Source organism: Daphnia carinata, chromosome 8, assembly GCF_022539665.2.
Source record: "Daphnia carinata strain CSIRO-1 chromosome 8, CSIRO_AGI_Dcar_HiC_V3, whole genome shotgun sequence".
NCBI classification, from domain to species: Eukaryota; Metazoa; Arthropoda; class Branchiopoda; order Diplostraca; family Daphniidae; genus Daphnia; species Daphnia carinata.
The window spans coordinates 1936140-2008228 of NC_081338.1; the positions used below are offsets into that span (position 1 = coordinate 1936140).

General features: G+C 43.4%; 2 protein-coding genes and 2 pseudogenes across 2 annotated transcripts; 1 reads left to right on the plus strand and 3 right to left on the minus strand.

Moving 5' to 3' along the window:
* Nucleotides 1-6726: 6726 nt before the first annotated feature.
* On the minus strand, nt 6727-7753 carry LOC130704109 (uncharacterized; annotated as a pseudogene).
* A 3161-nt stretch (nt 7754-10914) lies between these two features.
* On the minus strand, nt 10915-12096 carry LOC130704091 (N-acetylneuraminate 9-O-acetyltransferase-like). The gene is made up of 4 exons (XM_057525576.2): nt 11818-12096; nt 11553-11751; nt 11260-11488; nt 10915-11193 (listed from the first exon to the last, which is right to left on the minus strand). The coding sequence occupies exons 1-4, from the start codon at nt 11860-11862 to the stop codon at nt 10953-10955; spliced, it is 714 nt and encodes a 237-aa protein (XP_057381559.1). The 5' UTR covers nt 11863-12096; the 3' UTR covers nt 10915-10952.
* Nucleotides 12097-12741: 645 nt separating this feature from the next.
* On the minus strand, nt 12742-19734 carry LOC130704111 (vascular endothelial growth factor receptor 1-like; annotated as a pseudogene).
* A 12611-nt stretch (nt 19735-32345) lies between these two features.
* On the plus strand, nt 32346-34106 carry LOC132088224 (uncharacterized). The gene has a single exon (XM_059496561.1). The coding sequence runs from the start codon at nt 32346-32348 to the stop codon at nt 34104-34106; it is 1761 nt and encodes a 586-aa protein (XP_059352544.1).
* The last annotated feature ends 37983 nt before the right edge of the window (nt 34107-72089 follow it).

Genomic DNA, 72089 nt, shown 5'->3' on the forward strand with positions numbered 1-72089 from the left:
AGTCCTTACACATATAGCACGAAATCGTCATAAACTCAACTTTTTTACGGCAGGGCTGTTGCACCTACTGATTATAATGTTAGTCGGGTGCACATTCAGTACCTCAGCAATGGTGGTCAGGGACACCGTAATATTCAAGGAACAACCTGGAATTGCAATCAGTGAATCATCATGGACGGTTGCCACGGATGTGATTTTACAAGATGCAGAAAAGGCCGTCACGATAGTAGAAAAACATCTGGATGAATTGTCCTTACTGACAGCCAAACATAGAAAAGATGGAGTGAAATTTAAAAAGAAAGATGGACACGCGGCGTGGAGGGACGCCACAAGTTTTACGACAGCAGGTGTATGAAGCAACGGATTATCCACTACGAGGAGCGGCCGTGGAGGAACGACTGATTCGGACACAAGACACGGACTTTTGAAAATGGAAAACGGATGTTACCAATTTTGTTTATTATTACCTTTCGCTATCACTGTAACCTTTACATACTATGGCAATCGGGGGCGATCGCCTTCAAACGGGGGGGACCTGTCACGTGGATTCGGATGACATCCACGTGTTAACGATGGACAAGTGGAGTCCGAGGACATCCACGTGCTGGGGACGCCTCGTGCATCAGCCTCAACCCTTTTCTCCGCTTTCACTTCCGTAAGGTCAAGTAGAATTATCTACTTGACCATCTTACCGGAAGAGCTTACCCCTTCTACGCGCTTTCTATTCGAACGGTCACGTAGAGGTTATCTACGTGACCATCTTCTTTACTTCCCGCGTCACCCTGGCGGGTAACGACCCTTTTCTTTAAATAGGAGAGCCTACGAGTGAGACGGGGCTCTCAGTAGACAGTTGGATGCGGAGTGTTAAGTGTGGCAGAATTAATACACCGGTTCAAAAGCGCTGTGAGTCCGTCTTTTTAGTGAAGTGCGGCAGTAGCCGTCACAATACTTTGGTCGCTCAGTGTAGGGAGTGGCGTACGGTGTTGTGTAATAAGCTGGATCCTCGGTGTAGTAAGTGGGAGCAGCGTACGCGGTATTGTAGTATTCAGCAGCCTTTGTGGTGTAGTAGCTAGGTTCCACGTAGTACGAAGGAGGAGCCGCTGTGTAGTAACTTGGTGCAGCGTAGGACTTCGGGGCTTCAGTATAGTACGTCGGCTCAGGGTAGTAAGATGGGGCAGCTGTGGTGTAGTATGTTGGAGCTACGTAGTACTTAAGCGCCGCTGTCGTGGTGTAGCACGACACAGTTGTTGTGTATCTCGGAGCAGAGTAATATTTCGAGGCCTGAGTGTAGTAAGACGGAGAAGCGTATGTTGTGGTGTAACACTCAGGGGCCTTTGTGGTTTAGTAGGTGGGAGCTTCGGTGTAGCAGCTCGGAGTGCGCGTACGTTGTTGTGTAATACACTGGCGCCTCTGTGTAATAGCTCGGTGCGGAGTAGTATCTCGGTGCCTCCGAATAGTAAGTAGGAGCCGCATATGTTGTGGTGTAATATGTTTATTCTGTGCGGAGTACAAAAAAACCGTAAATATTAATTTCTCTTTGAAGCGTTATGCACAAGACAAGTGTAATGTAAATGTTGTTCCAACAGAATTGTAACGTTATCTTTAAAACTAAAATTAAATAAAATAAATTAATATATTCAGAGAATATATGACAACGCCTAAATTAAATTGAATCCAGTTCCGTGGTCTAATCACGGTCAAATCAATAAGCTGAGCTGTCTTCTTTTATAGAAAATTGTCTTTTTTTATTTTTAAACATTATCTATTTAACTGTCGTTTAAAACTCGCCAAAAATAGAATAAAGTTCAGAAAAGAAATACCCGGAAAAAATTATGATTCAATTGAAAATTTGGGTTTGATAGCGAATATATGGATATAGAAAAATGTGGAAATATTGGTAAAAACAGGTGCTTCACAATGAGATTTGAAGAAGATTTTTTTATGATGGTAATTGGTAATGATGGTAAACCCACAATTTTTTAAAAGAATAAGGTATTTTTGAAAAGTTGTATGATTTGTTATACTGTAATTTTTGGACAAGTTTCTCCTTTGTTTCAAATTTTTCCACTTTAAGCCCGCCTGAGAGGGGAAAGGTGACGCTAGCATGATTTTTAAGCTTACCTTTTTCATGGTTTGCGTCGCAATGCCGCTACAGGCTATATTATATGTACACGGTCCCATTATGCCTCCCTTTTGACCGGTTATTGGTATTTGCACGTCAACCGTTTCGTTACATCTGCCCGTCGGACGTTCACAATCTCTGCTCGTCAATACGCTTGCAAACTTTGACCGTCAACTCTTTCGCCACCCCTTCCCCTAAACCCCCTCATCATTTCTGCCCCTCAGCTAGTTCGGCTGCTTTGATGTGCATCGCATTCGCTAGCTCTTCCCGTTGATCCAATCACAATGCGTGTCCTTCTACTCACCATTAATCTCTGTCTCTCAAACCGTTTGCTTAGCATACGCGTTGACTCGCTAATGGTTTTTTCCGCCGATTGCCATGACCGTTTGCGGCCCATAGCTAGTTGGCCAACGGTTATATTTCCAGGTCTTGCTCGTCGAACTCACAGTGGAACAAGCATCTGTCCGCCGCCGTTCAGGTTGAATATGCCCGTCCCTAGTGGCATTCGGTGATCTGCGACTTAAACGACTCGTTTCTTGGCCGTCCTCCTACTCATTACATCAGGTTAATAAAAAAATTGCGCCTGCCCGTCAACTTTTTCATCGCATTCGCCCGTACCACAGATATCTCCGTAGCTCACCCCAACCACTTACTCTTTATGCCACTGGTTTTCGGACCATATTCCTCCTCAAACTACTCTTTGTAATGGGTCGTCGACATCAACGAGTTGTATTTACCTATCCGTTTCGCACGTCGTAGATGCCTGCGTCTCTAGCCGCAGCCTTAGCTATCATCTCCTCTTGTGTGAGATACATTTTTGTTCGCATGTTAGCAACCCAGCCACGCTATCCGGCCAATCCGCCACCCAATGTGCCAAAAAAGGAGAGGGGCACATCCGGCGTCGTCGGGTGGCACTTCTGTCAGCGAATCACAGCGCGCGCACGGAATCACTTCCACACGAAATCTCTTTTTGTCTTAGAATCACCAAAGAATTCCCCTTTTGATTAGCGAATCACGAGAGATGATTAGAGAGTAAACTTAATAACTATGAGTCCTGCCTCGGATGGAAGTATCAGTAATGGCGCCGGGAAAGGAAATGCCATTGAGAGAGAAAAAAAATTTGCGGGAAGTACCACAGACTATGACCAACGATTGCTTCATACCTCAAAGTCAGTGAGTTTCTAAAATTTCATAGTTGCTAGTTAATTGTTAACAAGGCATTTCCAATATCCATTGCCTATTGCCTGATGTTCAAGGTATGGGACAGCGTTTGTTTAATTAGAAACTATGTGGTTGTCGTGAGTTGAATCCCTTCGTTGGCCTAACCATATCAAGGCTGAAATTTTTTACTGTCTGGCTTAATAACATTAACTCTTGCACCAACAAGCTGATTCAAGAAATGCAACAAAGAACGAAACTGGTATGAAATGGCAATCACTTCGTAGCCTTTTTCTGTTACCAGCACAATATGTGTGTACGATATATTTGTATAGCATATATAATGTAAATACGTAAAGTGCATTTTTTTTCTTTTGTTTTTTTCTACTCTCTGCGTATCTCAAGAAACACGAGGAATTTACAAGTATGCAGGGTTGGAAGCGATACTTTGATGAAGTATCGGTATCGCGGTACCGATTCTTCAATTTTCGAAAAAAATATCGCGATACTAATTTAAGGTATCGCACGCGTTACCGATACCGATACTTTTGCTTTCTAAACGCCATCTAGGAGTAAAATTTATTGCTAAAAATGTTTTCGATAGATGGCGTTAATCAGAATTTCATATATCACAGTTTTATTGGGACTATGTCTTATCAGTTGATTAACAACAAAGTACAATAATAGTACATTTTTGCATTTCTTTTATTGTTTTTTCTCTTTTAAATTTTTTTTCAAAATTTGTATCGGAAAGAAGATTCTTCGTTGGGCGGAAAATGCTTTATCCGACACTGACAAGCCTTTCGACTTAGGTTGACGATGGCAGTGGTGCGTTGTATTTAATAAACGTCGATTTTAATGAAGAGTATTCTCACAAAAAATACCATGTAACTAAAATCTCCAAAGAAATACGACGTAACGGCACGAAATAACCAGAGTTGAAACGAGCTTCGCGTGAGCTTGAGCTTTTCGCGAGCGCGCTCACTCATTTGGTGAACTTTGAGCTTGAGCGCGCTCTTTCTAAAAAATGCGAGCTTGAGCGTGAGCTTTTGGTCCACGAGCGAGAAGCTCACAGAACGCCATATATGAACCAAAATGAAAAGTTTTTACAAAAAATTAAACATGTCAAACAAGGTCCAATCTTGAAGTTTAAACTGAAAAGCAGGCTAGCTTGATAGTTGACATCTAAGTGCTAACTTCTTTAACAATTAGTGCAGTGTTACTGTAACGTAGACTTGTTAGTAAATTTCCTTATTGTTTTTTCTGGTGGAATCTATTGCTACGAAATCTTTCGTTGCAATAACGGCTTTTTCCCCTATTGCAACGAAAGATTTCGTTGCACTTAAAACTGCACTTCCACCCTATCGTAGTAAAAGATCCCTAGGTATATTTGAGTCTTTAATTAGCAATTTTTAGCCTGTTTTTCTTCCTTCGTAGTAGAATTCTTCTTTTTGAATTTCGTTTGTTTTTGGCTGGTCATTTTTCCCCATCCACCTACGCCTTTGTGGGGCATTTCTTGAATTTTTTCTTTACGGCGCACCGTTTTCACCCGGCCCCGTATGCCTTCACGAGACATTAATTTTTTTGTTTTTTTCTTTTCATCAGGCCATTTTATTCCGCCTGCCTTTGCCTTTGTGAGGATTTTTTTTTTTTGGCGGGTCATTTTAGCCAGTCGCACATGTGCATCTTTCCATGGCGTGAAATGTGACGAACTAAAAAAAAAATAACTCACGATGGCATAGGAGGCCAAAGAAATGGCCCGGCGTAAAAGAAAAAAAAGCGCTTTATGAAGGAATAGGCCGCCGGGCCAAAACGGCCCGCGGGAAAAAACAGAATTTTTTTTGCCACCTAGGGGACGGAATTCTACCACAAGGGTAGAATCAGTGAAGAAATGGACTAAAAATTACTAATTAAAGACTCAAATATACCTAGGGATCTTTTGTTACGATAGGGTGGAACAGCTTTAAGTGCAACGAAATCTTTCCTTGCAATAGGGGAAAAAGCCTTAATTGCAAAAAAAATATCGTAGCAATACACACAGCAATACGAATACGACATTATTATTAAAATTTAATAATTTTAAGAAGTAAATAATTAATTTAAAGTTCTTAATAATAGAGGTGTTAATTTTTAGTTCTGATAGGGTAAAAACAACTTTTAAGTGCAAGGAAATGATCAAGCAAATCAAGTTGATTGTGAAACCATTATGCCTACGTTGACCATTGTCATTATTTAGTTTCTATTGTTACTCGTTACTTATTATTAGTTAGTTTAAGTGAAAAAATACACTGTTGGCACTTACTATTTTTATTTTTTAAATAATTGTTTAAAAATGAGCTTGAGCGAACGTGAGCTTGAGCGGAGCTCAACTTTTTTTTACGAGCTTGAGCTTCAGCTCCGCTCACTTTTTAGCCATGAGCGAAGAGCTTGAGCTAAGCTCAGGTTTCGGTGAGCTAGTTTCAACTCTGGAAATAACCCACAGCAAAAGACGCACTGTGAGGACTAAAACATTCTATTGTTATGTTAAAGCCATCTGTTGTCAGAAATTGTAGTAATATTTTTGGCTCCTAGCAGAGATAAGGAGATGGGACACGACCGTGTTAAAGCCGCCATGACACTTTTTGGGGCAGCATCTAGCGGCTAATTCCCTCTCTTCATCATTAGCAGACGAATTCCCTGCAAGGAACCAATGTGACAGGCGGCTAATTTGAATATGAGTAAGGAAAGTCGGACATTTCGCCAGATAAAAACACACAGCGAAAGTTCTGTGACTCGGAGGGCGTTGAAAACTCGGAGAACCAAAAGGGGTCGATTTTCTGGAAATTTTGCCTTACAAATACTTTTCATTCCAGTTTCCATTGAATTGTTTCCAGGGAACCTGTTAGCTAATTATCAAATTTTATCCAGCAAAATACCCAGCCTCAGTTTACAAGTTGTTACAGTAGCAGTTACAATTTACTTTTAGTCATGAAAATTTCTTTTGTGTGTTATTAACTAGCGCATTGCCTAACTCTCCGTGACCATTTCAAATCAGCCGCCTGTAACAATGCTTGCTTGCAGAGAATTCGTCTGCTAATGAGAAAGGGAGGGAATTAGCCGCTAGATGGAGTGCCGAAATCTGTCATGGTGGCTTTACCTATTCCGTGTCCCATCCCCTTATCTCTGGCTCCTAGATGGCGCCATATGTTAAAAGTATCGGGATCGCAAGCCTCAATTTATGCTTGCGATAGCGGTATCGATACTTTTTAAAAAGAAATATCGCGGTACCGGTAGTATCGCGGTACTTTTTGTTATCGCGATAGTCCAACCCTGCAAGTATGATTTTGTGGTTTCGACATAGTTTTGTTGATTAGAAGAACAAATGGCAGCTTTCGAAAACTTGCATAAAAAAGCTTTATTGCACTCTCGTTTTAATAATTATCATTTACAAAATAGCTCACGTGAACTTAGTATTTGGCATAGGCAGCAGGGGTTTTGTATTCGCGAGCTTTGTAAGCTGGAGCTTTGTATTCGGGAGCCGTGTAGGATGGGGTAGCGTAAGTCGGAGCGGGGTAAGCTGGAGTGACGTTTGAGGCGGCTTTGTATACCGGTTCTTTGTAGGCAGGGACGGGGTAAGCGGGGGCCTTGTATTGTGTCTCTTTAATTTCGGGGTATTGAGCTTCGCCTTCGTATTTTACGTCAGCAACGTAACCATAGCTGTCAGCCCTATAGGTGACGATCTGAGTGCGGCCATCAGGAAGGAGAACGCGGTAAGAGCCAGTGGTCACTTTACCATCAGCGTTCTCGGAGTGATCAAAATCAGTATAGGATTCCTTATCCTGGACGTCGTACCCAAAGCTGTAGGGCTGATGGGCCTGTTAGAAAGGAGAAAAAGTAATTTTACGGCGTCCTCTGGGTGAAAGGGCTGAAATAATAGAAATTACTAAGTCTAAAACAAAAGTAGACTTACGTATGCCATTTCTTCGTATTTAGGAGTTTCATACTTGGGGGATTCGTACTTAGGGGCCTCGTACTTTGGTGTTTCGTATTTAGGCGATTCATATTTTGGTTATTCGTACTTAGGAGCTACGTATTTAGGTGCTTTGTACTTTGGTGTTTCGTATTTAGGCGATTCATATTTTGGTTATTCGTACTTAGGAGCTACGTATTTAGGTGCTTCGTACTTGGGGGCATATTCCACCGCCTTGTAGGAATCGGTAGCAGCAGCGGCAAAGAGAACAACCAGATACTTTCAGAAACAGCATTCCCACCTTTTATACCAAATTCGAAAAACCAAAATGAAGAGTGGTGACCGTTAAGCTGCAACACGTGGGAAGTGTTGCTTTGTTTTCGAAATGTGTTTAAAGTAAAAGTAATTGATCCGAGAAGGTCAGGAAAATAAGTAAAAACAAATGAATCAAGTACAAAACTAGAGTCATAGAAACCTGGTTGCTCCACGCTGTGTGTAAATGCCACAAGGATTTGCGGTGACATTTGGCTACAATTTCACCGATTTTGTGGGCGGAGCTGGCAGCGACAAAGAGCCATCTGTTGACTAGAATTAGAGATATCCTCACATCCTGCTGTAAAATCATAAGGAGATGACATACAATAGCAGCTGAAAGGGCTAGTGGGTAGCACCCCCCAATTGCAAAGCGGGAGACCCGAGTTCGAATCTAGTCGCTGCATTTTCTTTTTTCCATTTCCTAATGTATGCTGGCCACGCGCTGCGCTAGGTTCCACTTTCCACTGTTTTTCCACTCATTTCAATTCTGTATTAAAATTTTATATCACGTAATTTTATATTAGTATTATATCTATTACGCCTCTCTGACAATTAACTTTTTTTGCGCAAGAAGTATTGCGCGCTGACAGGCCCTTATTATAGTAGGCCATGCTTGAAAGACACGCTTGACTTGGCCATCCGACTACTCCAAGTACAAACCGCTGGAGGGATGTTCTACGGCTACTGATTCCATTTCAACTTCCCCCTCGTTTGGCGGGTCTGCTATGATTGGCTGTCGAAATTTTGGCAGGACATAGCTCATTGGTTGGGACCGTGTAGTACTCCACCAAAACCGCTAGGTTCGCTATTTAACTGCCAGAATTCGAACACAAGTCACCGCAAACCCTTGTAGCATTTACACACAGCGTAGAGCAACCAGGTTTCTATGACTCTGACAAAACTAAGCAATCTAGGTGCTTCACCTGGTAACTTGGGCTAGCTGCAAAAGAGACGGGGTGTCGATATACGTGCAAACATTGAAGCTCCTTTTTTTTTTATTACGGTAACCAAAAATTGTCTCGATTACCAAGCCAAGTCAGTCGGTACACCAGAATGGAGAAAGGAAAACCTTCAGTTTTCTCGATATAGTTTAGCACTATACGCATGTAAGTTTATCATATTTTATTGCACCCACTCCGCGAGTCCTGTGGCTGGAAAAGTTGACGAATTTTCTTTTCTTTACTCAAACTGATTTTAAAAATTCACCATTCCATTATGGAATTGGTGATTGCTGCAGAGAATAATAGCAAGTTGGTTAAAACTATAATCATAAGTATTAGGTAAATCGAAACAAAACGCCGTACAGAGGACATTATGTAGGCCATCACATAGTATAAAGGTGGCTAAGTGGCGGTTAAATAATACATCAGTTATTCAATTATTTTTCAGTCCTCCTAAAAAAAGATCTAAATCTAAATCTCGGTGACATTATCATCGACGACGGGTCGCCATTTAAACGCCATTCGCAATCTGAGGATGTTGCTCCTGATTTCCACCTCACCGTGAAATTTATACATACCTCGCATGGGATACATTTCGTGATCGTAGTCTGGAATCAGCTAAATGTGGTCTTCTTTTATAGTATTAGCAACAGCTTCTTTCATCGTGTTTGTTCACTTACCCTGACAAAATTAATATTGTAAGGACTCACGATAAACTAGACTGTGTGATGTATTGCATATGTCGATTTTTCCCCCTCCGCCCCCCCCCCACTGACTCTCTTGTCTCGTTTTTTTTTATTACCCTTTTTTACGCACAACAGGTTTCAACGACAGGAAATAAATCAGTTGACCCCGCTTCTCGCGTAACAGTCTGTTTCTGTTCTTTGACCCCACGCAAACTTTAGCGTCCCTACGCTAACTTTGGCGTCCCCAAGCTAAAGCGTGGTATAAAAACCCGCGCCCCAGCTGCCCGAAGAGAGTCCCCCTGTAGCCGTCACAAGTACTAGTTGTGCAGATTTTGTTGTAATGTTGGTGCCGATTTTAAAATAAACTTGAAACCCCGCAACCCAACTTATTCAATTGTTGCAATATACTGCTGACGTACTCTCGAATCGCCCAAAAATATAAAGAATAGTGGGCTGTTGCTACTGCCATTGCTAGCCAACTGCTTTGCATAATGAAGCGAATCAAAGCACGACACTACGCGGTCAGTTGTGTACTGGACAAGTCGACACGATCCACTCTGGTCAGACGTAAATCGATAACTGCCATCGGTTTCTTTTTCGTAATGATAATGACGCTGATCGAGAAGGTCCCCCGTGCAAAGAGCTGAATTTTGTCCATCATTACTCGTGATTTCTACGTTATTGTGAGACCCTGGTGAAAGTTGAATGGGCTGCCTTATTTGATCGTATTCGGGAATCAACTAAATTGTGTAGCATTTTTCGTAATTAAAAAAAGAAAGCTTTTGAAAAAACAGGAAAAATATTTCATTTTTATTACCGTGGCAAAGTTGTAAAACTGTTGGCGAATTCTCGAGTCACCCATAAATAGAAAGTGCAGCAAGTTGTTGCTACGCTCGCTTAAATTTCCGTGCGACCACTTTGCATAACGAAGCGAATCAAAACACGAGACTATGCGGTCAGTCGTGTACCAAACAAGTCGACACGGTCCATTCTGGTCAGACGTGAATCGATAACTGCCATCAGTTTCTTTCTCAAAATGATGGTGACGCTGATCGAGAAGGTCCCCCGTGCAAACGGCCGATCCTAATCTGTTTGCCTCTTTACCAAACGGCATATTTCGTCAAAATCATTTGAAAGATTTAAAAAAATACTTCTAATCGTTGCATACTCGGCCGCAGGTTTGATGGTCGTTTAACATTTCGAGACTTTTCTCCTGGTAAAGCAATCCATTTCCAATAACGTTCAGCGTTCAATGTCCAGACCAGTAGGAAAAGCAAACAACACGGCAAAATAATCTTGAAGAGGAATAACTGTGTAGATGAAACTTCATTAAAATGAGCAGTAAGCAGAACACAAAAAACTCACCTGATGATGAAACGTTCGTGTAAACCTCATCTTTTTCTTACCTGACTGAATGCGCTCTCTGTATTGTCACGACTGATGCGCATGGGTTTCGATTCTTTCTGTTTCTCGTCGGCATCCAGAAACTTTGCAAGCCCCGAGGATTCAGTGGCCGGAGCAAGCGATTCAACCGCCACCCATTTGACTGGCGTCAAATCCTATGAAAATGTCTTGTCAACTAGAGGGTCCACGCCAAGTGTAACGTCCATTTATGAGCAATCTTGATGTGAGTCTGATTCTCATTCGTCGAGCTGCAATAAATTACTAAAATAGAAAACGGCCTGAAGCCTAATTTATAAGCAGAGAACTGGGTCTCATTTCTGAATCGTTATAGCCGGTGACTGCTTACGCGGAGATGGACGACACAAGGAAATTCAAGATCAATGCAATTCCATCACATCATTGCAAATGTCATTGTACAAAAGATTAGTGGCTTGTGAAAGTGCTGAATAGCCCGTGTGAATAAAGTCGTTGCAATCTGCGAAGGCAGCATCTTTGAACAGGTAAGAACGGCGATCGACTTGAACGATCTCGTCGCGTTTTAGGACGGCACACGAGCGGATATACTCTTCTGCTAACGGATCACTTGAATCCCATATGCGGATACGACTGCTTTCACTCCTAAGTGAAAAGTGCATATGGTTACCATATGGCCATTATCCTTGTATATCAATCAATATAATTCACTCTAACAGGCGTCGAATGGCCTTGTTGTAGTTGTCTATCTTCTCTGAGTGAATGTAAGTATTGTGGTCGTGAATTTTCTCGGGTAGTTCCTCAACTGGATATTGATTGAACCAGATCACTTGAGACACATTTGCTAACCGGCCCAGCTCTGGAGCGAATTTTTTAAAATTTTCCTCGTACAGTCGATGGTCGGCGCCGTTGGTTCCCAGCATGTGGTGTACTACTATACCTACATGAAAGCCACCTTGACGCTGTTAAATGGAAGAGCAACTTTAATGAAGCAAAAATAGTACTGAGAAAAAGGAGATGAGGCCGTTCAGATGAGTCAGAAGATGCCCATCGACGAACTGTATCAGTGACATTGTCATCAATGAGGGGTCGCCATTTGAACGACAATCGCAGTTTGAGAATGTTGCTCGTGATTTCCATCTCATCATGAAACGAACGTGAATTTTGAATGGGCTGCCTTATTTGATCGTAGTCTGGAATCAACTAAATTGCGTAGCATTTTTCGCGATTAGAACAGACCGGTTTTTCAAAAGGATTTCAGTTCCCTACCACAACAAAGTTGTAAAACTGTTGACGAACTCTCGAGTCACCCATAAAAAGAAAGTAGAGCGAGCTGTTGCTGCGCTCATTTAAATTTCCATCCGACCGCTTTGCGTGAATGAATGAAAGCGAATCAAAGCACGAGACTATGCGTTCAGTCGTGTACCAGACTAGTCGACACGATCCACTCTGGTCAGACGTGAATCGATAATTGCCATCAGTTTCTTTCTCATAACGATAGTGACGCTGATCGAGAAGGTCTCCCGTGCAAATGGCTGGATCTAATCTTTTTGTCTCTTTATCAAAGAACATATTTCGTGAAAATCAGCTGAAGAACTAAAAAATATTTTCTTTTCGTATACCCGGCCTTAGGTTTGATGGCCGTTTAACGTTTCGAGCCTTGTCTCCTGGTAATGCAACCCATCTCCAATAACGTTCATCGTTCAATGTCCAGACCAGTAGAAAAAGCAAACAACACGGCAAAATAATCTTGAAGAAAGAATAACAGTGTAGATGAAACTTACATGAATCAAACTAAATATAAAATTAAAATGAGCAATAAACAAAACACAAAAAACTCACCTGATGATGAAACGTTCGTGTAAACTCCATCGCCTTCTTATCTGACTGAATGTGCTCTCGGTATTGTCACGGCTGACGGATGGCGGTTTCGATTCTTTCCGTCTCTCGTCGCGGTCCAGAAACTTTGCATGCTCTGAGGGTTCAGTGGCCGGAGCAAGCGATTCCACCGCCATCCACTTGACTGGCATCAAATCCTATGAAAATGCCTTTTCAACTAAAGAGTCAACGTCCATTTACGAAAAATTTAACGTGAATCTGATTCTTACTCGTCGAGCTGCTATAAATGACTAAAATAGAAAACGGCCTGAAGCCTAATTTGTATGCGGTGACTGGGTCTTATTTCATAACCGTCATAACTGACGAATGCTTACACGGAAGTGAATGGACAACACAAGGAAATTCAAGATCAATGGAATTCCATCATATGATTGCAAATGTCATTGTACAAAAGATTGGTGGCTTGCGAAAGAGCTGATAACCCGTGTGAATGAAATCATTGCAATCTGTGAAAGCAGTATCTTTGAACAGGTAAGGCCGTCTGTTGGCATCATAGATCTCGTCATGCCTTAGGACAGCACACGAGCGGATGTACTTTTTAGGACAGCACACGAGCGGATGTACTCTTCTGCCAACGGATCACTCGAATCCCATACGCGGATAAAACTGTTTTCTCTCCTGCGCAAAAACAATAACGAGTGCAGTTCATTCGACAAAATCAATGACTATGTCATCTGACTTACTCTAACAGACGTTGAATGACCTTGTTGTAGTTGTCTATCTTCTCCGAATGAATGTCGTACGTTGCGTATTCGTAAACTTTCTCGTGCAAATCCACGATCGGATACTGATGTAACCAAACCACAACGAGTGACGTTGGCCAAACGACCCAACTCGGGAGCCAATTTCGCGAATTTCTCTTCGAAAAGTCGACGATCGGGCCCATTTCTTTCCAGCATGTGATGAAGTACTATACCTACATAAAAACAACGATGACACTACCGAATGAAAGAGCAAACTCAGTGACCAGAAAACCAAAAAAAAACATTACCAATAAAAATATGAGGCAACCCAGTTGGGTGTGCCATTTCGCCGAGAAAATCATCGATGAGCGGTCGCCATTTATACGACAATCGCAGTCTGAGGGTCTTGCTCGTGATTTCCACCTCGTCGTGAAATTCAGGTACATTTTGAATGGGTTGCCTTATTTGATCGTAGTCTGGAATCAACTAATTCGCACAACGCTTTGTCGATATTGAGTGGACAGCTTGTCTGAATCGAATTCCATTGGCTTACCCTAACAAAGTTGTAAAACTGTTGGCGAATTCTCGAATCACCTACAAACATAAAGTGCAGCGAGCTGTTGTTGCTGTGACTCAATTCACCGGTCAATAACTTTTGATCGTGTAGCAAATCAAGGCACGAGACTAGGCGTTCTGTTGTGTACTCGACAAGTCGCCACGGTCGCCTCTGGTCAGACGTGAATCGATAATTGCCATCACTTTCTTTTTAAAAAAGATAATGACGCTGATCGAGAAGGTTCTCCTTGCAAACGGCCAACTCTTGCCCAGCTGAATCAATGCTGTTGTGCCTCTTTACCAAGAAATGCCGTGAAGATGAGCCGAGGAAGAACAAAAGACTGCTTATCTTGTATACTCGACCATTGGTAGGGTTGATTGTCGTTTCACATTTCGAGAGTTTTTACCTCGTCTTGGCGATGTGACCCACTTCCGCTGTCCATCGTTCGATGCCCAGAGTAGAAAAAGCAAACAACAAGCAAAGATGATGTTGAAGGCGGCCGTTGGCGTAATCGCACATTTTTGTTCCTCCATCGCTTCCACCGTTTTCATTTTTAACGTCTAACTGGAATTGTAGCAAAGGGATTATTTATTTGATGATTACATTTTGAAAAAGCGAGCATGTACAACGATGACAATGAGAAACTGTGTGGCCCAATAGAAACACATTTCGTTTTCGTATCCTGTTTACGTTTACGGGACGGAAGTCAAACGTTGAGTTGGCCGAGTTGTGTTACATTTCACACCTATTTGAGATATTGGGGCAGTCGTTATCACAGTGCGTAGTTGCCTGTCCATTTGCAAAACGCATTCGATTTCAACTGATCCAATTCATCCAATAAGGAGAAAGGAACCATATCTAGCTTTGGATTTTTTTCTTGATCGGCTTTGTATTTAAAAAAACAGTTGACAGTTGAAAACGGTCGAATGTAGTCGAACATGATGGAACAGTAATGAAAAAAGAATATATTAAGACATGCAGTGCAGGTCAATTAGAAAAAGAAATGATTAAATATTATTCAACAGAATGGGATGGCACAGTGAATTTGTTAACTACCTGTGGAGTAACAGGAAATGTGAATTTTAAAAGACCCATAAATTCAAACGAAATATTCGTTTAAACTCCAGCCTCTTCTGATCTGACTGAAAATACTCGCACTATTGCCACGACTGCCGGGCAACGATTTCGATTCTTTCAGCTTCTCGCCACAGACGGGCGATTTTACAAGCCCCAAGGGTTCAGTGGCCAGAGGATCAACTTTCGCTTGGTTGAAATTTTCATTCGTTTTACACAGATTGAAATAGTTGGCGCACACTGTCGATTCCATTTGGCCGCAAATGAGTTTTTGATGTGGCTGAAGGTCGGTCTCTCCTTCGGGTCCAATTTCCAGCAACCTGCCATTATTTCTCCGAGGTAATTGGGCGCAAAATCAGGTTTCTCCATTCGGTAGCCCTTCTCCAGTTGCTTTATAAGCTCGTGATTAGCTTCAATACCTGAAAAATTAAATAATTATAATGATAGAGAATTTGACTTTTTGCATTTTGGCATCATGGTACGGTAAAATAGGACCTACATGGATATGGCACTTTATCGAGCGTGAATAGTTCCCAGACGAAAATGCCAAAAGACCAAACGTCAGATTGACTTGAAAAAATGCGGTCCGTTAGCGATTCGATTGCCATCCACTTGACGGGCATTAATCCCTTATCGATGGTGATTCGTATCAAACGCAATTCCATTTCGTTGAGAAATAATGAAGTTTACCTGTCCCGATTGTTGGTCATTATCCTTGTAATACATTTTGCGGGACATGTCAAAATCGGCTATTTTAACTACCCCGTTGTTGACCAGCAAAACATTGAGAGCAGCCAAATCGCCATGAACGACCTTTGAATCGAAACAAAGCAAAAAAGAAGGTAGTTTGTTTGATGTGTACAATAGAGAATTATTTATTCACATACTTTTCTGCTAGCCAAATAATCCATGCCTCTCGCGATTTGGAAAGCCCATGGAATCAAATCGGCCGTGCAAACCGATGACTGATAGGCTTGAGTCTCGGGGTCTTCTTGGCAAACCCACAGGGGCTGTGACCGTTCGTCGTCCCCTTGTTCTATCAGTTCAACAACGAAAATAATCAAGTGAGAAATTATGGAACGGTAACGATAGAATTCACCTTCAGTAGCACTAGCTTCATTTGAGCGACTTGCCTCAGTCTCAGGAAATTCGTTTTCCAAATTTGCTGAATGTTGAGGTGTCATTTCGATTTGATCGAAATTCACAACCACGCAATCGTTCATCGATTCCATCGTCTTGCCTGATACGTCGCATCTCACCTGCATTTGCGCATCGGTCACGAGATTGCCGAACTCGCCCACTTGATTAATGAAAGTCTTGCGTTGTCCAACTAAACACATTTGCAAATTGCCAACCCGGCAGTACTCAACGATTACCAAAAGCTCTCCTGCAAAAATACCAATCAAATTTGACTTGTCTTTCCTTTACCAACAACTACAAGTACCTCTGATTATGCTTTTCGTGCAAGCTCCCAACAGATAAACGACATTCAAATGCGACCCCAGATGAATCATGATTTTCAATTCGTTTATCAGAGCTTTGAGGGCTGTGGCATTCGTTTGTGATCGCACCATTTCACTGCCACTGTTTTGACGGTTTCCTCAGAGTCTTTAAGACCAATAGCTAGAGCCTTGACCACCCGGCCAAAACATCCGGCGCCCAATTACACACCTTTTCATCAGCAATGCGACGTGATTGAAATCAGGTGAATGTGAACGCAATATAAAATAATTTATAACGAGTTTAAGTCGATGATGATCTCTTTCATTTCCTCTGAGCAGTGCTTCAGCACCAGGGAAAAATGTTTTCTTCTTTTATTTTAAAAATAATTAATTTACGCATGTTTGCTGTACACATTTTTGGAAGGTGGAAATTACCTTATCTTGGTAGAGTTTGCTACCTGTGACGAGCATAACGATGAGGATGACCACCGTAACGGCGACCGTGCTGGCTAAAGCAATGGATATCTGAGATTCGTCGGCGAATTTAACATCAAAATATTTGTAGCTATCGCCTACGCTGTTGCTCAATCGGCAAGCGTAACTACCGTTTTCACCTGTTGTTCCTTGTAGAATCAACACTGTCGAATTGAGCGTCGATAAAATCAATTGATCTTGCGCCATCATTTTGCCATCCTGTTCAACGAGCAGCAAATGCAATTGAGACTTTAAAAAATAAAAAAACAAATGGTTGTTTAATGCACGGACCTTGAGCCGTTGAAAAGTAGGCACAGGTAGAGGAGGGTGGGCGCAATTGGAACACGCGGCAATTGAAACAAAAATTCTACCACTTAAAGTACGTAAGAGATTTGGTTTAAAAAATTTGAACTAACGGGAATTAGGGTTCTACATTTTTAGAAAAAATTGGAGGCTTTAGAATTTAAAAGTTTTCGAATTATCCCAGAAAATTGTTTTTTGGCTATCCATTTGTTGTTTTTTTGCAGACAATTTTTTCGTTTTCACACTGAAAACGATGGAGAAAATCATTAAAAAAGGTCTCCAATCATTCGTCATTCATTAAGCTATAAGTTGATCACATTAATTTTTTTCTAGCTTAACTTTATCACCTATATGGTCGAGAAGACCCAATTGGAACACCTTGTTCCAATTGCGACCCTTCCGTATGCGCGTCTCCTTTACTGTAGTCTGGCAACGGTGTTCCCTACGCAGCGTATTAGCAGAGCTCTTTTTTCAATTATTGTTTATTTTGTGTTTTATTTCGTCTGCTGGGTGGCTGGCATTTATCGTCTGCCACAATGTTTTGTGCTTTTATTTACAACGTTGACGAAAGAAATTAAATTTTAAAAATTAAATTAAGGACATTAACAACAATTATGATGTAAGGCCGGACATGCAATATTCGATTATAAAAATTTGATCTCCATACTATTAACCGTTCTTTGGATTACTAACGGTGTTCAGAACCTAATTCAGAAAACTACTAAAATTAATTAAATAATATTTATTTACTATAGAAACTTATAAAACATCTTAAAAAATAAAGATTAAAATTCTCTATATTACTGTAAAAAATTCATCAAAATACGTATCCCAGATTCTGAGATATCGTCATTTCAGTTTTTTCGTAAAACCGGGAGCTCTCTTATGGGAAAACCCACGTTTCAACTGCCCAGACGCCCTGTTTCAATTGCCGAGTAGAATTGGCAATTGAAACAACTTGGGGTACCTCCGGTTTTTTACTCATAGCACACATTAAACTTTGCCGAACCCACCCAAAAAAAATACGGTTATGTAGCTGACATAACTGGCTACAAATCTATATATTTTTTACTTTACTTGGACGATTTTTGTAATCGTACGGAACAAAAATAAGTTTTGTGTTCCAACCACGCCCACCCTCCCCTACTCCATAACCGTCACACCTTAAACTCGTTTCGCGTCCAAGGACAGGCAAAACTGTTGCATTCTCCGGGTCGACTATAAAAGGTACTCGTGGCTCTGTCGTGCAAATCCATTTAGGAATAGAACACATTTGTAATTTTACGAGACGTACGTTTGATGGTGAACGAACACATTGGTGCCTTATCTGTAAATAATGCAGAGGTACCGCCGACTTCCCGTCCCTGGTATCGAAACTTTGTCGGGAATCGGTTAGTGATGTTCGTCATCATCAACAAACTCTTGTAATTGCGCAACGAATCTAATTCTCCTTGAGCCGTCATGTTCTGCGTTACTATGCCTGTCGATGATTGCGTCCAAGAATTTTAGCTGTGAACGGGGAATTTGCTGACCTCAGACGATCAACGTACCTACAGTGAAACCGGAAGACGGTGGCTCCTGTTCGTTGATTGGGATTAGTTCCTCAGTGCCGTTTATCGTTTGGTAATACGCCCATTACGGAGGAGTAGTGGCTAAATAAGATCGGCAGATCAAAGTGACGCTATTTCCTTCCAGCACTGTATCACTGCCATTTCTTGTCAGTTCAATTCCTATAAAGAGTGAAGTTAAGTGAATCAAAACGATGCGTTTGCTGTATTCAATGTTAAAAACACGGACCGTTCATGACGATATTGAAGGGTACTTTTGAAGTGGAATTGCCCAGTTTACCAAAGCATTCGTATCTGCCGTAGTCGTTTAGCGTCGCTTTGTCCAACGTCGATCCGCTCTGCACATCCAGAGTCCACTTCGGTCCCGATAACAAATCAATTTGTGTTTCTTCCTACATGAACATCCGACATTCGTCAATTCATTCGATCTTATTGCTCAAGTAATCTATAACAAACAAAAAGGCATAGTACCTTTGATAGTGGCTCAACGGTGAAAAAATTCACGCGTTTGAGTGAAACGCGCACGTCCGGATGAGTCGGCTTGCAGGGAATATCAGCTCTCTTTCCATTCGTGAAAGTGTATTTCACCACATCGTCACTGAGAAAAACGAGTTCTTTGCGATCTATTTAAAAAACGATATAACGTTAAAAAACAGTCACTTGTTCTTCGTTCAATTCATTATTCACCGTAGACGTAGATGTATTGTTGGACTCGAAGCAGGAAATTGAGGCAGAAAGCATTCATAGAATCCCGTGTCTTTTATCGTGGCCTTTTTCAATGTTAACATCGGTGAAACGCGGGTATCGTTTCGAGAGATTGGCTCACGTTCTATTCGTTCCATACGTTTGGCGGTCTGTTGCAATCCAATTTAAAAAACTCAACTAGACGGCATAGAACTACGTCAATGAAAATAAATTAGTCATACGTACCCCTGCAGATGAATATTTCGGTAATTTCCATTCGATATCTATCACATGGATAAACATGCAAGTGATTGTTATGTTGTCACCCACGTTCACGACTCGTTCGGGAACATTGGGTAACATAATCCCATTGTTTTTGTTTAATTCGTTGGCTTGGCCGTACGCGTTCGATATTAACACAACGACTGAAAATACTCGAAGCGCTGACATAACCCACGATAAAAATCCGTTAGTATTTAAACAACCTAGCAACAGCCCATTCACCGCCATCGCATTCACCGTTAAGTCAATCGAAATTCACTTCTTAAACGAACAGAGCAACTGCACGTAACAGTAGAAAAAAAAGCAAAGACAATCAATGAGAAACAGAGTTTCAGGTGAGATTGACTTCCAAACGTCAGCCAATGCCAACTAGATTTCTGATGACTGCTTAGCGTTCTTGTAAGGACACTGCCAGCTGAACGTAAGAAAACAAGCGTTACCACTTCCTCTTCCTTGCTCAGAAACCAAGGACGTTAAACGTCTGCGTCTTACGGCTCTCCTCTTTGGCCACTGTGCTGAATATGGAGACGTATGGTTGGACTTGCCTGCCGTTGGCCTGAAGATGTTAGGCACTTTATGGCGCGTTTGGCCAAAGTAAATTTTACACCTGAGGCTAGTTTGACTAAAAGCGTACCTAGGTCCCGTGTCAGGAGGGAGGGCCATCAAAATAGATTTGCTAAAAACAAACAAGTTTCTGAAATCTAAGCCGGACGCAACCAAGGCCAGACGAATGTACGATTCGATTTTTACATCTTTCAAAAAAACACGATTCAAATAGTTTTCCACATAGCATAGGTTATCTTTAACATTCATTTTATCATGCAACTTACTTATAGATCATTAACCTCAAGTGAAAGTAAATTTTAATAATATTCGGTAGGACAAACGGCTGTAGGATGCGAAACTGAAATAGCCCCGAGTTGTGTTAATCTCCAAACCGGCCTCAGTATCACGCTAGAAAAGGGGGAACCCACACACGCGGATTGACGTGATTTGTCAATGACAAACCACGAGAAAAACAAACGTTTGGAAACGTTGGCTTCATACAAGTACGAAATTAAGAAGGGCGAAAATGAAATGTGTGCTGCAACAAATAGTGGGCCACGAACGTTTTCGTATTCAAGTTGTCACTGAATAACCACATCTGAATAAATAGCTTTTCATTTTTGAATTCGGAACCCATTTGTAAACAATGAGGGAGTTTTCCAGTTTTTCCCCCATGATTGTTCAATCACACCGTCGTAGTAGATACAGTTACATAAACTGGTTTGCAGAATGACGATCCTATACATGACGTATATGGATTTTACATTCTGCTTTCCATTTACGCTTTTTTCTATCCCATTTCTTAGAAAATCTTTTCTCATATTTGCTTCTTAGAAGAGGACATGAACCCCAGGGCTTTTTTTCTATACGATAACCATTGAATTGAACGAATGTATGAAACGAGTCAAAAGGTATAGCTAAATGTATTGTTTTTGACTGCATCTCAGTCGCGATGACACAGTAACTGATACGATAGAAAGACAACGCATTTATACAAAAATGGTAATGATCGAGATTTAGTTGGCCTCTTTTTACAGACAACTACGTACCCTGACTGCTGGCCCAGCATATAGGTGATCCGGTAATAATAAAATCCAAGACTCCAATTCTAAACGTCTTGGTTGCCTATCTGCGTCTTTTGTTGTGACATGGCGTCGATATTAGTCCTATGAAAAAAAGCAGGACAATGAAATGTTGAAATTGAAGAAAATTTAATTTCGTATTTAATCGCAAGATTTTTTTAAACTTTTCTTCAGAGATTCGTCGCAAACTGATTCCGTTCCAGACTGGTTTCTTCGTTGGCATGTCGCAATCTGAACTCTTTCGGTTTAATTTCTCTTTAGAGCCCAGAGCTTTGGCTGGACCCAACGGTTCGTTGGCCGGAGTGCTCACGTTCTCTTGGTTCAACTTCTCGTACGATTCGCTCAAATTTAAATAGTGATCCCTGACGGTCGGCTCCATTTGAATGCTGATCTGCTGTTCGATGTGGCTGAAGGTTGGTCTCTCCTTCGGGTCTGATTTCCAACAGCCCGCCATAGTAGCCTACACGACGCAGACTAGTTACAGCTTTTAACCTTCGACTTTTTTAGGCACAGCAGAATGTATGGACATCTTTGTTCCAACGCACCCAAGGAATGTCTTGAATATGCCGATTACAATTTCGGTCAACATTTTCGAAAACCCATCCCATCATTTTTACCGCGTGAAATGATTCGTGACTACATTGTCGGTCGTGCTTGCTCAAGTACGTTGCAAAAATACGTCTGCTTCAACACCCGTACGAAACGGTAAGCTTGAGTTTTGGCGATGCCCAAATCCTAGCTTCATCCACCTTCCCCGTCGCTAGCTTGCAGATTTCAAGCTAGGGCTACGTTTAGGTTAGCTTGAGTTTTGGGGGTGGCGTCAGCGCCTTAAAATTAAACTTGCGCAAGCTATGAATTCACCAGCTTGCCCTTTAGTTTACGAAAATTAAGCTATTGGAGTAAGTGTAAGCTAGAAAAATGGGAGTTAGGAACATATATATTATTTAGCATAAGAAATGCTTATAAAACAAGCATTAGTTATGATAGGACTTTAATCGCAAATAATTTATTTTCTTCAAAAAAATAAGAAATCATACTTAAGTTTGAAAATAAAAAAATTTAGTAATTGGCTTAAATACTTTTGAGGGAACAAAAGTTTAACTTAATTTCGACTTTATCATTATGCTTTTAAAATTCTGTTTGTGATCTGTCGAAAAAACTTAAGTATAATTCAAGATTTCAATCGTATTCTTCGAGAATGGTAATCGCAATATGAATAGATTGGTATAGTGGATAGAACATCCGGCTGATGTGCGGGAGACCCGAGTTCGATCCCAGCCACAAACTTTTCTTTTTCGCTTTGCCTTATCTAGCCACGCTATGCTAAGCTAAGCTAAGCTAGCGATGCGCGGGCTAGGTTAGCTTGAATTTCCAAGCTTAAATCGTAAAAAATTTAAGCTTGGAATCGTTAGCTTCGGGGGGTTTGGAGCGGTCGCAATCTAAGCTAACTCAAGGTTTGGGTAAGCTTAACGTTTTGTACGGGCAGTGTTGTCAAACATGTATAGAATTCGATGCCGATCGAAAGCATTTTACTATTCGTTTCCACAAGTTACCTGAAGATGAAGATCGTGCCAGTGACATAAGGCTGTGGCGTGAAGGGGGAAAACAGCTCAGTGGACCTTCTGAAGGTATCGATTTTCATGTTGACTATGACAGACAACTGTTGGATGTTACTGATAACCCGGAAGGTAACCTGCTGACAGCTGCAGCCATGTTCAAGTTAGGTAGAGTTCACAAACAGAAAAATACACTGGAGTTCCGCGACAAACTGTTCACCTCGCCATTCACGGGAACGCCCGTCGTGGCCAATCCGCTTCGTTGGGATTGACGCGAAAGAAGACGATGTTCTTTAATATTGGCAAAATTGAACTAAAATGTGTAATTTTTCGCATTTTAGATGGATATGTACACATAAATCTTCAAATGTATTTTCGTGGTTACACTTGCGCACGATAGATGTCTTCTAATATTCAAATTTTTCTGTTTAGAGTCAGCGATGAAGAAGGTGGAAGTTTGAAAAAATACGAGACGAAATATCGTCACTGAAATGTTGCACATAACATCGAATTTAATCCCCATGTAAACATAATCAGGATTTTCAGTCAAGTCAGATGACGCCGAACCACAATTGCTGTAGAGAGGTGACGAAATGTCGTGCCACATATAAAATCACGAGCTCTAATGCTATTTAGACCATACATTTACGGAAACGCGTCGCTGCAATGATGGCGGAGTTACGGAAATGCGTAGCTGCAAAGATGGCGGAATTACTAGAATTTCATCGATCTCGTCTGGAGCGGCTTCACTAGCTGGCCCCATCAAGTAATCTAGATTTTGCCATAATGAAATCTGCTGCATTTATCACTGGTGATAGTAATAGAATAGATGTGGTGCAAAGCAGGACATGAACAGTACTTGAATGTTCTGACTGCCTGCCTTGCTTCTGTAGAACAAAAGGATCAATCCCAATGTGTACAAAAAGCTTAATTAAAAGAAAACACGAATTTACTTTACTTTCTGCGTTCATTCCGCTCTTCCAGATGCTGTCATTCTCGAAATCTTTTGGTACTTCGCTTCCTGTATCAAAATTGCGTCTTGTTACTGTACGCTACCCCTGTAATAGTTTCACTTGTGATGCATCCAGCCACGGACAACAACAAAGTGTTGGATCAGCTAATAGTTAGTCACTAGTCGTACACCATTGTATTCTCAGCTACGTTCGTTTCGAAGGCGGGGTCTTGATAAATGTAATAGCGCACAAACTGCAAAAATGAAAAAAACAACTGCATTGCATAGAAATAACATCATTTCAATAACATAATGACCGTTCTCGGTGTGGGATAGAGGCAGTGGTACTCCACGTCATAAGTACCTAGAGGGTTCGACAGACCTACCCTTACAGAAAATGGGAAAACATCCCACGTCAAAGCTACCCCGAAATATGTACCCAATAAGAACTTAGTAAACGCTCCCGTCACAACTACCCCTTTAAAAATTTATTTTTTAAAAGCCGTCTTATCTACCCATTTGTTTGACTTAGACCAACAAGCCTACCCCTTCGCTGAACACTGATCGACATACCTACCTCTCCGATTAATACAGTCCGACACACCTACCCCTTGGATTAATACAGTCCGACATACCTACCCTTTCGATTAATACAGTCCGACATTTCTACTCCTTCACTGGAAATTGATCGACACACCTACCCCTGCGGTTGATACACTCCGACTCACCTACCCCTGTGGTTAATACACGCCGACACACCTACCCCTTCTGTAAAAACAGTCCGACACTCCTACCCCTTCGTCCTAAATATCCGACTTACCTACCCCTTCGTTTAATAGAGTCCCACGTACCTACCTGTGACGGATGCGGCGTACCGAACAGCAAGAAGCGGCTTCCCCCCTCTCCATGCTGACCCAGACGAGGAGTAATGGAAACTTACTCACCTAATGTCTAGACTAGTCCATTAATTGTCTACCTAGCAGATAGTCTACCCGTCTCATTACTACTCCGTCAATCTTTTCAAAGTCAAATACAATTACATTCAAAGTTTACCTACAGTCAAAACAATTCAATTCACGAGAATCGAGATAGACCCGAACTAGTCCTAGTCTACTTGATTAGTGACATTAAAACTTGGTGCATCGACCGGGAAATTCTCTAATCGTACGCGTGAATCCAGTGTGACCGAAGGTATCCATTTAAATCCGTGGCATCCGTTAACTTGGAAGAGAATTCTTAATTGTAGTAATCGTTAAAAACAATTCTATCGCCTGACAATCAAACTGAGACGTTAAAAGTGAAGTGTTAGCCGAAATCGACGTCATAGTGTGCTAGTAAGTCACAGTCTTGCCCAAACGTATCCGCCTATATCTATGACATCCGTCAGTCCAGGCGTATACTTTTAGCTCAAGACAACCGTTAACACTATTCACGTCACGTTGCTATCATTTTCAACCGTTTAAAGTGCACGCGTACTAAAGTTACATCTTGGCTAGTACGTGAGTACCGCGTGTTTAGGCGCATCCGTTATTATCCGTCACATCCGCCCATTCACCACGCCGTACTACAGCCAAGCTCAACGTGACATTACTCTTTCGTGAAACTCTTCTTGTGAGTGTGCTGAGTCGTATCGTAAAGCAACCAGCAATGGCCACAGCACTCGAAAATGAACATGATCGGTACAGCGTGGATTCTGATTCCGATGACACTGTCATTAGCCGTCGAAAGGACATCGCCGTGTCAGATGAAGATTTTGTTCAAGATGCAGAATCCGACCAGGCCGGTGTCAACATCAGTTTCTTGAAGAGAGCCCGAAGTACCGAAAAAAGACGTTGTACAAATATTCTGAAAAAAAGCCGTATATTGATGGAGCAAGGCGCTTGTGCTACCTCGATTCATTCCCACCGTGAACTAATAATGGATCTTTCCGAAGCATGCCTGAAAGCCCACAAAAGATATCTAGCTGCTCCGAATTACGTGCCCCCGAAGAATGATGACGACGTCACCTCCATGGAAAAAATAGAAGAAGAATGCACATCCGTCCTCCAAGACATCGACCGATTCATCGCCAAAGCCATCAACGCCGTCAAGCCTTAGCTAAGGCAAGGCAATCTGAATCACCGCGTAGTAGCGTTATCAATGAATCGATGGCACAACAAGCAGCTGCCGCCATTGAACTTCCAGTAGAGCTAGAAAACCCCCCCAGAAAGCATCAACGTGGCAAGCAGTATTTCTTACACAACCGTGAAGTCTTCTGGATCTCGTCTGGATCTGCGGAAGCGGCTGCAGGAAGAAGAAGAAAAAGGTCGTAAGCTCGAAGAAGTGTTGCTCCTTGAAAAGCAGAAGTCCAACGAACACGCTCAGCAGTTACATGAGTCTAATGTGAAATTGCGCAACCTAACTCTCGAATTAGAAAAGGATCGCCGTCTCCGTGACACCGCCAACATCACGCAACGTCGTCAGCTCGAACAAGAACAGAAAAGTCTACGCGAGCAATATGAAGCTATCATAACTGAAATGGATGACCGGCTAAAGAGGTTAGAAGAGCGCAATCAACCCGCGAAAGAAAAGGTCGAGTGGAAGTTGAGTTCAATGCCGTGGCAAAATGGACAAGAATATTGCACGTTGGGAACCCGTCCAAAGCAGCCTCAAGGAGCCTCTTTATTCAGCAGCAACATGTGGGGACCATTGAATGGCCATACAAACAATAGCCCAAACGTCGCACCTGGCAAACCTAATGAACCTTTAAGGCCTTATACGAGCCTGTAGCTAAGTCCTGTGGAAAACAACATCGTCTGCGACCGTGCGCGTACATCAATATTCCGTAAGCCAAAAATCGACTGTGAGCCCTTCGATGGAAACCCGTTGAAATGGCCTGACTTTGCAGCCATGTTTCGTGATATGGTCGAAGGGGATCCAAATTGTACACCTACCCAGAAAATGGCCATTTTCCGCCATTGTGTAACACGTCGAATCCGAGATAGTCTAGGAGACTGTCTCAACAACCATGCATTATATGAAGAAGCTCTCAAGCAGCTTGAGCAAACGTATGGACATCTGCATCTCGTATCCAGAGCATACATCCGCACAATATTAAGCTTGGCCGTGATAAGACACTCCCGTGACTATCAGACGCTGTTGAAATTCAGTACTACGTTGCATGGAGCAGTAGCCTCGCTTCGAAATCTCGGCTATGAAATTGAACTACGATCCAGTGGTTTACTGGAAACTTGTCGACAAACTACTCGACGATCTGAAGAGCAAGTGGAGAAAGAAGATAGTGAAAGCCTACCCAAATTCACTTTCATTGGATGACTTCGACAAATGGCTCCAGAACATCGTGAAGGCAGAAATGCTAACTAAACATACTCTACTTGCAACACACACACCCGAGCGCAAACCAGCCAACGCATCACATCGGCCTAAGCAACAGTCTCGCCCTGGAGTATACAGCACGTCACAGCCTGTTCCCATTTACAGCGTACCCCATTGTTGAAAACAAAGTAGAGATGCATTCTTTAGACATGCACTCGTTACGTTATTATTTCCTAGAGCTTAGGTATTAATGCATTATCTTTAATATAATTATATATTACCCACGCCACAACTTACCACTTGCTGTAAAGATTATATTAAGAGAAGTGAGAGATGAGAAGCTCGTGTCAAAAATGACTCAAGCAGACAACATAAAAAGGCACCGAGGCTAAACAGCATCCCGTTGCTCATGCGCAATATTCGTAAAGTAAAATAAGAAGATAATATAAGGGTTTGTCATATTTATTTAATATCAACACTCTCCCTCAAACCCTTATTGATCTAATCAGACAGCTTCCCTACACCGATCCTGCTCCTCATCTTACTGAAGGCTGGTGCTGTTAGTGGCTTAGTAAATATATCAGCAAGTTGGTCTTTGTTTGTTGCTATATTGCAATATTGTTTGCTGCTTGTTCCTTAATCCAGTGCCATCTTAGTTGAATACGTTTAGTTCGCTGATGAAATTCAGCATTGTAAACTAGCCGGACAGCCGCTTGGTTGTCACAATATAGTGGCACCTTCTTTTGTTCCTCACCAGTGAAGTCTTGCAGTAGGTAACTTAGCCAGACAGCAGTTTTTGCGGCTTCACAAGTAGATATATATTCTGCTTCAGTTGTCGAGAGGGCTGTACAAGTTTGTTTCTTGCTGGACCACGATACTGGGCCACCGTGGAAAAAGAAAATGCTTCCAGAGGTCGATTTACGGTCGTTGATATCTCCAGCAAAATCAGCATCCGAATATCCAACCAGTCCGCTTCTGTCTCCGCCGACCCAAATGCCATAGTCTTTCGTTCCGTTGAGATATCCGGCTATGTGGACTACTGCTTGCCAGTGCTCAGCTTTGGGGTTTTGACAATACCTTGCAACTTGGCCAACAGCGTATGCAAGATCTGGGCGCGTTTGCAGAGCCAAATAGAGAAGAGCGCCAACTGGTTCCCGGTAGTGCTCAATTTTCTCTCCCTCGCTCTTCGACTTCAGGCAGGAGCTGAGACGCACGTTTGGGTCTGCGGGAACAGCTTTTGGCTTTACATTCTGCCATCCAAATCTTGCTACCAGTTTGTCAACTACATGCGGTTGTGACATAAAGATTCTTTTCTTCTGGCGATCACGCTTGATGTTGATGCCGATAAATCGCGTAGGGGGTAGCGAATGGATCTGAAATTCCTCCCCAAGGTGTGTTCTGATATCAATTAGAACCTGCATTTTGTTACTTCCAAAAATAGCATCGTCCACATGAATTACACCAAAAGTGGTCTCATCCTTTGTCCTTCGAACGTAAACACACCTATCCGCGGTGCTGTTTTTCAATCCGAATTTAAGCAGAACATCGTCGAATTTTTTGAACCACAGTCGAGGCGCTTGCTTTAGGCCATACAATGATTTGTTTAGCTTGCAAACAAAATTTTCTTTTCCGGGAACTACAAAACCCTCTGGTTGTCTCATGTAGATATGCTTGTCTAGTTTTGCGTATAAGAATGCTGTCTTAATATCAAACTGGATCAATTCGAGATCCAGCGATGCGATTTCGGCCAGTGTAGCTTTCACTGCCTCACTATGTGGAACTGGGGCAAAAGTTTCATCGTAATCGATGCCGTATCTTTGTCTTGATCCAATTGCAACAAGTCTGCCTTTGTACACTTCAGGTACTCCTTCATACGCTGGTTTTTAGTTTTCCAATCATTTTGCAGTTGATAGTTGTGCATCCTTCCGGAAGAAGCACGAGTTCCCATGTCTGGTTTTCCATCAGTGAGTTATACTCCTTTCTGTATGCTTCCATCCATTTATCGGATTCTGGAGAGGCTCGGGCTTCTTGATAGCTTTGTGGTTCAAAGGCTTCAGTAAACAATGCTGACGCATGCTTCTTTATGAACGATTCCGTTATTTGGATAAATGATACGATCCGATAAAAAAGAGAGAAAAAAAATTAGTCTATTGCCCGATTTGTTTTGCTTTGAAAGAGTTGTATTCTAAAGAACAAAGCAATAGAGAAAAATTATTATTGTACCAATGAGTCCTATTTTTGCAAGAGGTCTTCCTAGAGACTGTCGGTATTCATTGTATCTTGCGTTGTATTGTTTTGGACGAGAGGATCTGCGGGTTAGCTGGATTGGTTGCTCTACCCGTTGGGCTGGAATGTCATTTCCTTCAGCGAAGACGAACTCATTCATATCAACAAGTGGGTCATTTTGTTCGGCTATTGGATGTTGGTTATCGTTTTCCTGTTCTACTTCCAGTTGTGGATCAAAATGCAGTTCTTGATTCTCATTATTTGTTTCATCTTCTCCCTTTTCAATTGGTTGGACCGGATCATGAATCGACTCCCTGTCATGATCCTGGACGTTCGCCGAAGCCATGTCTTCAGCTTCCAATGTCGGCTCAGTTAATTCCTGAACCGGCTCTAGCTAACCGGTAAAAGAATTTGCAAAAAAATAAAGACAAGAAATTAGTCAAATACCAGAAAGGCAAAAATTCTTTACCAGGCCAAGAATCTCTGTTGTGAGAAGGATTGGGTCAAAAAGACTACTTTCGTTTTGTTCCGATTCGTCACTGAAGTCATTGATCAGCAAATATTCGTTAAATATGACGTCACGACTCGAGAAGAATTTCCTAGACACTGGTTCCCATAAGATCCAGCCCTTTGTTTCTTCGCCATAGCCTACTAACCAACATGGTACTGCCTTGGAATCCAGTTTCTTAAACAGTCAGGGATATGCGCATAGGCAGCCTATCACCCGTAGATTCTCGATATTAGGTTTTCTTTTGTAGAATAGTTCGAATGGAGTATTGGTAGATGAACCCGAGAGTGTGCGATTCAAGACATAGATAGAACTACGCAGGAATTCACCCCAATTCACCCCAGGATTATTTTTGCGCATATAGAGTGTGCTGCGTGTTGACTCCATGGCTGTGCGATTCATTCGCTCACTCACTCCATTTTGCTGTGGAGTATAGCGATTAGAAGTTTGATGAATGATGCCACGTCCCTCTCGCCAGCTTTCGTTCTTCTTATACTCCACACCTTGGTCTGTTCTTAGAAAATTTACTTTCTTTCCCGTAGTTGTTTCTAGAAATGCTACAAATTTGACAAAGTTGTCGTCGGCTTCTGCTTTGCTCTTCATGAGGTAGACCTTAGTCCAACCACTGAAATCGTCTTTAAATAATACGAAGCAGGTCTCTCCACTCGGTGTTGAGGTGTTGACAAAACCGACATCAGAGTGAATGATTTCACCGACTTCTTTGGTTCTGATACGGCCTGTCGGAAATGGAGATCTATGCATTTTTCCAAAGATGCATCCTTCACACAGGTCGTGTTCCATGTTTTCCTTTTTGAGCGATAAACCCTCAACAGAGTTACTTGATATCATCTTTAGAATCATTTTGTTGCCTAAATGGGCTAGTCTTTGATGCCAGAGTGTCAGTGAGTTTTGAGTATTGGCAACAGTAGCTGTAGATATTTCTTGGTTCATATGTTTGGCAAAAATCTTCATGTGGTATAGGGACTTGCCTAGCCTTTGACCCACCATAATCTCTTCATTCTTTATTTTGAAGGAAACTTCGTTGTCGCTGAAATGTGCTGTGATGCCAGTTTCGGTAGCGGCACCAATGGAAAATAAATTTGTACCAAGTCCAGGAACAAAGAGTACATTTGTTAGTTCTCCTTCTTTTCTCTCGCCACTTACAATGGAGTACACTTCAATCTTTACGACACCAAGTACTGACAACTGGGCTGATCCTATACCATTAACATGCCATGTCCCTTGGAGAATATCTTTGAAATCTGTAAAACAATTTCTTTGTTCGGTCATGTGGTGTGTTGCTCCGGAATCAGCGTACCAGTCGGTTGGTTTTCTTGCTACAAAACAGAAGGAAGACAAGGCAGAGAATCCGTTGTTATTGTTGTTAAAGTTACAGTTGCTGTCGAATTTGTTCCGTCGTGAGGCTCTTTCTTCTTCATTTCTTCCCTTGTTTCTGCACGTGAAAGCCTTATGTCCAGGTTGGTTGCATGCCCAGCAATAGACTTTGTCAAAGCTAGGGCCTCTGTGAAAACCTCTTCCACGAAAACTGTGAGCACTGCCATGATATCCAGAATAACCTCCTCGATATCCTGATGAGATTCCTCGATTACCTCGTAAGCCAGGATAGCCTCCTCTAACACTGTGATAATTTCTACTTGCTGAATATGCCATCCCAGAGTTACAGTCAGCTGGCTGCTGTTGTTTGTTGTTTGGGTGAGATGCAAAAAAGGCAATATCAGCTGGATTTTGGCTGCTTGTCCTGCTTTTCATTCTTGTTTCCTCGAGTATTAGGCGTGACGTAAGACTGGAAATGGAGCGCTCAGGCAAAGGGACACTTTCCCATGCCGAAATAAAGTTGTAATAACTTGGTGGCAATGTTTGTAAAATCCTTTCCATCAGTTATTGTTCGGAGACGGGAGCCTCAACACTTTTAAGTTCTTCTGCCATCTGCCTCATTCTGTTGACATGAGATGATATCGTATGTTCCGGGTCCATAATGTACTGAAAAAAATTTTGCTGTGAGTTGACTGGTATTAGCAACTGCTACTTGTGCATATTCTTGAGCTAATCTGTTCCACATTTCAGCTGACGTGGACGATCCTTCAATTGATGTTTGATACGATGGTTCGATGTTGTAGTAAATTATTGAACAGGCGTCCACATCTCTTTCAATCCATGTGTCAATAGCATCTTGATTTGTTACTCCATTTTCATTGTTTCTTGTCTGCATTAAGATAGCAAAAAAAAAACAGATTTTGTTATTTTTATCCTGTCCAACACTCAGCAAGATAAATTTCAGGTTCACAAATTAAACCAAAAATAACTTGATTTTAGAGAACATCATGGGAATATTAATTACTTAACATCCCGAAATCAATAGTGTTATACTCTTCACCTTAGGGGTGGAATCCAGCAGAATAGCATCATAATAACTCTAGTCACTTAGTAAGTGAAGATCAATCCTTTTTAATAGTAAAAAAAATTACGTTTCAAAGTTTCATGTGGCCTTCTCATCACCATGTTGGTGGAATCCATTAAAATAATTTGAGGAACTAAATCACTGGGGTGAATTACGCAATATTCGTAAAGTAAAATAAGAAGATAATATAAGGGTTTGTCATATTTATTTAATATCAACACCCATGCCATGAAAACTATTGAGCATCCGGAAATTCAACACCGTGAAACCTCTAACGATCTACAACGTTCATGTCCTCTGTGCAGCAAGAACCATCATATGGAGAAATGCGAAGAGTTTGTCCAGCTGTCGATGGACAAAAGAGTTGAGGTGATACGCACTCTGAGGTGTTGTCTAAAATGTCTTGGACGCGGCCATAAAAGTCGGGAATGCTACAAGAAGCGAAGATGCACTGAAAACGGCGGTAACAAAAGTCACCAAACTCTCCTGCACGGTGCTCCAAAGATCTTCTTGACAGTACCATCCACAAACGGGCCGGAAAAAGGTCCTTCCATTCCCGTCGCTAGTGTTGGCACCACGAGCATCGAAGAATTCGACCAACATGTGCTTCTCGCTGTCGTTCCAGTAAAAATCTCCAATGGTAACAAAATAGCTACTACTTATGCCCTTATCGACAACGGCGCTGAAACAACTCTCATCACGAACACGGTTGCTGAAATTTTGGGACTTGAAGGAAGTAGCGGTTCGTTCTGCATCGGCACATTCCACGGTGAAGACCCATCCATTCCATCAAAGAAAGTGTCGTTCAACTTATCTTCCGAAGATGGCGCATCTACGTTCACCGTGAGGTCAGCTTATGTCCTTCCAGCTAAACGTTTATCACGGCACAAGTTCGACTGGCCACTGCTGAAGGCGAAATGGCAACATCTGTCTTATTTGAATTTGCCATCGATGGATTTATCACAAGTTGCCGTCCTTATTGGTCGCAACGTACGCGGCGCACACACTATCATCGAAGAGCGGATTGCACCAGACTCAGATGGACCCGACGCAGTGCTCACTTCATTTGGATGGTGTGTTGCAGGACCTATTCCAACATCAAGATCTTCCTCGGGACTTCCTCGTGTTAATCTCATCCATACTGTATCAGCTGAATGTGAACTACGCAACAACATTGCTCGTCTTTGGGAAGACGACAAATCAAGTATCACGAGTCCTTGCAAGGAATGCCTCAGCGATACCGATCAGTACGCGTTAAACATTCTGAAGTCCACGATCCGCCATACAGGAGAACGTTATGAAGTTGGATTGAAATGGAAGAACAACGACATTACGTTACCCAACAATTACGCAGTCGTGAGTCGTCAATTCCAAATGTTAGAAGCTCGTTTTAAGCGTGATCCATGGTATGCTGAAAAGTACCGCCAAGGCATGGAAGACTACATCTCGTCAGGATACGCCAAACCCGTACCAGCAAGTGAAATCGGTACACCAGGAAGTACTTGGCACATCCCACATCACGGCGTCATCTCACCCCGAAAGCCCGACAAAGTACGAATCGTGTTCAACTGTTCAGCAACGTTCAAAGGAAAATCGTTAAACAATTCGCTGCTCAAAGGACCGGATCTGTTAGCAAGTCTGGTTGGTGTTTTGCTGCGTTTTAGACACTTCAAGTTTGCCGTCGCTGCCGACATCAGAGCCATGTATCACCAAGGTGCCGTACCAGACCTAGACCAGGAGGCTTTGCGTTTCTTTTACCGAAAACCTGGATCCACCGAACCTGTCCAAGTAAACAAAATGACCCGTCACGTGTTCGGTGCTGCTTCATCCCCCACGACGTGCATCTTTGCCATCCACCGTACTGCAGAAGATTTTCAAGAAAAGTATCCGGATGTAGTGCACATACTAAAAGAAAACACTTATGTCGACAGCGTGCTACACTCTGTCGACAACGGATTAGTTACGAGCAACCACATTGTCCAAGTCTAACGCCTATGTGAACTTGGGGGGATTTAACAGAGGCAAATCATGTCCAACTCTCGTACCATCCTTGCTCAACAAGATCAAACAGCGCTGTCCGTACCACTGAATTTAAATTTCGACCAACTACCAACTGAAGGAACGCTTGGACTATTGCTGAATTGGGAAACCGATGCCTTTGAATTTAAAGTATCGGTAGATTCTCAACTCACAACCATGCGGGAAGTGTAAAAGGTATCCGCGTCCGTTCATGATCCGCTGGGATTCTTGAGTCCCGTTCTCCTCCCAGCAAGAGTTATCCTACAAGACTGTTGGCGAGCGCAAATTCATTGGGGTGACCCTCTACCCCTCAGCCTAGAAAAACGATGGAAAAATTGGCACTCCAGCCTACAACACTTACATCTTCAAATTCCACGAAGTTTACGAGCCGAAGCATCACCTCTATCCGTTTCCTTGCATGTGTTCTCCGATGCGTATGAACTAGGATTCGGAGCAGCTGTCTACTATCGAGCGGTTAATCCAAACGGGAAGTTCAGCGTACGTCTCGTAATCGGTAAGGCTAGAGTGGCTCCAGTTCGACAAATTTCCATCCCACGGCTAGAACTGAAAGGTGCGGTGTTAGGCCTACAGCTGTCTTTAACCGTTGTGCACGAGCTCCGACTGGGCAAGGAAACCGACGTAACATTTTGGACCGATTCTACGACTGTTTGCGATGGATCTACGCCAAGAGCTGTCGTTTCCACACATTTGTAGCCCACCGGATAACCGAAATTCTAGAATCGTCAAACGCAACTCAGTGGCGAGACATACCAGGGGAGCTAAACCCCGCTGATGACGCATCCCGTGGTATTCGCATCGAGTCTTTAACCCATAACCACCGTTGGTTTGCTGGAACACCGTTCCTACGTCATCACCCGTGCAGTTGGCCGCTAACCGAAGGATTTGAGGAACCTACTGAAAACGATCCCGAAATTGCACCCACAAAATGGGCCGGCGTAATACGTTCACCAGCAACCAGCCCATTGTTCAACTACGCGAAAGGTGCTTCTTCGTGGGATCGATATCTGCGGGTAATCGGGTGGCTTGTCCGTTTCGTAAGAATGTACTGTAAGCATCCAGTATAGCAACCTAGCCCCAGATACCTCAGTGCATCCGACCTCCTAGACGCAAAACTAGTAGCCTTACGCCTTGATCAGCAAGCTTTCTTCAAATTGGAAATCAACGAGTTAACGAGCGGAAAAGGCATCCCATCGTTATCGAAATTAAATCAGCTCACACCACGCATCGACGAGACTCTTTTTGGCGCTTCGCGAATCGTCGAGGTTGCCCGTCCACCGTGTACAGTGACAACGGCACCAACCTAACCGCAGATGAACGAGAACTACGAGACGTCATGAAACATTTGGATTCATCTTCTTTTGCCGAACGTTTCGCTCGAAAATCCATCCATTGGATATTCAACCCACCCCCTGCTCCACATTTTGGTGGCAGCTGGGAACGACTCATTCAATCAGGCAAATCGGCATTACGGTCTGTTTGAAATGATCAAACATTAACCGACGAGACACTCTCATCAGCCCCTGTAGCAGTTGAAAACATGCTAAACGGACGGCCTCTTACCCACTTCGCTGTCGACCCTCGTGAACCAGAGCCGCTCACCCCAAATCATTTTCTTTTCGGCCGAGCCAACGAATATATTCCTGAGTTAATTGAGCGACGCAAGTGGCTCAAGGATCGGTGAAACCTAGCAATTGGCCATTTAGTGTTAATTGTAGATCACAATTCACGACGTGGCGACTGGCCAACCGGTCGAGTAATCAAAATCTTCCGTGGCAGCGATGGTATAGTCCGCTCTGCTCGTGTGCGTAAGAAAGCCGGTGAACTAGAACGCCCTACTACTAAATTATGCTTGTTGGAAATCGCCTCCAACGAAGGTGTTTTATCCGATATTGGGCCGGCTATGTGACGGATGCGGCATACCGAACAGCAAGAAGCGGCTTCCCTCCTCTCTATCCTGACCCAGACGAGGAGTAATGGAAACTTACTCACCTAATGTCTAGATTAGTCCATTAATTGTCTACCTAGCAGATAGTCTACCCGTTTCATGACTACTCCGTCAATCTCTTCAAAGTAAAAATACAATTACATTTAAAGTTTACCTGCAGTCAAAACAATTCAATTCACGAGAATCGAGAGATACCCGAACTGGTCCTAGTCTACTTTATTAGTGACACTACCCGTTTGTTACAGAACTTTTTAAAAATGTTTTTAGACTGGTTTCAGTCTACCTCTGATAAGCAGCATCCATTTTTAATCATCATCTTGTTCGTAAGATAAGATGAGGAAACAAGATAATTCCGCTTACCCTTTTGTTTTCATTATTTGATCAGCTTTAATATTTTTATAATATTATAAAGTAGATTACAAAATATTCAATGAAGATTTTCCCTGCCTAGTTTCTATTCTGGCCACCGTCTCCAAACGACCCAATTTTTCTGTTTCTATACATACCATATTACCCCGTTTCCATAAATAAGTTGAAGTCTAAGACTCTAAGCGGAACTGGGAAATCTGATAGAAAGGATTGTTTTGTTTTGTATATTATGTGAATTAAACTTAGTAAAAACCTATACGAGACAGAAGAGGCAAAGAAGGTGGAGGAGGTGGTGGAGACTCCTCTTGTCGAATGTTTGTTTCCCTTTCCTGGCATTGCTAAGACTTCTTTTATTCCTTTCTGAATGTGTTGTCGAAATGTCTTCCATCTCTAAAGCCGATTTGCATTATGCTTTCTTCTTGGCAATATCAGAAACGACGAATTACATTGAAAAGTCAATAATGAATGACCAACCATGAAATGAGTACTGTTGCAACCCATGGGTCGTCATTGCTTTCCAAAATAAGAAAATTCTCGGCCATATAGTCGGACCAGAGTTATCCGTTGTCGAGAGTTTCGCAATCCAGTTTGCTACCTAGTAACCTGCTCTTCAACGGAAACCACTTACGAAGTTCCTAGTCTGTACGATGTCGCATGCTGATGTGTTATTAAGTGTTCCGCACAATTTATTTCGATTTCATCGATTATTAAGCACACGTTGCTTTTACCCTATTTATTTGCGGAATCCTATACCCTATTATTACCGTATCCAAATCATTGTGCGCAGCACATTCCACAGGGTAGAGCGTAAAACTGACAACATATCGTGTTAATTTTTGAATTTGAATGCAAGGCTTTAGGTTAATTAAAAAAATATCATATCATTTGGCATAAGAACATCGATAACTTTTTGTGATATATCGGTAACGTAACATTCAAGGCATACACCGATAATCAACATCACTACAGAAGAACTAAAATTGTTTTTCGTGACATCGCATGCTCATATCATAGATAAAGACACCTGGTTCGTGGTGTGCTATGCTTTTAGCCCTATTCCCTCCTGTCACAGAAAAAGCAAAATCCTTACTCCGATTGTTGTGCCTCTTCGCGGGCAAAATGAAAAACTACATGGTAAGGACGAAAATTGAATGAGTTCCGCGTGGCGTTTGGTGGTTACTGGCAGTGATCGCCCGAATCAATTTTTATTCCAATCAATTTTGCTTGATTCTTACGATTTTTTGTTTTCCCCAGAATTTGGTTTGATTTTTTAATTCTGATTGTATGTTTCTTTACGATCCGAGGTATGTCGTGGAATCTGCACTTTCGATGGTTTGGTGCATCGGCAACCTTAGGGTCGACGTGGGAACAGGATTATTCCTTTCAGGACTCCAGTGATGACAGGTGGATTATTTACAATTGGCAGAGATTATTTTTGAAAAGATTGGAACATACGACGACAAGATGGATATTTGGGATGGTGAGAACCTTAAAATGTCTTTATGAATTTGGCAGTGTGGTGGTTGATCGGGAGCTCTTCTCATTTTAAGAATGGACTTGAAGAGTCTGAGATTGACTGCGAGAGAATGTGTATCAATTTCTTCTGATAAAGTCGTGGGACCGTTGATCAAGACGCTGTGGTGCGATTCACGCGGTTTATATAGCAACCGAACAAAGGTGTAGGTAGGGTAAAGGTGGCAGTCAAGAATGAAAACAACAGAAGGTAGTGAACGCGTAACAATCACCTAGCGCTCGATAAGAGAAATAATAACAAGGTTTTAGTTCTTCGCCGGAACATCCTTCCCGGAATGCTAATAGTTCTCTGCTGAGTGGGAGCTCTGTCAGGTCAGCGCTAGTGCCTACGCTTGTAGGTTCTAATATCTTCAAGAAACTTGCGGAATTGGAAATCCAACGTTGGAGGTGCATATCTCCCTTTGCCAGAGTTTCTTTGACACCTACAGCTTCGTTGATGGCTTCCTCTAGTGATGTAGCGGAGCTAAGGTAGTCATCTACATACAGTATCTTCCAAAAAAATCCGACTACCCCCCTTAAAAAAAAAAATGCCCCCTATCAACACTTAGTTAAGTTACTTAGTACTTTAGGTGGGTTATGCTAGGATATGGGAAAACGCGGAAAAAACTATACTAGACGTTTCTATGGAAACCAGACATGAATTAGCTCGCGTCCTTACATCGCTAAGGGGTAAGGCAAATTATCTGTACAAATAGAGTAGTTACAAATTATTTGTAGTAGGCTACGAGAGACTGACTTCGGGATGGGAAAAACTCGTCTCTATGGTTACTAATTTTATGAATCGTGGCATACGCGCCTTTTTAAAAATCTTTGTTCTTATGTTCTTATGCATTAAATTGCTATAAAAACGGGGGTTTGATTATAAAACTGATTCAGTTCTTAAAAATGTTTCGTGAAGATAGAGCAAAAAAATTAAGTGTTGCAGAAAGAGGGTCTGTAGTATCATTAGCCCTAGCCGGGAATTCTATAAATCAAATTTCCCGACAATTAGGCTGCAGTAGGGCTACCGTAGTGTTATGGAAAAATCGTTTTTCTGAGACGGAATACGTAAAACGTAAGAGGGGTCGGGAAGGCCAAGAAAAACCACCGCTGTGGAAGATCAACGGCTCTTTGCTGCTGTTCGCAATAAGACAATTACAACGGCTAGTGAAATTGCAGGTAATTTTAGTAATTAAATAGGTTGCAACTTGTGCTCTGCCCCGATTGCCTGCAACCCGGGTAACTATCGGGTGATACTGGCGCGACACAATATGCGGTTTTGCACCAATATTACCCGATAGTTACTCCAGTTGCAGGTAACCGGGGCAGAGCACAACTTGCAACCCATTTAATTTAAACATTTTGTAATATTTCCCTATCGCAGACGCCGCATCGGTAAACATTAGTAGGCAAACCGTGATCCGCAGAATAAAGGAGATAAATCTCCATCCTAGGCGTGCGGCAAGAAAATTTTCTTTGACGGAGAGGCATGCGGAAAACCGGCTTCAATTTGCGCTTCACTACCGCGATTACCCTGCTGAATGGTGGGGCAATGTCATTTACAGCGACGAAAAGACTTTCGGGTACCGTAATATAGTTTACTTATCTATTTAAGACATATTTTTTCGGTAACCATAGCCCCGTTTTGTTTATTTTATCCATTTTGCCATTTGAACCCTTTTCCGAGAAGTTTTTTTTAATGCGAGGCTATTAGAAATATATTTAAGCTCTTGGTCTTAGGTCTGACGAGTGCGGCCGGTCTTTTGCGTGTAGACCAAATGGAACGAGGTTCGATCGCGAACATATTTAAGTCCACGACAGCAGCGGAAGAAAAACCGTCCCCGTTTGGGCGTGCTTTTCTGCCATCGCTGGGGCCGGTCCATTTTAAAAAATTAATGGCCGGTTTGTGAAAGAAAAGTATATCGAAATTCTGGAAAACGAACTCCTTCCGTGGGTTCGCCAACATTATGGCGAACAACAAGTTCGTTTTGTTCGGGACAAATCCCCTATCCACACGGCCCGAATCATTACCCAATGGTTTCGGGAGCATCCCCAAATTGAATTGTTGCCGTGGCCTTCTATGGGAGCCGACATGAACTCCATAGAAAATGTGTGGGGTGATATCGTCAAAGATTTTGACTGCCGGCAGGCCAGCACAGCGGACGACGTTTTCCATCAAGCCCGGGAAACTTGGTTGCGTTATAACGCGCGGGCAGACTACTGGCAGGCACTGTCCAATTCTATGCCAAAGCGGTTAAACTTAGTCGTTGAGGCCAATGGTTTTTGGACGAAATATTAAAAATAAAAAATAGCAATGTTAATTTTTGTTACGAAATAAAAAATTAAACTACAAAATTATGTCTTTTTATTTCCCATAGTGCGCTAAAACCAATAACTTGTTACCATAGAGACGAGACTTCCCATCCCGAAGTCTGTCTCTCGTAGCCTACTACAAATACAATTTGTAGTAGATTTTGTTGCTGACTCCGTGCCGAGTAGCAACAGAAAGAGGATGATGATGAGTGATGATGGATGAAAATGGAGATGAGAGATGATAACAAACAAACGCTTTATTTCTTTGGATAAACCCTCGATTTGTGTAAGACGGGAACAAAAAAGAAAACTGAGCCACAACGAGGTGAAAAATGAGGCTAGGCAGAGACACGAGTCTGGATTGAAAAAAAAAGGTGAGGCGAAAAAAGAGACAACTTAACTGGGTGGTTACTTTACTGATACTACCCCTTTCACTAGAAAGGGGTAAAACGAAAACTTAAAAAAGCACAATGAACGTTTAGGCCCGTGCCCCCTACAGCCCTGCCCGTGAGGGCATCACCGTAGGTGACAGCGGGACCCACCGTGATAACAGGTGCATAAACAAGAACAAATTACCGGCGACACTTCTGACGTCACACAAAAACAAAAAAGGAAACCAAAGAATCCGAATTCTTCCATTTGCATCTGGAGATGGCCCCTCCTAATGCGTTGGCAAATTAGAGTATGCTTTTCTTGGTGCACACAGGATCTGGTGATGGTCGTGTGTGTCACATAGCGTACAACGTCAGGGATGGGGGCAGTCTGCGGTCTTTGTGTGCCCGGCGACGGCGGTCGGGACGAAGCAGCCAAAACACCGTCGCTGGGCAAACAGGAGCTCCAATTTGTCCTTGTTTGTGAGGAGCATGAACTCCTCACACTCCGTGGTCTTCTTCCTGCAAGGGGTTGGTCCCAACACGTGGGACATCAAAAAACACAGGATGATAGGGGTGTGAAGAGGGACCACAAACGTAGGACGTGTTGGGGTGGCGACCGGCGTGGCTGGTGGAACGTCAATCTCCAACTCCCGAACTTTGCGTACGAGAGACCCGATGAGTTTACTCATCGAGTTCTCTCGCTCAGTTCGGAAGTGGACGCGCACATTGTCCAGATCTTCGGAGTACTTGGCGATCTCTTTGTCGATCTCGAGGATGGCCAGCTGGCAAGAGTACACCTTATCCACTAATTCCTTTTTTGCACGCACTAAGTTGTCCACTGTGTCCTTGAGGTTAACCACACACTCCTCCTCCCTTTCCCGACTTTATTTAACTAGTTTCTTTACCGATGCGGGCGATGGAGGTGGATAATCGGCCATGTTGAACGTTAAACGTGGAAGTCACAAGCGCACACTCACTATAAGAAGTTGGGTCGAATGAATGCTGTCTGCTAGCCTAATAGGTTGAACAGTTTCCAGTTTTTTTGTGTTATTAAACAGCAACCGACCTGACTTTGCCCTTTGCCCTATATTTGAACTTGAATATAGGTGGCGTTGAGTTTCGTGACTTGTCCACCAGAGTTTAAGTTGCGATTTTCTATGTTGTTTACATTTGTGTGTTGTCATGGTGATTTTACTTGTTACATCTACATTTTGTTTTTACAAGGGGAGCTAGTAATTGTAGCTCCATTACAATCAGTATTTACACTTTACAATACTGAAATTGAATTTTACGCTGTTGAAGGTTCCATTTTTTCTTCCTTTGTGTAAATTTGTTGTTCTTTGGCGGGTACCATGATACATAATTTGGCCACCGGCCAAATACATGGTTTCGGATGATTGGGAAGTTTTACTTACCACTCGAACAACATTATCCGTTGAACTGGGGATAACTTCCAACACTTTACCCATCGGCCATTGCCCACGCAAAGTATTTTGGTTCGATTACAAGCACTAGATCCCCCACGGTGACGTTAGGCCTATTTTCTTGCCATTTTCTCCTTTCGGTTATTTGTGGAACGTATTCACGTAGCCATCTATTCCAGAAATGTTGGAGTATAGCTTGGCTTTGCAGGTACTGTTTGTTGGTTACGTTCATGTCTTCCACGTCGGCCAATTGCAGGGGCACGTATGGACGAGCTCCACCGTGTAGGAAGTGATTGGGCGTTAATGGATCCGGGTCTTCTGGATCCATACTCAGATGAGTTAACGGCCGGGCGTTTAACAAGGCTGCCACTTCAGCGATTACGGTTCGTAGCACTTGGTCCGTAACTAGGCAATTACCAATGCTGGTTTTCATTGCCCGTTTGCAAGACTTTACGATTCTCTCCCAAACGCCACCAAAGTGAGGTCCATGGGGAGGAGAAAAGTGCCACTCAATTTGTTGGCAAGCCATTAACGTCTGGAGCTCTTCGTGTTTATGAGTTCTTCTAACGCTTGCCGTAACTCCTGCTCGGCGGCAACAAAGTTAGTTCCATTGTCACTGTAAACGACCTTCGGTTTTCCACGTAGGCTAACAAAACGGGAGAAGCAAAATAAGAACTCCTCCATACTGAGCCCGTTGGCCACTTCCAGGTAAACTGCTCGTGTGGTGAAGCACGTGAATAGGCTGACCCAACGTTTTTCATGCCTTCGTCCTCTTCCACCAACTCTAACCGTTAAAGGACCAAAGTAGTCGATCCCTGTGTACGTGAACGGAGGCAGATGGGGTGTTAAACGATGTATTGGTAGTGAAGCCATCAACGGAGGGTTAGGTTTCGCCGACGTCCGCTTGCAAGGCCAGCAGTTGTTGATGACCGATTTTACCACTTTGCGTCCGGAAAGTATCCAAAAGCTTGAACGTACGTCTGTCAGCAATCTTTCGGTCTTGACGTGCATGTGTCTAACGTGGTGATCCCAGATTATCCTTTTCGTTACAAGTTGAGATGCTGGTAGAAGTATGGGGTGCTTGGCTGCATAGTCGATCGGCGCTTGAAGTATACGTCCGCCAATTCGCATCTGTCCAGCTTCATCCAAGAAGGGCTGGAAGGTGCCAAGTTTTGATCTGAGTGGTAATTCCATATTCTTGCGAAGGGCGTAGACTTCCTCAGCAAAGGCCAATTCTTGCGCTCGTACGATGCATTTTGTCAGCGATGTTACCATTTCTTCTGCTGTCAGCTCTCCGACAATGGGTTTTTCATCACGAAGTTTTGCTCTGGCGTTGTTGGTAAATCTTCTACTCCAGGCTAGCACCCGTTGAATCTTCACCAGGCTGGAAAAACGTGCTACGCATCGGTCGATGACGTGATTCTCGTCTTCCGTTTTAACCACTGAGACGCGGATTACGTTTACATCCCGTTCTTCTGGCTCCGTAATATCTTCCCATGTGTACCACTTTGAGGGGTCTAGGTTCAGGAACGGAGGTCCTCGGTGGAAATGGGCCAATTCGTCGACGTCCTTTGGGTCAATACCCCTACTACAAAGGTCTGCCGGGTTTGAATCTCCGGCAACATGACGCCATTGTCGACGAGACGTGTTTCGGAGTATCTTTCCGATGCGGTTGTTGACGAAGACTTCAAATCGGCACGTCTTCGAGTGGATCCACCGCAGCAGTGTTCGCGAGTCTGTGTGGAAAGTTACTTGTCTCAAATCAATTTCTAGTTTACGACAAATCGTGAGAGCAATGTTGAGGCCTTCTACTGCCGCCTGTTTCTCCAAATGGGGAATCGTGAGACCTTTTACCGGTGTGACGTGCGTTTTCGACATGACGAATGACACGTTGACGGAATGGTCTTCAAATACAGTGCGGAAGTAGGCTACTGCTCCGAATCCTTTGGAGCTTGCATCCGTGAAGACGTGGAGGCACTGTTGAGTCCAACGTCCTCGTTTGAAACGGAAGCATCTCGGTACTGAGAGCGACTCCAAATTTTCCAGATGACCGTACCAGCAATAGAAACGTTGACTCAATGTTTCCGGTACCACGTCGTTCCAACCGATCCGTTCTTCGTTGGTCCAGATGTCTTGGAGTAAAGACTTCATCACGAAGATAACTGGTGCAACCAGCCCTAACGGGTCGTAGACGCTAGAGATGATGCTTAGGAAGGCCCGCTTCGTGAGTGTCACGTTGTTTAGCGGCTTTCGAATCTTGAAAGTCAGCATATCTCTTTCGCTGTCCCACATTACTCCCAGCGTTCTTTCGACGGGAAGTTTCTCCAAGTCCAGATCTAGAGTTGGTGACGCAAGGCCAAACTCTCGTAACGCAGCTATCACCGTTCTCGATGACGACGTCCATTTAGTCAAATTGAAACCGCCTAACTGGAGAAGGGACCTCATTTGGCGGGACCGTTTGATGACCTCGTCTTCGGAGTCGAATGAGTCGAGATAATTGTCTACGTAGAAATTATGTCGAACGCTATCGGCTACGTCTGGAAACTGGCTGCGGTAGTCGTCGGCTGTCCTGTTGAGGGCGAAGATGCAGCTCGTCGGGGATGAGATAGCTCCAAATACGTGTACCGTCATCTGGTACGTTAACGGAGCTGAATTACTGCCAGGCGTCCGGTAGAGAAATCGGAGGGCTGCCTGGTCTGCTTCCGGGACTTTCACTTGGTGAAACATTTTCTCAATGTCCGCTCCGACTGGTACGAGGTTACGGCGGAAACGGATGAGCACACCAAGCAGGCTAACGAGTAAGTTAGGGCCTCGGAGCAGGTTTTGATTATCGATGTGCCACCAAACTCAGCAGCTCCATCGATTACGACACGAACTTTGGTCGATGAGCTGGAAGGGCTCACAACCCCGTGGTGTGGCAGGTACCACGTCTTTGATGTCTCCGTCTGGGCTTCTTGGGTCGTTAGGAGCCGGGCGTGTTTTAACCCGATGTACTCCTTGACTACTGTATCGTACTTATGAGCAAACTCTTCGTCCCGATGAAAACGTCGTTCGAGAGCGTAGAGCCTCTTCAATGCAGCTAACCGATTGTTTAGGAGACTTACTTCGTCGGTTTTCCACATTAAACCGACTTGGTACTGGTTACCGATACGTTTTACGGACGATTCTAGAATGCGTTTTCCGCGTAGATCATCCTCAGATAGAACGGGTGGTTCTATTTCTACTTCACTGGCCTCAAGTTGCCAGAATTTCTTTACCAGCTCGTTTAGGTCTTCGGAACGTTCCTCGATGGCCAGATGAGCGATGAACGGGCGTCCGTCTTGTGGTGGACCTGTTTGTCCACCCAGACACCAACCAAACGGCGTCTTGAAGGCGATGGGCCCAGTCGTTCCAGCCGGCGGCTTGATGGAAGCTACATGATCGTGGGCCTCTGCGACGTCGATTCCTATCAGCACGGTAACGTCCTCTTGTTGCACGGTCGGGACGTCAATACCACGTAGGTGTTTCCATGACTCCAACTGTCGAGGGTCGATCGGCGAATTCGGCGTCACCTTAAAATTGTCGACGGCGTAAGCGTGTTTGACTTCAAACTGGCTGTTACCATCACGAGACGTTAGGGTGAAGTTTACTACGGAAGCCGTAACGTTAGACATGGCTCCATCATACGAGACGACGTTGATGCGTTTTGATGGCCCAACGAGTCCCAACTTTCTTACTAAATCGCTCCGAATCAGCGTGGTGTCGCTTCCGCTATCAAGGAAACCGAGAGTGTCGACCCACGTTTTGCCAACTCCAACACGAACAGGTACGATCTTGAAACGTACACGTCGTTTTACTGTTTCCAGATGAGTCAAGGTCCCAAGGAAAGCTGTCGAAGGTGTCGCTGATGGAGCAGTCGGATCCGTTAGCCTCCTCAATGGGATGAATTCGGATCCGTGAAGCAAGGTGTGGTGTCGGTTTCCAGTACAATCAGCGACAGTACAGCTGACGTCCCTGGGACATTCCTTGCGTTCGTGTTTTCCCGTAAGACATAACAGACATCTTCCGGACTTGAATACCTTCTCAGCCCTTTTCGTGGGCGTGAGAGACATGAAGACGTTACAAGTTGAGAGATGGTGGCTCCTGCCATTACATACAAAGCATTTCCATCTTTCCGTCTTCTCGGCTGGCATCTACCCCGATGTTGGTCCGCTCCTTGGAGGCATGGTTGCTGAAGATGTTGGCGCCGCTACTTTCGAACCTTCCATCGTCGCTACGTGTCCAATGGTCGACGTGTGTGGGAAGTTGGGTCTCTTGGCGGGCTTCCTTTCGTCGAACTTTACACCTTTGGACGTCGACGTGGGTAGGGACTCGAATACATTTTTTCCATGTTGCTTGCTCATGGATTTTAACGTCACCCAGTCGTCTAAGTCTAGAACATTTAGTTCTACTCCTGTCTTTTTGCGTTTCTCGTTCCACTTATCCTTGAGGTAGGGCGTAAGTTTTGCTTCAAGGGCCATCAACGTTGTACGGCTGTGCAGCTCATGAGCATACTTCGACTTGGAGAGCGTAGCTACTGCACCATGAAGACGGTTTGCGAAAGTCTTGAGGCTGGCAGCATCTAAGGTCTTTAATGGCAGTACCTGTAGAAGGTCGTCGAGGTAGGTCTGATCCATAATTTCCGTGCGACCGTACACCGCGTCCAAACGTTCCCACACCACGGAGTACATCGTTCCATCGGTGAGACATTCGCCGATTTCGTTTCGTACCTCTTCGGCTAGCAACTCCTCCAACATGAAAAGAAGTACCGGAGAATCTTCGTACTCTTCATACAAGGCCTGGAATTTAGCCTTAAATCGCGCGTAGTTCTTCGGGTTGCCGTCAAATGGCTGGATCTTGAAGTTGGGAGGTTGTAGTCGGCTGCAACAGCTGCTGTGAGGACGATTTCCTTGACTGTGGGGGTGAGAACGTTCGGAGTGTTCATCTTCGTCGTGATCCGTAGGGTTGCAACGGGACGTCATCGTGGCCATCGCACCTCGCCGCGGGTCTCGTGGAGATGCATCGGCGGCGACCAATCTTCTGCGATGACGGACAGCATCCTCCATCGTACGTATGGGTGACAGGGCTGGAACATCTTGACGTGCTTGTAAGACTAATGATCGCTCAGGAAGTCGTTGAGCTTGAATCGTTCGAGGTTGAACTTTCATCTCGTCTACTTCCGTTCGAAGGTCTTCGATTTTAGCTGACAATTCCACCTTAACCGCGTCAATTTTCTGATCCAAACCGTCCAACGTGTGGTGTGCTTCCAGTACTAACGTGTTGTTGGCCGCGATATCTTTGGACGTGATCCTTGAACTGTCAATGAGCTTACTAAGTTGTTCGCTCATACTAAGGAGTATGCTTGTTGAGGGTTTCTGTGATGGAAGTTGTATTTGCTTCCATCTGGGCCTTTGCCGTTTCCAACTTCAATTCTAGCTTTAGCATCTGTTCTTCTTTCTCCAACTCCCCTTGGGTTGATTGTTGGAGAAGGCTGGCTGGTTTATTGTTGGTACGCCTTTTTCCAGATAGCGTGGTACTACAGATGATGTCCGAAGCTGATGTCCCAATCGAGCTGACGGACTGACTTGAGGAAGTGGCGTAGCGACTTGCGAATTTGATGACTTCGACGTGATCGGTTTCGAAGCCTACTTCCCACTTGTCACATGCTTGACGTTGCTGCTCAGTGAGGTCGGATATACTTTCTGTATATTGGTGGTGAATTGATTTGACTTCGTCGTAAATACGAATCAATTCGTCACGCCATGCTGCTACTTGCAATTTCTTCAATCTGATGGCTCCCATCTTGTGGTCTTCCACAGCCTTTCTGAGTTGCGTGTTAACTTCGTGTGGGCCGCCTTTCTCTTCCCACGTTTCTTCTTGAGATCGTTTTCGGGAAGTAATGGCCGTTCACTCTTCTGCCGTTCAGGTTTCGATGCGTCTACCATTGGGTTCGGACCGTGTTCCCAAATGTGGCCAATTTCCATATTTTTGGCTTTGGGTGCGGCTTCACTCATGACGTAGAAACGTTATTTCCGGCTGATAAAATCACACGTTAACGGATGTCGATGATTCACGTAGATACACCGATCTTCTTGTCAGATGGCAAACGCGTGGTGGACAGGTGGGTGCCTTTAGGCTGGCGTAAACGTCTGCCAAAGGTTTACAGGGAGAATACCCGACAATTTTGCAATCAAGCGAGGGTTTTTACTGACGAGGACTGGAAAATGCACATGTTCGGCAAATCCCGAGTTTCGGCACCATTTGTTGCTGACTCCGTGCCGAGTAGCAACAGAGAGAGGATGATGATGAGTGATGATGGATGAAAATGGAGATGAGAGATGATAACAAACAAACGCTTTATTTCTTTGGATAAACCCTCCATTTGAGTAAGACGGGAACAAAAAAGAAAACTGAGACACAACGAGGTGAAAAATGAGGCTAGGCAGAGACACGAGTCTGGATTGAAAAAAAAGGTGAGACGAAAAAGGAGACAACTTATCTGGGTGGTTACTTTACTGATACTACCCCTTTCACTAGAAAGGGGTAAAACGAAAACTTAAAAAAGCACAATGAACGTTTAGGCCCGTGCCCCCTACAGCCCTTCCCGTGAGGGCAGCACCGTAGGTGACAGATTTGTAAAAATTTTTGTCTTTGCCTAACGGCAATTTGCCTTACCCCTTAGCGATGTAAGGACGCGAGCTAATTCATGTCTGGTTTCCATAGAAACGTCTAGTATAGTTTTTTCCGCGTTTTCCCATATCCTAGCATGAGCCACCTAAAGTACTAAATAACTTAACTAAGTGTTGATAGAGGGCATTTTTTTAAGGGGGGTAGTCGGATTTTTTTGGAAGATACTGTAGATCTTCGTGTTGATTGCGTCGGAAGCGTCTCTGTCAGTGCCGAGATGCTTCCGTTTCAAACGAGGACGTTGGACTCAACAGCACCTCCACGTCTTCACGGATGCAAGCTCCAAAGCGTACGGAGCAGTAGCCTATTTCCGCACTGTATTCGAAGATCAGTCCATCAATGTATCTTTGGTTATGTCGAAACACACGTTACACCATTAAAGCACCTCACGATTCCATGTTTAGAGTTACCAGCCGCAGTAGAAGGCCTCAACGTCGCCCTCACAATTTGTCGTGAACTAGAAATCGACTTACGCCAAGTGACGTTCCACTCAAACTCACAAACGGTGTTGCGGTGGATCCATTCCAAAACCTGTCGATTTGAAGTCTTCGTCAATAACCGCATCGGAAAAATACCCCAGAACGCGGGTCGTCGACAATGGCGTCATGTTGTTGGAGACTGAAACCCAGCGGATCTCTGCATTAAGGGTATTGACCCAAAAGGTGTCCACGAGTTGATCAACTTCCATAAGAGACCTCCATTCCTAAGCTTGGACCCAGCAGAATGGTACACTTGGGAAGAAATTACGGAACCAGAGAAACGAGACGTGAACGTGATTCAGGTTTTAGCAGTCAAAACGGAAGATGAAAATCATGTCATCGATCGATGTGTCGCACGTTTTTCCAGTTTGTTGAAACTTCAACGAATGCTGGCCCGGAGTAAAAGATTTGCCAACAACGCCAGAGCAAAACTACGTGGAGGAAAACTCATAGTCGGAGAGTTAACGGTGGAAGAAATGGTAACATCGTTGACAATATGCATCATACGCGCGCAGGAATTGGCCTTTGCTGAAGAATTTTACGCCCTTCGCAAGAATCTGGAATTCCCACTCAAATCAAAACTTCGCACCTTCAAGCCTTTCTTGGATGAAGTCGGACAGATGCGAATGGGCGGACGTATACTTCAAGCACCGATCGACTATGCAGCTAAGCATCCCATCCTCCTACCAGCATCTAAACTTTTAACAAAAAGGATAATTTGGGATCACCACGTTAGACACATGCACGTCAAGACCGAAAGATTGCTGACAGACTTACGTTCACGCTTTTGATACTTTCTGGACGCAAAGTAGTAAAATCTGTGATCAACAACTGCTGGCCTTGCAAGCGCCCGTCGGCGAAACCTAGCCCTCCGTTGATGGCTTCACCACCAGTCTATCGTTTAATACCCCATCTGCCTGCGTTCACGTACACAGGGATCGACTACTTTGGACCCTTGACTGTATGAGTTGGTGGAAGGGGAAGAAGACATGAAAAACGATGGGTTAGCCTATTCACGTGCTTGACGACACAAGCAGTTAACCTGGAAGTGGCCAACGGATTCAGTATGGAGGACTTTCTACTCTGCTTTCTCGTTTTGCCGGCACGCGGAAGATTTGTCTTGCCAGAGTGGACAGATCACGCGTTTTTTTTTGACGTGCGTGCGTGCGAGATTGAGATATATTTTTACGGCCGTTAACCCATCTGAGTATGGATCCAGAAGACCCGGATCACTTAACGCCAAATCACTTTCTACACGGGGGAGCTCGGCCGTACTTGCCGCTACAGTTAGCCGACGTGGAAGATATGAACGTAACCAACAAGCAGTTTCTGCAAAGTCAAGCCATCCTCCAACATTTTTGGAATACATGGTTACGTGAATAAGTTCCACACTTAACAGAAAGAAGAAAATGGCAAGAAAATAGGCCTAACGTCACCGTAGGGGATCTGGTGCTGGTAATCGAACCAAATACCTTGCGTTGCGGCAGTGGCCGATGGGTAAAGTGCTCGAAGTTATTTCAAGCCCTGCGAACAATATTGTTCGAGTAGTGAAAGTAAATCTTACTAACCACCCAAAATCCTGTATTCGTCCTGTGACCAAATTATGTATCATGGTTTCGGCAGAGAATCAAGAAGTTTGTGCAAAGGAAGAAAGAAAATGAATCTCCAACAGCATAAACGTTCAACCTCAGTGTTACAAAATGTAAACACTGCTTGTAATGGAGCCCCCTAAAAAAACTCAAACTGTAAAATGTAAGAAGTAAAATCACAATGTCAGCATTCAAATGTAAACAACGTAGGAAATCGCAACTCAAACTTTGGTGGAGAAGTCACTAAGCTTAACGCCACCTATATTCAAGTTCAAATATAGGGCAAAGGGCAAAAGTCAGGTCGCTTGCTGTTTAGTACAAAAAAACTGGAAAATGTTTAGCCTACTTTGCTAGCAGACAGCATTCAGTCGACCTTACTTCGCCTAGTGAACGTGTCCCATGCGAACTCCTACGTACAACGTGATTGCCATGGCAGAATATCCACCTCCATCAGCCGCATCCGTGGAGGAAAAACTTAAAGTGAGCAAGAATAAAACGGGCTTAACGGGAGCAAGAATGTATGGCTAACCTTAAAGAAATAATTGAAAGGATTTTAAAGGCTAAAAAGGAAGTCGTTGACAAGGTCTACTTGTACAAAAGTGCGATCCTTCGTCTCGTCAAGGAACATGACGAGCGTCAACAGGACCTTGTAAACGTGCACGTGCACTTCAAAAATGAGCGAGAGACCCTGATGAGTGGGTATATCGGGTCTCTTCTGCGCAAGGATCCAGAAAAGGCGACCGAAGCTCCGGTACCCACACCAGTCGCCACCCCAGAACGTCCTACGTACAGTATCCTCCAGAAAAAAGAGGCACCCCCCGGTCGCCAAAAATAAAATAATATATTACTAGCGCTAGATGGCATTTAATTTTTGCAACATATAAACAAAAAAAGCATGCGTTTTTTTTGTTTGTTTGTTTTGACGGCAAAATTCCAGACGGTTTGCCGATTTCCGATGTTTTTTGTAATTTTGCTTCGAGCAAGTGAGGAGTTCATGCTCCTCACCAATCAAGATAGACTGGAGCTTCTCTTCGCTCAACGGAGGTGTTTCGGGTGTTTTGTCCCGACCGCCGTCGCCGGACACACCAGGATTTTGGATTGCCCTCACCCCAGACATTGTACGCTTTGCAACACACAGGAACATCACCAGGTGCTGTGTGGAACAAAGAAAGCGTATAAGGACCATCCAAGCCATTCCAAGTTCGTCGATGTTCTCCGCCTCCACGTTTGAAGTCCTTTTTTCTGTTCTTTAGTTTGTTTATTCACCTGTTGTCACGGTGGGTCCCGCTGTCACCTACGGTGGCAGCCTACTGCGGCTTGGAATACAGCGTGTCTCTTTTTCCACATCATCTCTCCATCTAATCATTTTATCATTCCTCATCCTCATCTCTCTCTGTTACAAACTCCTGCACGTGAGTCTGTAACAAACGGTAATAACCACCAAGGCATAGACCAAAATTGAGATAATTCTTCAAGAAATAAAAATCCTTTTAAAGATTTTTTAAAATTGATAAATTAAATTAACTAGTCATTATCCTCCTCTATAATTCTATGACGAACGCCATTCGTCGATGCGCTTGATTAGCATTAACATCTCCGACAAACGTTTTATTTCAAATTGTTAAAAACATTAAATAACAATTAAAATAGTTGCATTGCCTGTTGCGTAAAAGTTTCAAAAACGAACGGAGAATAACGAACACGTTGAAATTTCTGTATTTGGGCCTTGCCTATTAACTTTCAAAGTTCTTCACTCAAGCGCGTCTCGTCACGATCTGCCGTCTCCCTCGTCACATTCAGCCAAAAATAGGGAATTAGGAAACAGAAATATAACCTAGCCCAAGGCTAACAGGAAGGCAAAACGCTCAAGACCTAAGCGTAAGCATTTGGTCATTTTGCAACACTCGCTTCCTGTAAAAAAATCTGATCTAATCTCTGGTACGGCGTACAACTATCGTTGGCAAATTAAGGAAAATATAGAGAGGAATTTGAGAAGAAGAGAAAGAGCAGGTATGGAGGCGAGAGAGACTGCATCGGCCTACATATCAAACATATTAAGTCAAACGTGGTCGTCTAAGTCGTAAAATTCGAAAACAATCAGGGAGAGAACACAAAACTAGTGGATACGCCGAATGCAAGCGTACGAACACCTATCTAAAGAGATATCAATGGCTAGCAACGGGATTCGGGAATGAATCGGCTTGGTTGACGGGATAGTCTTCCTGATCTTGTCGTGACTATAAAAGTTCTAACTGGAACGTCCTCTTTGTCTTCGTCTTTGGCCGCCGAGCCTTTTCCAAGGTCGTTTTCGGATTCGATTCCGTTGACGTCTGTGGCGTCTTCCGCGGATATCGGTTGTTCACTCCGGCTAGACCAGTAGTCGTCAGTTTCTTCGTCCGGTAGCCAATCTTCTTCATGTCGCGGGAAGTAGCGTCGTAATTGAGAAACATGGGCGTTAAAGTGACGCCAGATCCTTTATGTTCTATGGGGAGGAAGGTCTTTTCCTTATAGCAAGTTGCTGGCACTCGCTTGCAGATTTGATAGGGTCCAACGAATTTGCCCAGAAACTTTTTTGTCCTTCCAATAGACCGAGGTTTGCGTTCCACGAGCACTAGGCCACCCAATTCGAAAAGTTGACTGGGGTGTCAGTGGCTGTCGTAGGTGTGTTTGCTTTTCCGTTGTCTCTGGAAGATTAGGTGGCGCTCGAATTTTCTGCATTTTCTAACCCTCTTACGACGTTCTTCTTGCGCTTCGGCAGAGTCATAGAAACCTGGCTGCTCCACGCTGCGCTGTAAATGCCATAAGGGTATGCGGTGACTTGTGTTCAAATTCTGGCAGTTAGAAAGCGAACCTAGCGGTTTTCTTGGAGTACCACATGATGCCAACCAATGAGCTTTGTCCTGGCAAATTTCGACAGCCAATCATAGCGGACCCGCCAAACGAGGGGGGTGTTGAAATGGAATCAGCAGCCGTAGAACTCCCATCTAGCGGTTTGTACTTGGAGTAGTCGGATGGCCAAGTCAAGCATGGCCTTCTACAATAACGACCTGTCAGCGCACAATACCTCTTGCGCCAAAAAGTAAATTGTCAGAGGGACGTAATAGCGCAAATCGAGCTCCATTGGTTATAATTAATACAGAATTGAAATGAGTTGGAAAAAACCAGTGGAAAGTGGAACCTAACGCTGTGCGTGGCCAGCTTACGTTAGGAAAGGAGGTGAAGAAAAGACTGCGACTGGATTCGAGTTTGGGTCTCCCGCATTGCATTCGGGGGTGCTATCCAATAGACTATTACATTGGTATTAAATCCAGTACCTGGTACGTACTCAACCAAATAGAGGCAAAAGTCAAAGAAATCAAAATGATTCGGAATTGACCTACCCAATAGATGGCTCTTTATCGTTGCCAGCTCCGCCTACAAAATCGGTGAAATTTTAGCCACAAGTCACCGCATAGCCTTATGGCATTTACAGCACAGCGTGGAGCAACCGGGTTTCTATGAATCTGTTTCAGCATCATTGGGTGGCCATGGAAAGTTGACTTCGTGGGGGAGAGCCACTGACAAGTAAAATGTTCCGCAGTAAGAACCACCAAGCGGACAACGGTGAATGGTGGGCCATACGCCTATAGATTATTCACTTCTAAAAATTTAAAAAAAATTAATAAAAATACTAAGAATGGCATGCTTGTGCTTGAAAGTGTTTTTTCTAAGATCGAAATAAAACTTTTCCAGAAGTTTCGAACATAAGAAATATGTTCCCGTAGTTTTTCGGCTGAAGCCAAAATATGATAGACTGGCCTTCTTGCAAAAGTTCTGCGAATGCTGCCGAAGGGAAACGCGGGGGCTTCTATCGCTAATGAACCTTTGGGGAGGTCCATGCTGGAGGAAAACGTTGCCTTCTAGAAAGGCGACTGCTGCATCGGTACCGGTATCTTTCACTGCTTTTACTTCGACCCAGCGGGTCAAATATCGATACAGACTATTACGTGGTAGTTTTCATTTTCTGTCTTCTGAAGACGACCTAGATGGTCTACCGCTACCATTTAGAACACGTCTTCAGGTGGAGGTATAGGGAAAAGTTTGCCAACTGGATATCCTACGCGAGATTTGAAGGGTTGACAGAACTTACACGTACTCACATCTGCATAATATTCGGTCATCCGGATCGGTGAGTTCTTCGACTGCAATGGGGGCCCGAGATAAAGCATCACCTACGACGTTAGAAGGCCCACTGATATGTTGGATGGTAATAGAGTATTCTTGAAGGGTGATGATCTATCGGGCAAACCGGTCATTCAGATATTTCTTTTGCGGCAGCCATCGCAATACTGAGCTGTCCGTTTTAACCGTGAGCGGCCGTCCGTAGCCGTGATGTCGAAGTTTGTTCAACGACCAAACGAGACCTAGACAGTCTAGTTCGTTGATATGATACTTTTTCCTCGGTTGGTGTGAGGCGCCGATTAATAAACGTCACCGGTTGTAGACCCTTTTCTCTGACCAACATTAATACGGCTGCAATTCCCTTGATGCTAGCGTCCGTGTACAATTCTATCTTCAGTGCCCTGTCGTCGCTGACCAGAAGGAGGGTTGAGGTCAGTTTTACCTTTACTTCCATATCGTGACTCTTGGTCCAGTCTCGTTCAACGTCGGCTTCTTTCTTCAGAAGATTGTGGAGAGGCCAGGCGATGGCAGCAAAATTATGGATAAAGCGACGATAAAAAGCTGCGTCAAGTTGTTAGGCCGAGGAAAGTTGCTCACTGCTTCTACTTTAACAAGTCGGGAATGATCCCCCGTCTTTCAATACGGTGTCCTTAATACGACACGTTGGGCGTACCGAACGGACATTTGCATACGTTTTACGTTAGGCCGGCGTTGTTGATGGCTAGTAGGACTCGGTTGAGCCGATCTTTGTGTTCCTTTAGGTAACTTCCAAAAACAAGAATATTGCCATATAAACGAGACAATCCGTCCATTTTATTCCGCTTAGTAGGTGATCCATGAGGCACTGAAACATGGTCGGGGCGCCACACAACCCAAAAGGAAGACGTAGAAACTTGAAAAACCCGTCTGAGGTAACGAATGCCGTCTTTTCTTGGTGTTCTTTATCCATTGGGACTTGCCAAAACCCACTCTTCAGGTTTAGGCTCCTGAAGAATCGAGCTCCGCTGAGACGATGCAACACATATTCTATCCTAGGAAGTATGTAGATGTCATTAATGGTCAGGGCGTTGAGGCGGCGATAATCCACACAAAATCGAATTTCTCCGTTCTTCTTCTTTACCAGGACAACCGATGAACTCAATGGGCTATGCGAAAAAGTGGCGGCCCCATCTTCGCGCATTTTCTGCACTTGTTTTTGAAAAATTCTCCTTTCGGCTTCACTCACCCGGTACGGTGACGAATGTACCGGATTCGCTGTGCTGGTTTCAATTCGATGTTCTATTAGCTTCGTCAGCCCCTGTTTTGGTAAAAAGCATCGCCAGTGTTTCCTGATTACGTTCATCAGCTCTCAGCTCTTCCCTCAATGCGTTGGCTGAAACGGGTGGGTTCCCCATCATACCTTACCGCATTTCCGCACGGTATAGCCCTCGGATTAGGTATGGGATAAACTCGGCATTGGTAAGAAGTATAGCTTGTCGACGACATAACTTCACTTTGTCGAGTGCATGGGCGCATTCGCATTCATCCGGTAGTTGTTTTCTCCCTGCTACCAGTACCTGCCACTGGCCTTCCGTTAGTTGTACTTCAAAGGAGCCTCGTAGACCGATATTCTAGTCGTCCCACTGAAGAATGTTTTTTCACTTTCTTCGTGCCAGGTAAGTGCCTTCCCAAACAGTGAGCTCATGGCGGCTCTTCGTTTATCTGCGTCTCCCTAGCTTGCCGCCAGAGCCTTCCAATTTACCAGCTGTAACGAATCATGGAGTATCTCGTCTTCTGATCCCGAATACTTCTCGTTACCGTAGAGTGTTATCCGGACAACGGCGGCTGGAGCCGAGATTGGGGCTTGGGTGGAGCCGCAACTGGAACGGCTAAAAGCCGGTTGGACAAGGCCGTCAGCAATTCCTGTTGTTGTTGTACCTGCTGTTGTTGAAGCTGAAACTGCTACCGTTGTATTTCTGCTGTATATTGTATTTTTCCCTTAAAGTTCAATACAAATAATTCACAAATTTAAGTCAGTGTGACCAATGGTGGAAATGCAACTTGTTACCCGTTGTAGGAATTGGTGCTGCTTAAAAGATCGTCGATGCAGAAGAAGAGTAATTCACGCTTACCTAGTTGTCCTCGGGATTCAAGTAGACGATTGCACCCGGTTCGTAACGTGCCCACCGCGCTGTCTGGTAGTGAGACCACAGGCACAAGATTCTGAAATTTCTACGTTAAGAGAAGATTTAGCGACATCAAGTACAGAGACGATTCGGCAGAGAGGGTTTGAAAATCCTGCACGACAGTTAGAATCAAGTTCTGACTCTGAACAAGATTTAACAGAGCCTACGCACCCGATTGTTCCTGTGGCAGAGCAACATATTTTTAGACCTCCAAGACAATTGCAAGAAAAAGCTATTGCGACTGTAAGAAAATATTTAAGTCCACTTTTTTTTCGAGGTAGCCCAACCGAAGACGCTCGTCAGTGGCTAGAGCGCTACGAGATAATTGCTACCCATAACGGTTGGGGTGACGCGGACAAACGAAATAATTTTGCTATGTACTTGGATGATGACGCAAGAAATTGGCTCCTGTATGCAAAAGTACCGAACGACTGGCAAGACGTGGCAGCACAACCAGCTATTGGAGAAGAGCCAGCTAGGCCTGCAGGTCCTGGTCTTCGTTCAATATTTTTGAAAGAATTTCAGCCAAACTCGTACGGTCTTTTTCAAGAATCTGTACCCATGGGGTGGATGGGCCGGCCCTGAGGTACTACTACGAAATTATTAATCTTTGCAGACTGGTCGATTCGAATATGTCGGAAACCAACCGATTAGAGCACCTTTTTAGAGGTCGTCGGCCAACACTTTTTAATTAACTTTATCAAATGAAACCACAAGCGTGTGAACAATTTTTGGAATTAGCAAAAACCCATACGGAGGCATCGGTCAGGTCGGAAGCTAGGGGATGGAGGGATCCGATGGCAGAAATTCAGAAGCCAATTGAGCAAGTCCCAGATCTTTCAGCGGTCTACCCGGACAGCAAGGGCTGGTTACGCCAGAAGAAAACTAAGGTAGTTCAGAAGACTACATTTTTAATTTGAGTTCTGCAAGATTCATTAAGGAAAAAATAAAATCCGGTAAAGAAACTGCAACGGCGTTGTTGATACAGGAGCTGCAGTTACAGTAATTTCTCCCGAATTGTTGAAAAAGACGGGGTCGTTGAAAATCCCCGGAATGGACCGAAGATTCGTCTTGTAACGGCCACACTCTGCCCCCCCCCAGAGTACGGCTGATATTGTAGTAACCCACAAAGGCGAAACTATTAAAAGAAACTCTATAGTCATGCCAATGTCAGGTTTTGAACTACTACTGGGAAATAATTTCCTACAGCAATTTTTAGCTATTCACATTGACTACAAATCACAAGAATTGTCGTTTACGACAGGGAAGTCCCCACTTGCGGAAATTTCTTTTATTCAAGCAGAAAAAGTCAAGGATAGTCGGCTGGTTACAAGAGATCGTCAAGGGATACCAGCATACTCAATCAAGCAAATTTCAACAACAGTTTCCAGGAAGATGGAAGGTTCCCGCATTGTGACACCCTTGGAGTCATTGCTAGCGACAAGTAGCCTATCGACTGGTCATGCACTAGTACAAAAAGATTTAGAAAAAATTCCTCTTGCTAACTTGTCTCCGAAAACGGTTTGGCTGGAAAAAGAAGTGACCTTAGAGACGTTAGAAGAACATTCTGAAACAAAAGAGATAGAAACAAGCAAAGAAGTCCTAGCGATGAACACCTCATTCGAGGAACAAGATTTAAAGCAAGATGAAAAGCAATTGTTAGAAAACCTAGAAGAAAGAATTTGAAAGGGTCTAACAAATGAAGAGAGGGAAGGAACACAAAAAGTCCTCAAACAATTTAACCAGTGTTTTGCACTAAAGGAAGATGGTCTGGGATACTGTGCAATAGTCAAATATAACATTAACAATGGAACCGCTTTCCCCAATACATCAACTTCCTTACCAAAGTGCTTGGAAGGTAAGAGCCATGATTTAAAATCAAGGGCAAGGAATGTTACGCAGAGTAATTGAACCATCTGACAGCACTTGGTCCTCTCCAGGTGTTCTGGTGAAGAAGAAAGACGGCATTTGGCGTTTTTGTGTAGATTATCGCAAGCTCAACGCAGCTCAACAGTTAAGGATACCTACCCCTTATCACGTATAGCGGTACACTAAGTCGGCTAGAAGGGGCTACATTTTTCTCAAGCATGGATTTGCAAGACGGATACCATCAAGTACCAGTGGTTAGCAGTGATAGACCGAAGACCGCCTTCATCACAGCAGATGGATTGTACCAGTTCCACACTCTTCCTTTTGGTCTTACTTATTGAAATATTGCGATGTTTTATGCAAACCTCAAGGTTGCCGTTTAGCAACACCTAGAGTGATGTTACTGTGTTTTTTTTTTTTCTGTTCCTTCAAACGTGTGTGGCTATACTAATTTTGATGAGTGAGTGACCTAAAGGGAGCATCACGTGGAAATACAAAACTCAGTTGTTGCAAAGTGAAGTATTATAGTATTCAATTTAATATTGCAACAGGTTATGGGCCCAGTGCCATTTGAGTACTGTCAATTAACCTACAGAGCTACTAAGAAATATTATTCACAGAAAAATGGCAACTGGAGTGTTTTCTTCAAAAGATGAGTATCATGTTTCAAAATTTAACGGTACAAACGTTTCATTTTGAAAGTTTCAAATAACCCTCATTCTAGAGCAACATGAGTTGTGTGATATTGTGCTTGGTAAGTCAACAAAACCAGCACCTTTGCCTGCTGGCAGTGATGCAGCTCTGATTGCTGCACGAGACAAAGAAATCATGTTGTGGAACAAGAAGGACAATTCAGCTCGTTGCTTCATTGTCTCCATCATTGAAGAACAGGCACAAAGATCACTGATTAATTGCAAAACTGCTCATGAAATGTGGACCAGATTGAAATCTCAACACGAGCAAAATTCTGAAGAAAATAAGCACTACTTGTTACAGAAGGATACAAGATAAAGAAGGTGGTAACGTTACAAGTCATATAACTGCAATTGAAACAATGGCAACAGATTTAAGCGATCTTGGAATCTCATTGCCACCAGAACAAGTAATTGGAAAGATTATCATGACTTTGCCACCAAGTTATAGGCACTTTCATTCTGCATGGAACAATGTTGAAAGCAACAAGAAAACAGTTGCATTATTAACATCAAGACTTCAAGCGGAAGAAACTCTTCATCAGTTTCAAGAACTCGGAACGGCTGACAAAAGTGATTCAGCTCTTTTCTCGCGAAACCAGAAGGAAAAATCAAGTTTTAAGGGAAACAAATCTTACAACAAGCCTGGAAATGGAGATCAAAGAAAGCCATGTGGCTTCTGCAAAAAGAATGGTCACAAGTCAGGCCATCGTGAAGAAGATTGTTGGAGAAAAGCTTCATATATCCAAGGAAGACGAGATGCTGGCGATACAGCCTACGCTGCAACCAATTCTGGTCATACTAAACAAACAAATCCATCTAATACTTCAAGCAGTGATGATGACTATGCATTTGTCTCAAACATCCCTGAAATGGACAAGCATGAATGGTATGCGGATTCCGGGGCAACATCTCATATGACGGACAAACGGTATTTTTTTGAAACATTCCACTCTATCAAACCTGGTAACAGGACAGTTCGAGGTATTGGCAAAGACAATGCCTTACTTTCTGCTCATGGCATAGGGAACATACGCATTAAGAGAAAAGTTGGTGGAAAATGGTCATTAGGAACTATTCATAATGTTTTATATGTTCCTAATCTCGGTGCTAATTTATTTTCCATTGGAGTTGCAACCCAACGTGGAATCACTGCTACCTTTCAAGACGATCGAGTAACCTTGTCAAAGAATGGAAAAAATGTTGCATCAGGCACTCGTTCAGGAGAAAAATTATATCGAATGGACTTTGTTGTATCAGAACCAACCATGGAGACAAAGGATTTTGCTGCTGTTGCACGAGATGGAAACATTCAACTGTGGCATGAAAGACTTGGCCACGTCAACTTTCCAACCATCAAGAAGATGCAATCATTGTCGCTGGTTGAGGGAATGAAATTAACTTTCGGCTGTCAAGATACATCGATTTGTGAAGGGTGCATTATGGGCAAACATCATCGCCACCCATTCCCAAAGGATGGTCGCACCCGTGCTACAAGAATTGGAGAGATAATTCATAGTGACGTCTATGGTCCAATCACACCAAGTTCAATAGGAGGTTCAAAATATTTTGTTACCTTTAAGGATGATTTTTCTTGCTATTGTTTCATTGAATTCATGAAGGCTAAATCAGAAGTGACAAATCATTTCAAGAATTTTGCAGCCCGAATGTAGACTCTTACTGGCTATCCTGTCGTGACATTTCGCTCCGATAATGGTGGAGAGTATATGAGTCAAGAGCTTGATACCTGGCTTAAAGAAAATGGAATTCGGCATGAGACCAGCATTGCAAGAACACCGGAACAAAACGGAGTCTCGGAGAGAGAGAATCGGACAGTAGTTGAATCTGCTAGAAGCATGTTGCTGACATGTAATTTGCCACGAGAAATGTGGGCTGAAGCAGTCAATTGCGCCAATTATGTTCTCAACCGTGTCCCATCTAAAGCTACTCCTAACAAGACACCTTATGAACATTGGTTCAACAGCAAACCGGATCTCTCCCATCTTAGAGTTTTTGGATGTGATGCATATTTACATTTGCCTAAAGAAGAACCGTTCCAAGTTTGAATCCAAGAGTCTCAAGTGTTGTTTTGTTGGTTATGCAGATACGCAAAAAGGCTTTCGCTTGTGGGATCCAGTTAATCGTAAAGTTAAGATCGGACGAGGTGTACGATTTGACGAACAATTGAGTTCAAAACAGAGAAGCGGTACTGAGAGTTTTAGCGATCCAGTCATCCCAGTTGAGTTTGAAGTGGGTGGGGATTTGCAAGTGTCCACTGGACGTGCCGCCGAGTTCAACTCTCTGCCTGGAGAGACTCTTGATAATGCTGAAACAACAGATGATGCCAATGAACACGAAGAACCTTTTCATGGCTTTGAAAGTACTGATACACCAGACAACGAAACTAGAACACGTCAATCTACACGGATCATCAAAAAACCACAAAGACTGATAGAAGATACAAATTTTCTAAGTTTTGATCAGCATGTCCCACAAGTCCTTGATGAACCACAAACGTACGAAGAAGCAATGAACGGCCCTCAAGCAAATTAATGGAAAATTGCAATGCAGGAAGAACTCAACTCACTAAAAATCAACAACACCTGGAGGATGACCAGCCTACCACCAGAGAGGAAACCAATCAAGAACAAATGGGTGTACAAAGTAAAGTACTCTACGGATGGACAAATCCAACGTTTCAAGGCACGCTTGGTTGCCAAAGGTTTCTCCCAGAAAGAGGGCATTGACTACAATGAGACTTATGCTCCTGTGGTTCGCCATGAGCCACTTCGGATGCTAATTTCTATTGCAGCAGCAAAAAATCTTGAAATCCTTCAACTTGATGTGAAGACGGCTTTTCTTCACGGTGACCTCAAGGAAGAACTGTACATGGAGCAACCCGAGGGTTTCGGAGACACAAGTAGGCCAAGTGATGTCTGTCATTTGCTAAAGAGTATTTATGGTTTAAAACAAGCCTCTCGTTCATGGAACGAAAAATTTGATCAATTTCTAAAAACCTTTGGATTTATCAAGAGCTCAGCGGATCCTTGCGTCTATTTTCAAGGCCAAGGTGAATCTGAAATGATCCTTACACTCTGGGTTGATGATGGACTGCTCTGCGGTACACACCGAGCTCTACTGAATGAAGTGGTCAGACAACTTAACAAAAACTTCGAAATCACATCAGGAGAAGTCGATTGCTTTGTTGGCATCTCTATCAAACAAAACAGGATTCAACACACAATCCAACTTAGCCAGCCTCATTACATCAAGAGAATCCTGAAACGCTTCAAGATGGAAAACTGTGACTCAAAAGTCGTACCGGCCGATCCCTACACAATCCTCTCATCGGAAGGCAATGATGGTGAAACGGTTTGCGCCGATCAACAGTTATATCAAGAAGCAGTGGGGAGTTTGATGTTTATTATGGTATGCACTCGTCCTGACATAGCATTTGCTGTGGGGCAGGTTGCCCAATATTGTCAGAATCCGAAGAAAGCCCATTGGAATGCAGTAAAAAGGATTATGGCTTATCTACGTGGAACCTATAACTATGGAATTGTCTACAGAGGTGACAGAGGTACGAATGAGTCGAATCGCCTGACCATCTACTCAGATGCTGACTATGCTGGCAATGTGGACACTAGGCGTTCCATATCTGGTTATCTCCTTGTGCTCAATGGAGGTCCTGTATCCTGGGCCAGTCGCAAACAACAGTGTATCTCTCTTTCGACAACGGAGGCGGAATTTGTAGCCATGTGCGAGTCAACAAAGGAATTGATATGGATGTGTCGACTACTTGCAAGTGTTGGATGTGAACAAACTGGTCCATCGACTCTCTACTGTGACAACCAGGGTGCTATCAAGTTAGTACACAATCCGGAATTTCATCGTCGGACGAAACACATTGATGTGAAGTATCATTTTATTCGCCAGCAGTTCCAAGAACGATCCGTAAATGTGGATTATGTCAACACAAAGTTTCAACTGGCAGATCTTCTCACTAAGCCCTTAGGAGGTCCTATTTTTCGGGAAATGCGGAGCAAGATTCAAGTTCTTCCATGTTCGGTTTGAGTGGGGATATTGAAATATTGCGATGTTCTATGCAAACCTCAAGGTTGCCGTTTAGCAACACCTAGAGTGATGTTACTGTGTTTTTTTTTCCTGTTTCTTCAAGCGTGTGTGGCTATACTAATTTTGATGAGTGAGTGACCTAAAGGGAGCATCACGTGGAAATACAAAACTCAGTTGTTGCAAAGTGAAGTATTATAGTATTCAATTTAATATTGCAACATTACTAACGCCCCTGGCACTTTCCAGAGAGCCATGGACATTTAGGCTGGACTACGTTGGATGACATGTCTGATATACCTGGATGACGTCATAATTTACTCAGCAACCTTCCAACAAGATTTGGAACGTCTTCGCTTAGTGCTGAATTGCCTTGTTAAAGCTGGTTTGAAACTAGTGTGGTCAAAGTGCTCATTCTTAGAGCACATTCTAAAAGTCTTGGGACATCTGATTTCAAAAGATGGTGTAGCACCAGATCCTGAAAAGCTCGACGCAGCCTCAATTTTCCATCACCTAGTGAAGGCCATTCAACAGCAAACGAGTAAAGATCGAGTAAAGACCGATAGCACCCAAAAGTTTTTTGGGTACTATCGGTATTGGTTTTTTGTACTATCGACGTCATATCCAAGGTTTCACTTCAATTGTACGCCCCCTCACGTCCATCACGAAGAAAGAAACTCCGTTCGTGTGGGGAGAAGATCAGGCTAACAGTTTCAATGCCCTGAAAAAAGCGCTCACCTCAGCTCCAGTTTTGGCCCATCCCAACTATGACTTGCCGATGGGAATTTTTCCTGACGCCTGCGGATACGGGATAGGAGGTGTACTAGCCCAGCGCATAGAAGAAGCAGTCCCATAGCGTACACCAGCCGTCTACTGACTAAATCGGAAGTGAATTATTCAATAACTGAAAAAGAGCGTCTTGCACTAGTGTGGTGTCTCTCCAAGTTCATTTGTTTTGTGTGAGGCTGCAAAGTGAAAATAATCACAGATCACCAAGCTCTGTGTTGGCTAATGAGCGAAAAAGACCTCGCAGGTCGTTTAGCCCGTTGGAGCCTGTCACTACAAGAATACGATATTACGAATGTATATCGTAGTGGAAAAACGCACGACTATGCAGATTGTCTTTCAAGAAACCCATTACCAAAAATAGAAGAGTTAGAAGATGACCGCTGTTTCGTGGTCGGGGCGCTAACTGAGGATCCAATACTCTCCGAAGAAGAAAGGGATGCCCTAGCAGACCAACAAACAACCTGCACCAATTAGAATCAGCTAATTCAGAGACTCAAAAGTGGAAAAACGAGAGTAAAAAATTTTGTGATGAGCAATGAAAAACTCTACAAAGATAAAATAAAGAATGGAAAAATTTACAGAAGGTTATGTGTACCTGTCAACTACCGTGAGAGAATCCTCCGGCATCAGCCGTACACTAAATAAAATTTGTGATCGCTGCTACTGGCCGAAGATGACACTGGACGTAGATGTGCAGAGCTGTGCACATTGTCAAGGCAGAAAAGGAATCCCAGGTAAGCCTCCAGGACTTCTGCAATGCATTAAAGTGGAAAGACCATTTCAAAGAGTAGGAATGGACCTTTTAGGGCCATTTCCGCCTTCCACAAAAGGAATCAAAATGATCATAGTGGCAGTTGATTACCTAACCAAATGGGTTGAGTTAAAAGCCATGCCCACTGGAAAGGCAGAAGATGTTGCAGAGTTTTTCGTTTAACAAATCTTTCTACGCCATGAGGCCCCAGAACAAATAATCACGGATCGGAGAAAGGGCTTCATCGCCGATCTAACTCAAATTGTCGTCAAGAAACTACTCACTAACCAAAAGACGACTTCCAGTTATCACCCTCGGGCTAATGGAGCAGTGGAGAGGATGAACCATACATACGCATATATACGCAGCAATGCTCTCAATGTACGTCAGCAGTGATCAACGAGATAGGGATGAAACCTTGCAGTATGTTGGCTTCGCATACAACACAGCTAGACAAGAATCTACAGGATGCTAACCATTCTTTCTTCTTTACGGACGTGAGCGCAGACTTCCCATCGATTTGGAGATGGAAGCAGATCCAAACCCATTGCTGGAATAAGAAGAAGCAGCAGTGGGATATGCAGATCGTGTAATAGCTGACTTAGCAGCAGCCAGAGAAAAAGTAAGAACTAGAATGGAGCGAGTACAACAAAAACAAAAAGAAACTTACGACGCACACCATAGAGCATTGTCGTTCAGAGAAGGAGATTTGGTGTTGGTCTACAAGCCTGTGCGCAAAGTGGGAAAATCAGAAAAAAAATTTTATCGTTGGCTAGGACCATTCAAAGTGTTGAGACAAGCCACACCAGTGAACTATGAAGTGATATCGGCAACTAGCCGAGGGAAAACAGATATCGTTCACATAGTATGGATGAAATCATTCCACGAAGCTGTGTCGGGTCCTAGCATCACCGAAGAAGCTTCAGAGAAAGAAGGCGAAAATCATCAAGAAAAAGAAGTACAAGATATACCTACTTCAAGTGATCCACAACCTCAGGCTGATCCAGAAGAAAAACCAATTGAACAAAGCAGTGCGTCACCAGACATCGAAGAAAACGATGTGGTCACGCCCACTCCGGAACTAATCACGCCAAATTCAACCAGAAGACCCACCCGTAGCAGAAGATCTCCATACAGATATTTAACTCTACTGGTGCCGTTCCTCATTTTTTGCTTGAACCACTGTCAAGGAACTCATTGATCCTGAGAGAAAATGCTATCTTCAACCAACAAACCGATGTCGCATTTAGTGAATCGTCCTGGACCATGTAACAGATCTTGATTTGGGACTAGCTGACACAGCAACCGCATACTTGAAACAGAAGATAGTCCAGCAACAAGAAATGGCAGAAAAATAGAAGAATGAGGTCTCACGATCACAACGCATAGCGGCAAGAAGAATCGCTAGCAGAACACAAACAATTCTGAAAGGTATGGAGAATGTAGCAGACCGATTGCAAAACACCAGAAAAGGCTTGAATACTAATCAAAGAAGTCGTCGAAGTCTCGTTGACGGTGGAGGATCAAACCTGAAATGGCTGTTTGGAGTATCTAAACAAAAAGATTTAGATGAATTAAACAGTCAAATACAACTTGTTTCTCGAGATCAAAGAGAAGTAATCCACACCTTCGATAAACAAGCAACAATAGTAAAGGAATAATTTTGGGAGTCCAGAACAAACGCAAAACTCATCACAGAGCTGCGGGGCCAGTATTCCATACTAAACAATGTTACAACAAGCCTCATGGAGAGGATGGTGAACATAGAAGAACTACAACTAAATTACTTCGACTATTACATCCAACTGGGCGAAACATTTGTAGCGATGAATCAGATCTTGCTGTGGCTGCAACATCTAGCGAGAATCAACTGTCACCGTGGCGGCCATGGAAAACTTGTTTCGCCTCTTCCTATATGTTCCCATTTTCGATCACGCCCAGCAGTACAAGCTCTTCGAAATTATCAACCTGCCGCCAGCTACAGATAATGGAACCCATGGTGTCCTGTTTGGAAATCTACCAGTTTACCTGGCCGTGTCTGCCAACCTTGAAACGTTTCTAGAACTATCCTAAGAAGATGTAAAGGATTGCAGCAAGATAGGACGACCACTGTGTAAATTTTATACTGGCATGAGCAAGAGAAGAGCCCGTAATTCTTGCGCAATAGCTGTCTTTTTATATGATTTGGCCCGAATCAACACACAATGTAAAAAAAAGTTCACAGATTGGCGCGGGCCTGAAGCAGTCTACATGGAATCCAATCAATGGGTCTACTCGGCAACAAAGCCACACGAGATTGTGTTTTCCCATCCAGCAGGAGGAGAGCATCCACCTTTAAGAACAACAACTTTACCAGCAGCTGGAATGCTTGAAATACCTTTGGGATGCATCGCTCGAACCGAAGAATAGGTGTTCCCAGTCAGCATTGGAGGCACCATAATAGCGCCAAAGCTACAAGCAGTTGTTCTACCTTCAGTGAAAATATTTGCACAAGATGCCCAGGGAACGGATGGAAAAAAAACACCTTCGTCGAGCTTCCACGGGAAAATACTTCATCGGTAGACATCATTAGTCAGTTGCCTCACCGCAACGCATAAGCAACAGCTGAAATGACAGAAGAGCAAATTCATAATTTAACTATGGAAAAAGAAAAAGGAAAAGAATTTTACCTCACTCGTTATCTTTACGACTTGGCCACTTCCAACATCCTTTTAGCGTTTGGAATAGTCTTTTTAGTAGTTATAAACTACATGTTACATAAGCCTCTTATCGCTCATGAACGGTGTGAAACCTCTCCACCCGGAGACCGCGGGAGGGAAGAGATCTGACATAAATTCTAAAAAAGAAAAATTGTGAGTGTTAAAAAAGAAAAACGACTGCTGTGTGAAAAAGCTTATTGCTACAGGCAAAAAATGTGCAACTATTCCTCATGATCATCAATAAAATCTAAAAGATGAGAACGGTCGCGGATAAGGTCCCGCTGCAAAGTAAACACGTCATGGTTATCAGTGTCGTGATCTTCATTATCTGCATTCAAGACATCAAGCCAAGTGCGCCGAGCTTCTTGCGGTGCCTAACTCTCAGCTTGAGTAATCTCGTTGTAGAAGTCGGAACGGCGAGGAGTGGGGTGGTTAATGTCCTAATCGGACTCAAACCACCAGAGCAGACGAGCATGAAAGTGGGAAAAATGATCCCGACACCTGGCATAACCAGGATAATGCTAAAAAGAAGAAATAAACATGAGTGGGAATTGAAACAGAAAAAATAATAAGAGATTACTTACCTGTAATAGAAGTCGTTAATCCAAGGAGCACTGATGGACAGTGAAAAACTTAAACGTTCGTCGGCGGTATGCACTCACGCCAAAATCTCTAAAAAATCAGCACGGTCAGTCTGCGTTAAACGGCTGAGGCGGTTCCTACCAGTAGTATAGGTGGCCTCTTCAAAACAAACTACGCATATTCAAAGCGGCGAAGGTTTTGGAGAACTGAGTGAAGAGTACAAATTTTCGTCTCCAATCAAGCTACAAACTAAAGATGAAAGGCAGCAGTTGAATTCTTATACGCCGTAGTGTTGTAGTTTGTCTTTATTGATAACATCTTATCAATTGCTAATTATAGCCGTCTTCTTACTCTAGTACTTGTACTCTTGCTTTATCGTATGTTTACCCATTTCCGTCGTTATTCATTTTCCACTAGTCTTTAATGATTTTGAAAATCACGGTTTTTTTTCCAATATTATGTCATACCCTTGACTTCCTTTTAATGATTGTAGGTACAGTCGAGTCGCCTGTCTTGAAGAAGGCGGACCTGTCGCGAGGGGAAAATAGTTGACGCGGTTATCATTTCTGAAAAGACGTGACAACCAACGTTTTAATTGCGTAAAGTACGGCTTCTCCTGAAATGATGCTTTAACACACAGATTAGTTAGTAAAAGATAGTTAGTCTTAGAATTTATGTAACCCTAGAGATGGGGAGTATTTCCATCACGATGGTATAGAAGCGCATACATTTTTAGCGCCCTTCTACTTTTAACGGATTTTTTTTAGTTCTCTTAATGTTCCTGTATTCAAGTTAAGTAAAAGCGTAGTCACTCTTTATTTCTGTTATCTATTGTATTTTTCTCTTAAAGTTCAATACAAATAATTCACAAAGTTGACACAGACACACAAAGTGACAATATCGACACAGTGAGCGGAATTTTTCAAGCAATCTTAAAATACAAAATCATATCCAAAATGGCTCTTAGCTTGATGATTAACTTCACGTTGCTAGAATTCGTCCTCCTCGAGATTAGGCCAGGATGGCTGATAAGGCTTTACATGGTAATTGCATCCATTATTCTGGGACAATTTTTTTTCGATTTTTACGGCTACGCAATTAGATCAGCAGGATCTACCAGAAAAGAAGAACAACTTGAAGAGCCCACACCAGAAAAGAGGGGCGTTTTGTTACAGGAAAGTAATATCAACCATCCTTTGCCCCAGAACACTTCTTCTACCACTGTCTTGCCAGCAGAGAACCCATATGGAATTAGCCCTAACCCTAAACCAAAAACAGGATTTCAACACACTGACGATAGGGAGGAAGAGCAAAGCAATTGCTTAGCACAAAAGGAAGCAGATTCTGTTCAACCTACTTTACTGGACGATCTGGCATAGCGGGTGAATCTACTACCAGCACAATGGAGCAAGTCCCAAGATCAAAACAATCATGGTTCCATGTGTGAATGAAGTAACTATTAAAAAAACTTGGGCTCCGTCGCCCTTCAGACACCGATAGCATCAAAGATGCCTCTGTAGCTGATTTGATGCCGAAAAAGCTTTCTGTATTCTTCAAGCGATTGGGCAAGCTATTGCCCAAAACCCCTGCTACCCCAGAGAATTCGATGCCAACGAAACGGCATCCGTGCAGGTAAGTGAAGAGAATAGTCAGCCCGTGTTCTGACCTTACCTTGAAGTAAATTGAAGATTGAAGAAGTAACACACGGGAGGCACTGGTGATCTTGTTGTTAACTGCAGGAAGTGTATTTCTCGACTAACTTCCCTTTGCCCTCTCGAGGCGGCCGATGGACCTAAGGCGCAGCTTAATTACAAAAGAGGAGAAAATTTACAGTGGTTGCCCTCTATCAAGGAACACCCAATTCAGATACATTGAAACGGCTTGGCAGCCTCGTGTGGCGTCCAGACCACGTCGTCTGCTATTGGGAATGCGTTATATTCTAACACTCTCCCCACCAGAGTACGTGCTCCACGGAAAGATCTCTTCAACCATGCTGGCGGTTGATACTGATGGAGAAACATCTTCTTCTGGCTCAATCTCCGGCGCCGATAGTACTTCCACGTCGTCGGGTTGGTCCTCGCGTAATTTCAGGGGATGTAGTGACTGAATCGCTTGGTTAATCAAGTTCCGGTTAGGGGTCTTTACCATTACCGATCGAATCAACCCGTCTCTGATGGTAATTAGCTCCTTTACCACTCCGACTGTCCACATAAGCCATATAGTGTTGTCATTGTGGATGATGACAACTTCGCCTACTCGATTCCTGCGGCCAGGCCCTCCCTTGCAGTGAAATTTGTCAATTTGGAGCAAGTAGGCGTTGACGAATCATTCACAAGTGTCCTTGCCATACTCTCTGCGTAGACGGTCCATTTCAATGAGTCACGCGTTGGTTGAATCGGTAGTCAGTAGATTAATTGATGGCTCCGGTGGAATGTAATTAGATTGTCTGTTGTTGAAAAACTAGTTTGGAGTGATAGGAAGCGGGTCGTCGCTCCTTTTGCCACACAAGTAAGTGGCCTTGCGTTTACTACGCCTTCCATGTCAATCAAACTGACTTCCAACTCGTCATATTCTAGACACGCGCGGCCCGTGCATCGTCGTAGTAGGTCTTTCATTGTCCTTATCATGCGTTCCCAAACGCCCACCCTCCATGGTGCTAGGCTGGCAGAAAAAATCCACTCGGTTTTTCGCATCGATAGAAGGTCGTAGATTGCTGAATCGGATCTCAGTACCTTCAAGTGGTTGGAAACGTACCTAAATGTCTGTGCGTTGTCCAAATATATGTCAGACTGGTTACCTTTCCTAGCAGAGAATCTTGGGAAAGCTAGGAGAAAATCGTGTGCTGACATGGTTTTTGTCAACTCTAAATGGACGGCCCTAGTCCCCGAACAGGTGAATAGGCAGGCATAACTTTCGGTTGCTTGATTGTGCCCTTTTTCTTTTACCTGGTTCGTCCGTTTGGAGATTTTCTTTTTCCTCCATTTTTTCCATGGCTGGAGGATCTGTTGGAGTCTCCATACTTGGATCATCCGTTTCTGGGAGGTCCACGGAGGTCGTAAGCTCCACATGCTTGCGTTTCTTACGTGATATTAGGTGTTTATAATCCAAGGGCCCTGCAAAATCCACAACCGTGATTTCGAAGGCTTTCGCTTGTTTCAAGTAATTTAATGGTAGAGGTGCAATTACTTCTGGAAATTACGGTGAAGTTAGCCGTTGGCGTTTGACGCAGGCATTCATCTCTTTCATCCCACACGGATCGTAGTTTCGCAATGTAATCCTTGTGGTGTGGTTGCCTTCCCTCTTGTAGATCTTGGAACGTTTTTCGAAATGCTTTTTTTGGACCTGTTTGTAAATAAGTAGCTCCGCCTTTGTCGATTCCTCTATTGTTAAATGGTCTCCCATTACTTCTTTTTCGTCTCCTTTCATGATTGGAGTTTTTATTT

Coding starts and splice junctions, on each gene's coding strand:
- LOC132088224 (XM_059496561.1), top strand. CDS start 32,346: ATGAAAACTATTGAGCATCCGGAAATTCAACACCGTGAAACCTCTAAC.
- LOC130704091 (XM_057525576.2), bottom strand. CDS start 11,862: ATGGGTGACTCGAGAGTTCGTCAACAGTTTTACAACTTTGTTGTG. Junction 11,752..11,817: donor AGTTTTACAACTTTGTTGTG/GTAGGGAACTGA, acceptor TACGCAATTTAG/TTGATTCCAGACTACGATCA. Junction 11,489..11,552: donor GCCTCATCTCCTTTTTCTCA/GTACTATTTTTG, acceptor GCTTTCATGTAG/GTATAGTAGTACACCACATG.